General features: G+C 37.9%; 1 protein-coding gene and 1 pseudogene across 7 annotated transcripts; one reads left to right on the top strand and one right to left on the bottom strand.

The window, feature by feature from the left end:
- Positions 38,820-40,473, bottom strand: Gm8473 (predicted gene 8473; annotated as a pseudogene).
- Positions 52,728-62,394, top strand: Vmn2r14 (vomeronasal 2, receptor 14). Of its 7 annotated transcripts, XM_017320860.1 has the most exons (7): positions 52,728-52,927; positions 55,845-56,127; positions 56,709-57,515; positions 58,288-58,512; positions 59,659-59,782; positions 60,941-61,722; positions 62,269-62,394. In XM_017320860.1, the coding sequence occupies exons 1-7, from the start codon at positions 52,728-52,730 to the stop codon at positions 62,392-62,394; spliced, it is 2,547 nt and encodes an 848-aa protein (XP_017176349.1). The 7 variants fall into 7 exon arrangements, with proteins under 7 accessions (XP_017176349.1, XP_030110275.1, XP_030110276.1 ...); XM_030254415.1 differs by lacking the exon at positions 62,269-62,394 and having other exon boundaries at positions 58,288-58,511; positions 59,652-59,782; positions 60,944-61,848; XM_030254416.1 differs by lacking the exon at positions 62,269-62,394 and having other exon boundaries at positions 60,944-61,848.
- The last annotated feature ends 9,695 nt before the right edge of the window (positions 62,395-72,089 follow it).

Here is a 72,089-nt window from a genome sequence, read left to right as displayed (position 1 = left end):
GCTTATTTTAATTGGTGTAGCAAGTAACCTTTTCAGGCATTGGTTGGTTTGCATGGGGTGACTACCTTTGGCCTAGTAACTCACTCTGCCTGCCCTTATGGTGGGTTATTATGATTGGCCAGCAAAGCAGCAGTATATTTTGAACTTATGGGTCAGATATTAATGTCACAGCTATTAATGTCACAACTATTAATGTCATAGCTATTAATGACACAGGGAATTCTAGCAACAAGTTCAGGGCAGTTTGTGTTTTTTCTCAGAATTCAGTGTGGGGCAGGTTAGGGGAATTTTTCTGGGAACTGCTAATCATGTGTTAGCAGCTGCAGGCTTAGTGGTCATTTTGACCACTAGTTTGTGAAGTCTTTGCAGAGGGGGAAGGGGCTAGCTGGTCTTGAATTTATTTTGGATTCTACACACACAGGAGACACCAGTGTCTTGTGTTCTCAGTGAGTACCTGGATACCTGGGTAAATCCTTGTACAAATGAGAATTTTCCCAGTAACTCGTGAATTTTCAAACTTACAAGTCAAGGAGCAATAGAGAAATAGGAGAGACATATGATCTGTATATTGGTGGCATGGAGCTGAAAAGCCACTGGGCCCCTGGAGTTGTTAAAGAAGGAAGACCAGTGTGACTGCACAGTGCTCTTACTGATGCATGAGGAGATGTTTCATAGCCCCTCTGTTCATATTAGCTGCCACTTCTCAAACTCTAACTGAACTCACTTCCATTACCTTTAAACCTCTCATTTCCCAACTATGATGCCTGCAGGCATCACTCCATGAAGCTATGCAGACTAACATCAGTTTCTATATTTTAACATTATTTTCTTTAAGATTTATTTATTTTATATATGTGAATTAACTATCGTTGTCTTCAGACACACCAGAAGAGAGCATCAGATCCCAATAAAGATGGTTGTGAGCCATCATGTGGTTCCTGGGAATTGAACTCAGAACCTCTGGAAGAGCAGTCAGTGCTTTTACCTGCTGAGCAATCTCCTGAGCCACCTAAGTTCAGTTTCTTAAACTCAATTTTCACTATAGGAAATTTTTAAATGTGTCAGTCATGATTTGAAAAATATTAGATTATAAATACCGCCAAAGACATACAAGGAATAATAGAAAGACATCCACAGACAATTAATAAAGGAACTTGTCATGATTTGAAAAATATCAGAATCGCTTCTCAGCCTTTTGGCTAAGATCAAGTGAAAAATATCAGTTTACAAAAACCCCCAAAGACATACAAGGAATAATAGAAAAACATCCACAGACAATTAATAAAGGAAGTTAAATTTTAATTTTTGAAAGAAAATAGGAAAACATGAAAATAATTGGGATTTTAACTATTGGAATCTTTAAAACACACACACATATGCAAATGTATACACAAGAATCAGAAACTACAAGATCTGAAACTAGGAACTCATGAAATGGATTCAACAGAACAGGAGTAGAAGAAATAAGTGGAGGACTCTGGGTACTAAATTAGAAGAGGCCTCATCAGAAAAGGTAATAAAAGACCAGAAAAGACTGTCAGAGACATGGTGAAGCCAGGCAAGTGAACATTCTTATACATGAAGCCCACATAGAAAGACAAAAGTAATAGTTGCACTATGAAAAGAGGTGTGGGAACTTATGAACCTGAAAGATCTCAGTGTGTTCAGAGGAGAGTGATGTTGGAAGCCACACTTAGGGCACCACAATCCCAGTGCTAAAGGACCAACACCAGAGCCTTCTCTTTAATCACCACTGCATTTCTGCAGATAATATAATTTATCTGCAGATAAAGTACTAATATAATTGTTAACATTTGGTTTTTAAATCCACTTAATGATAAGATTTTATCCTATGCATATTTCTTGTTATGTAATGTTATGAGCTCCTTTAAATTCTACTCAAAGCCAAATCTCATTTTAGTTCCATTTGCTGTGTGAACACACCAAGGACAGTTCAGTTATGCCTATGTTGCTTGGCTGTTGTCAACAAAGACTCTGTGTTCTCACATCCTTGCTCCACTGAAATGAAAATCCTACAGAGCCAGTATAAATCCTAAGCTTTCCATAGTATATAAATTATGGCAAAAGCAGTACCAAATATATCATGGAAATAAGTGGTAATCAAAAATATACCCGCATCTTAATGTTGAAATTAATCGTAAAATGAAAATGGACATCTAAAATGACCTGGAATCTGTGAAATCTTCCACTATGTCCCAAGGTCCCATAGATACAGCAAGAGCACATATGAGCTGTGTGCAGTGCTTCCTTCATATCTTAACACTGGTAGTCTCATGGAAATGCACCATTCCAGAATGTCAAGATGACCTCAGAACCAGTTTCATAGGATGTTTTTCTCATTAAGGTTAAAAGTAGACCACGAAGGAACTACAAAATCTACCACTTTAAGACAGAGAAAATACTTTAAAGTCACTTTGACTGTCTAATAGCTGGTGACTCTGAGCCATTTCAGTTATCAGGGGACAAAGTGTCCCTGGACAGAAAAGCACCTGGTATGTCCCTGACTTGCTGCAGGTGTTTTGTCAAGGTTGTCTCCCACTTCCTGAACTTTGTCGCTAATGTAACAAACATGGCTTCTGAATTCCTGCTCTAAGTGTGATGGACAAGTAGGCATGCCTTCAGCTCTAATCCCTTAAGGAATGGAAAGATGTTTGAGGAGCACAAGCCTATGCTGGAAGTGGAGAGAGGGACAATACAGGACTTGACAAGTAAAGGAACTATAGCAAGCTCAGATTAGGAAAGCCTTGCCTGGAAACTCCTATGATACATTCTGTGTATTCAAAGTTGTTTCCCTTAGTTTTACTTAACAGTGTTCCTTAACAATAAATTACAGATTATTCTGTGGGGAAATAATCTGAAGACATCTTTAATGGGACATAGGAGGCCAGGGTATTCTTCTGGCCTAGTGAGTTCCTTGGAGATATTTCCTCCTTTCTTTTTCCTTTTTAAAATAAAAAAGTTTATTTTTTGTTTTTGTTTTTAATTCTCTGTGTACATTGGAGGAAGCAGTTTATGTGCATAGCTGTGGTTCCCTGCTGTGGACAGAAGAAGGTATCAGATCATGAGGAACAGCAATGATAGTCAGTTGTAAGCCATCTCATGTAGGTGCTGGGCATAAACTCCATTACTCTGGAAAGGCAAGCAAGAGCTCAACCACGGAGCCTTCTCACTCACCTCTCTTTTCTTTTCATCCTTCCTTTCATTTTCTAAAAACGAAGCAGGTAGTGACTTGTAACGAGGAAAGACCTGGAGACAAAACTTGTTTTGAAGAATAGTGATTATTCATAAAAACAGACTACTAAAGAAAAAAATACTGCAGGGCATGGAGAACACATGAGTGTTCCCTTCCTTTGAAAGGGGTTCTGATAGTATCCTATCCCTCTGCATAAGTACAGTATGGCTTTTAAATACAAGTCTTACTAAAGACGATGAAACAAGAGAAAAGTGGCATATTAGAAAATTTTGCTCAAACTCCAGAAGGATGGACCTCATTCTAGACTCTATCGGAGACCTGTCTGTGCCCAAAAGTGCCCTGGATTTGGAGCTCTGTGGAGCAGAGCATGAGTCGATGATTCAAATAGTGATTTGCTGAGGAAAGGCTCCCAGACAGAAGGGAAGATACTGAGAAGCAAACTCAGATCCACTGAAACCCATCCTGAATTCTTGGAGGAGCATAGGTACATGGGATAACCACTGACTTATGACCAAGAAATACCACTCCTAAGTTTATATCCCAGAGAACTGAAACTTAAGTACCATTGTTCACAGCAACATTCAATAATAAAAAGATAGGATTAAGACAAAATTAAGAATTTTAATTATTAAAATCTTAAAGAAACAAATAAGCATACAAAACTGGGAAGCACAATATCTATAACTAGTAACTCATGGAGTGGATTCTATAGAAAACATCAAGAAGAGATTAGTAAAGGAGGCTGTATTACCAAAGTAGAACACAAACAAATGTGAGATCAGAAGAAAAAAGAGTGTAAGAGCTATGGAAAAGTGTTTCTTTTAGTCCATGCATTTTGAAGTTCTTGCCATGCTGTGAGCATAGTGGCAAAGCACCTTGTTTCACAGGTGAAAATGTGTGGAAGACACTGTCCCAGAAATTGTTCAGTCTGGACTGACCCCTCTCCCCAAATTTCTCCTCTCATAAATAATGGTTTCCTTTTGACTTCTGCTGGCCACACAGGATATGACACCTCCCTCCCTTCCTTTTTTTTTTTTTCTCTCCTTGCCTAAGTCATGGAGTGGAGTGTCATGTAGTTACAGATAGAGGAATCTGGACAAAGGCAAGCAGAAGCTACCTTCTACTTCTGCTAATGCAATATTACTGTAATACTGGGATTTTAAAATTAGGATCACACTGTTCATCAATTCAAAATCCCGAATTTAGCATAGACTTTAGTGAATTTCAACATAGCTAAACACTATTCTAGGCTTATTATCAATAGGCCTAGAAATTATTTCCAAAAAGAGGAATAAGATGTATTTTGCTCTCTAGCACCTCAAAGGATGTAGATGAACGCAAATTTTGTTACCAAAAGGCATGCACAAAAGCAAACATACTGACAAGGGCAGTTCCATGGGAGCTGTTGTTGGAATGAAAATTTAAAAGTTCTACAAAAATAAGTTGTGGCCAATGACAGAGCAGTGGCACTCTAACCATCCCAGCAAGCCTCAAGAGGGCAGGATTTGGTGATAGAAAAAAAGGGAACTGCAACCTTATAGGTGGAACAACAATATGAACTAACCAGTACCCTGGAGCTCTTGTCTCTAGCTGCATATGTATCAAAAGATGGCCTAGTTGGCCATCACTGGAAAGAGCGGTCCATTAGTCATGCAAACTTTATATGCCCCAGTACAGTGGAACGCCAGGGCCAAAAAGTGGGAGTGGGTGGGTAGGGGGCCAGGGGGAGGGTATGGGGGACTTTTGGGATAGCATTGGAAATGTAAATGAGGAAAATACCTAATAAAAATATTAAAAAAGAAAAAAAAAAGAAAAAATGGAAACCCTGATTCCTTACACAGCATGGCACTGGGAAAAATCTCAGCAGGAAGATTCAGCAAGAACCAGTTGTTTCTGAGAATGACAAACACACAACAGATTTCTAGTGGTCATGTATCTGTAAAGTTATTGTCCTCATTTAATAAACGAGTTTGATTTTTCCAGGATCCTTCAATTACATCAGGTGAAGTGCTTTGTGACCTTTTGGGCCCTGCTGTCTAAATTGTTCAATGTTTCAATGTACTTGAAAAACAATGTGGCCACTTCCGGTCCGGCCACCACCAGGGTACCTAGGGCGCAGAGTTGGCTGACACCCGCCAGCCACCCACAAGACCTGCCACGGGATCTTAAGACCTCTGGTGAATGGAACACAGCGTCTGCTCAAATCCAATCGCTCGGGACCTGAGACTGCATTCGTTAGGGAAGCAGAAAACCTGGCCTGATCAGGGGCACAAGTTCCTTCCGGTCCGGCCAGCACCGGGATAGCTAGGGCACAGAGTCGGCTGACACTCACCAGCTACCCACAAGACCCGCAACGGGATCTTAAGACATCTGTTGAGTGAAACACAACTTCTGCCAAAAGGCAGGTTCGAACACCAGGTATCTGGGCACCTTCCCTGCAAGAGGAGAGCTTGCCTGCAGAGAGTACTCTGACCACTGAAACTAAGGATAGAGCTAGTCTCCCAGGTCTACTGATAGAGGCTAAAATAATCAGCTGAGGAACAAGCTCTAACCAGAGACAACTATAACAACTAGCTCCAGAGATTACCAGATAGTGAAAGGCAAGTGTAAGAATCCTACTAACAGAAATCAAGACCACTCACCATCATCAGAACGCAGCAGACTCGGATATAAAAACATATCTCATGATGATGGTAGAGGACATCAAGAAGGACTTTAATAACTCACTTAAAGAAATACAGGAGAACACTGCTAAACAGGTAGAAAACCTTAAAGAGGAAACACAAAATGCCTTAAAGAATTGCAGGAAAACACGACCAAACAGGTGATGGAATTAAATAAAACCATCCAAGACCTAAAAAGGGAAGTAGACACAATAAAGAAAACCCAAAGTGAGGCAACGCTGGAGATAGAAACCCTAGGAAAGAAACATAGAACCATAGATGCGAGCATCAACAACAGAATACAAGAGATGGACTAGAGAATCTCAGGTGCAGAAGATTCCATAGAGAACATCGGAACAACAATCAAAGAAAATGGAAAATGCAAAAAGATCCTAACTCAAAACATCCAGGAAATCCAGGAAACAATGAGAAGACCAAACCTACAGATAATAGGAGTAGATGAGAATGAAGATTTTCAACTTAAAGGGCCAGCAAATATCTTCAACAAAATTTTAGAAGAAAACTTCCCAAACCTAAAGAAAGAGATGCCCACGAACATACAAAAAGCCTATAGAACTCAAAATAGACTGGACCAGAAACGAAATTCCTCCCTACACAAAATAATCAGAACAACAAATGCACTAAATAAAGATAGTATATTAAAAGCAATAATGGAAAAAGGTCAAATAACATATAAAGGCAGGCCTATCAGATTTACACCAGACTTTTCACCAGAGACTATGAAAGCCAGAAGATCCTGGACAGACGTTATACAGACACTAAGAGAACACAAATTCCAGCCCAGGCTACTATACCGAGCCAAGCTCTCAATTACCATAGATGGAGAAAACAAAGTTTTCCATGACAAAACCAAATTCACACATTATTTTTCCACGAATCCAGCCCTTCAAAGGATAATAACAGAAAAAAAAACCAATACAAAGACAGAAACCATGCCTTAGAAAAAGCAAGAAAGTAATCCCTCAACAAACCAAAAAAAAAAAAAAAAAAAAAGACAGCAACAAGAACAAAATGCCAACTCTAACAACAAACACAAAAGGAAGCAACAATTACTTTTCCTTAATATCTCTTAATATCAATGGACTCAATTCCCTAATAAAAAGACATAGACTAACAGACTGGCTACACAAACAGGACCCAACATTCTGCTGCTTACAGGAAACCCATCTCAGGGTAAAAGACAGACATTACCTCAGAGTGAAAGGCTGGAAAACAATTTTCCAAGCAAATGGTCTGAAGAAACAAGCTGGAGTAGCCATTTTAATATCGGATAAAATCGACTTCCAACCCAAAGTTATCAAAAAAGACAAGGAGGGACACTTCATACTCATCAAAGGTAAAATCCTCCAAGAGGAACTCTCAATTCTGAATATCTATGCTCCAAATGCAAGGGCAGCCACATTCATTAAAGAAACTTTAGTAAAGCTCAAAGCACATATTGAACCTCACACAATAATAGTGGGAGACTTCAACACAACACTTTCACCAATGGACAGATCGTGGAAAGAGAAACTAAACAGGGACACAGTGAAACTAACAGAAGTTATGAAACAAATGGACTTAACAGATATCTACAGAACATTTTATCCTAAAACAAAAGGATATGCCTTCTTCTCAGCACCTCATGGTACCTTTTCCAAAATTGACCATATAATTGGTCACAAAATAGGCCTCGACACAAAAATATTGAAATCGTCCCATGCATCCTATCAGACCACCATGGCCTAAGGCTGATCCTCAATAACAACATAAATGATGGAAAGCCAACATTCACATGAGCATGTTACAATGGCAATCATATTACTTTATAATCCTTGTTTCTGCAATGAACAACACTCTTCTCAATGATACCTTGGTCAAGGAAGAAATGAAGAAAGAAATTAAAGACTTTTTAGAATTTAATGAAAGTGAACCCACAACATACTGAAACTTATGGGATAAAAGGAAGGCAGTCCTAAGAGGAAATTTCATAGCCCAGAGTGCCTCCAAAAGGAAACTAGAGAAAACATACACTAGCAGCCTGACAGCATACCTAGAAGCTCTAGAACGAAAGGAAATAAATTCACCCAAGAGGAGTAGATGGCAGGAAATAATCAAACTTAGGGCTGAAATCAACCAAGTGGAAACAAAAAGAACTATTCAAAGAATCAACCAAACGAGGAGCTGGTTCTTTGAGAAAATCAACAAGATAGATAAATCCTTAGCCAGACTCACTAGAGGGCACAGGGACAGCATCCTAATTAACAAAATCAGAAATGAAAAGGGAGACATAACAAACCCTGAAGATATTCAAAACACCATCATATCCTTCTACAAAAGGCTATACTCAACAAAACTGGAAAACCTGGACAAAATGGACAAATTTCTAGACAGATACCAGGAACCAAAGTTAAACCAGGATTAAGTTAATGATCTAAAGATTCCCATATCCCCTAAAGAAATAGAAGCAGTCATTAATGGTCTCCCAAACAAAAAATGCCCAGGACCAGATGTGTTTAGTGCAGAGTTCTATCAGACCTTCAAAGAAGATCTAATCCCAGTTCTGCACAAACTATTCCACAAAATAGAAGTAGAAGGTACTCTACCCAACTCATTCTATGAAGCCACAATTACTCTGATACCTAAACCACAGGAAGATCTGACAAAGATAGAGAATTTCAGACCAATTTCCCTTATGAATATCGATGCAAAAATCCTCACTAAAATTCTCGCTAACCGAATCAAAGAACACATCAAAACAATCATCCATCCTGACCAAGTAGGTTTTATTCCAGGGATGCAGGGATGGTTTAATATACGAAAATCCATCAATGTAATCCATTATATAAACAAACTCAAAGACAAAAATCACATGATCATCTCGTTAGATGCGGAGAAAGCATTTGACAAGATCCAACACCCATTCATGATAAAAGTCTTGGAAAGATCAGGAATTCAAGGCCCATACCTAAACATGATAAAAGCAATCTACAGCAAACCAGTAGCCAACTACAGGAAGCTGGAAGCAATCCCACTAAAATCAGGGACTAGACAAGGCTGCCCACTTTCTCCCTACCTATTCAACATTGTACTTGAAGTCCTAGCCAGAGCAATTCGACAACAAAAGGAGATCAAGGGGATACAAATTGGAAAAGAAGAAGTCAAAATATTACTTTTTGCAGATGATATGATAGTATATATAAGTGACCCTAAAAATTTCACCAGAGAACTCCTAAACCTGATAAACAGCTTCAGTAAAGTAGCTGGATATAAAATTAACTCAAACAATTCAATGGCCTTTCTCTACACAAATAGAATAAATAGGCTGAGAAAGAAATTAGGGAAACAACACCCTTCTCAATAGTCACAAATAATATAAAATACCTTGGTGTGACTCTAACTAAGAAAGTGAAAGATCTGTATGATAAGAACTTCAAGTCTCTAAAGAAAGAAATTAAAGAAGATCTCAAGATGGAAAGATCTCCCATGCTCATGGATTGCCAGGATCAACATTGTAAAAATGGCGATCTTGTCAAAAGCAATCTACAGATTCAATGCAATCACCATCAAAATTCCAACTCAATTCTTCAACGAATTAGAAAGAGCAGTCTGCAAATTCATCTGGAATAACAAAAAACCTAGGATAGCAAAAATTCTTTTCAAGGATAAAAGAACCTCTGGTGGAATCACCATGACCGACCTAAAGCTGTACTACAGAGCAATTGTGATAAAAACTGCATGGTACTGGTATAGTGACAGACAAGTAGACCAATGGAACAGAATTGAAGACCCAGAAATGAACCCACACACCTATGGTCACTTGATCTTCGACAAGGGAGTTAAAACCATCCAGTGGAAAAAGGACAGCATTTTCAACAAATTGTGCTGGCACAACTGGTGGTTATCATGTAGAAGAATGCGAATTGATCCATTCCTATCTCCTTGTACTAAAGTCAAATCTAAGTGGATCAAGGAGCTCCACATAAAACCAGAGACACTGAAACTTATAGAGGAGAAAGTTGCGAAAAGCCTCGAAGATATGGGCACAGGGGAAAAATTCCTGAATAGAAAGAACAGCAATAGCTTGTACTCTAAGATCGAGAATCGATAAATTGGACCTCATGAAACTGCAAAGCTCTAAGGCAAAAGACACTGTCAGTAAGGCAAAAAGGCCACCAACACATTGGGGAAGGATCTTTTCCTATCCTAAATCAGATAGGGGACTAATATCCAATATATATAAAGAACTTAAGAAGGTGGACTCCAGGAAATCAAATAACCCCATTAAAAAAATGGGGCTTAGAGCTAAACAAAGAATTCTCACCTGAGGAATACCGAATGGCAGAGAAGCACCTGAAAAAATGTTCAACATCCTTAATCATCAGAGAAATGCCAATCAAAACACCCCTGAGATTCCATCTCACACCTATCAGAATGGGTAAGATCAAAAATTCAGGTGACAGCAGATACTGGTGAGGATGTGGAGAAAGAGGAACACTCCTCCATTGTTGGTGGGATTGCAAGCTTGTACAACCACTCTGGAAATCAGTCTGGCAGTTCCTCAGAAAATTGGATATTGTACTACCGGAGGATCTCACAATACTTCTCCTGGGCATATATCGAGAAGATGTTTCAACTAGTTAGAAAGAAACATGCTCCACTATGTTCATAGCAGCCTTATTTATAATAGCCAGAAGCTGGAAAGAAACCAGATGCCCCTCAACAGAGGAATGGATACAAAAATTGTGGTACATTTACACAATGGAGTACTACTCAGCTATTAAAAAGAATGAATTTATGAAATTCCTAGGCAAATAGTTGGACATGGAGAGCATTATCCTCAGTGAGGTAACCCAATCACAAAAGAACTCAAATGATATGTACTCATTGATAAGTGGATATTAGCCCAGAAACTTAGAATACCCAAGATATAAGTTAAAATTTGCAAAACACATGAAACTCAAGAAGAACGAAGACCAAAGTGTGGACATTTTGCACCATTTTAGAATTGGGAACAAAACAGCCATGGGAGTAGTTACAGAGACAAAATTTGGAGCTGAGACAAAAGGATGGACCATATAGAAACTGCCATATCCAGGGATCCATCCCATAATCACCCTCCAAACACTGACACCATTGCATACAGTAGCAAGATTGTGCTGATAGGACCCTGATATAGCAGTCTCTAGTAAGACTATGCTGGGGCCTAGCAAACATATAAGTGGATGCTCACAGTCAGCTATTGGGCCCCCAATGGAGGAACTAGAGAAAATACCCAAGGGGCTAAACGGATCTGCAACCCTATAGGTGGAACAACATAATGAACTAACCAGTACCCCGGAGCTCTTGACTCTAGCTGCATATGTATCAAAAGATGGCCTAGTCGGCCAACACTGGAAAGAGAGGCCCATTGGACTTGCAAACTTTATATGCCCCAGTACAGTGGAATGCCAGGGCCAAAAAGTGGGAGTGGTTGGGTAGGGGGGTGGGCGGGAAGGTAGGGGGGACTTTTGGGATAGCATTGGAAATGTAAATGTGGAAAATACCTAAATAAATAAATAAATAAATAAATAGATTTTTAATAAAAAAAAAGAAAAACAATGTGTTCTGCTGTTGTATCACACAGTGGTCCACACATGTCAGGAAACTGTTGGTGCTGCAGTGCTTTAGTGCCCTTGTTAATTTTATGTACAGTTATACAAGATACCTAGAGAGCTGTGGAAGCATCAATGACAAAGATCTGTTTAGCTCATATTTAGGTTCTATTTTCTTTACCCAATGTGTTTGGAAGCACTATCATTTAGTGATCTTATGAATGCTGTGTCCCTTGCTGTCTTATTTGGTGTATCTAGTGCGTCATTTGCTCTAATATCCACTTTATCTGAGCTTTTCAAGCCTATATTAAAACATGCCAGAATGGCCTACCTTTTACTTCTTAACTTACCAAGAACATATGCTCAAAATTATTCTCTCCTAGACTGCATTATCATTGGGTTTTAAATGTCCATTCCTACAATCATTGTCGAATCCTTGTTTACATTGTATTACATACCATGTAATTATTAATAGCAGAAGTTATTCCTAACACTTCATTACTTTCACATTCTTTATTGTCTTTTGGTTTCCATTTCCTATCTACCTGTGGGTTGCTTGGATGTTTTATATTTTATTCTACTTCATCTAGAGTGTTTTTCACTATATACTTTCATTACTTATTATTATCTCCCAGCATGACTTATTTAACCATTTTTGTTTTGTAATTTAAATTAACCCAATAGGAGTAGAATGCAGGAAATAATCAAACTCAGGGGCAAAATCAACCAAATGGAAACAAAAAAACTATTCAAAGAATCAACCAAAACAGGAGCTGGTTCTTTGAGAAAAAAAGATAGATAAACCCTTAGCCAGACTCACTAGAGGGCACAGAACAGCATCCTAATCAACAAAGTCAGATATGAAAAGAGAGACACAACAACAGATCCTGAGGTAATCTAAAACACCATCAGATCCTTCTACAAAAGGCTATATCAACAAAATTGGAAAACCTGGATGAAATGGAAAATTTTCTAGGCAGATACGAGGTACCATAGTTAAATCAGAATCAGATTAATGACCTAAACAGTCCTGTATCCCATATAGAAGCAGTCATTAATAGTCCCCCAATCAAAAAAAAGCCCAGGACCAGATGGGTTTAGTGAAGAGTTCTATCAGACTTTCAAAGAAGAACTAATACCAGTTTTTCTCAAACTATTCCACAATATAGAAACAGAAGGTACTCTACCCAATTCATTGTACGAAGCCACAGTTACTCTGGTACCTAAACCACATGAAGACCCAACAAAGATAGAGAACTTCAGACCAATTTCCCTTATCAATATCGATGCAAAAATACTCAATAAAATCCTCACTAACCGAATCCAAGAACACATCAAAATAATCATCCATCATCATCAAGTAGGCTTCATTCCAGGGATGCAGGGATAGGTTTAATATATGGAAATCCATCAACATAATCCACTATATAAACAAAATCAAAGACAAAAAAAAAACCCACATGTTCATCTCATTAGATGCTGAGAAAGAATTTGACAAAATCCAACATCCTTTCATGATAAAAGTCTTGGAAAGAGCAGGAATTCAAAGCCCATACCTAAACATAATAAAAGCAATCTGCTGCAAACCAGTACCCAACATCAAAGTAAATGGAGAGAAGCTGGAAGCATTCCCACTAAAATCAGGGACTAGACAAGGTTGCCCACTTTCTCTCTACCTATACAATATAGTATTTGAAGTCCTAGCCAGATCAATTAGACAACAAAAGGAAGTCAAGGGGATACAAATTGGAAAGGGAGAAGTCAAAATATCACTATTTGCAGATGATATGATAGTATATATAAGTGACCCTAAACATCCCTCCAGAGAACACCTAAACATGATAAACAGCTTCAGTGAAGTAGCTGGATATAAAATTAACTCAAACAAATCAATGGCTCTTATATACACAAAGGATAAACATGCTGAGAAAGAAATTAGGGAAAATACACCCTTCATAAAAGTCATAAATAATATAAAATACCTTGGTGTGACTCTAACTAAGGAAGTGAAAGATCTGTATGAAAAGAGCTTCAAGTCTCTGAAGAAAGAAATCAAAAAGATCTCACAAGATAGAAAGATCTCCCATGCTCATAGATTGGCAGGATCAATATAGTAAAAATAGCTATCTTGCCAAAAGCAATATATCTACAGATTTAATGCAATCCCCATCAAAATTTCAACTCAATTCTTCAACAATTTAGAAAGGGCAATTTGTGGGCCTGGCGTGATGGCACATGCCTTTAATCCCAGCACTTGGGAGGCAGAGGCAGGCAGATTTCTGAGTTCGAGGCCAGCCTAGTCTACAAAGTGAGTTCCAGGACAGCCAGGTCTATACAGAGAAACCCTGTCTTGAAAAACCAAAAAAAAAGGGGGGGGCAATTTGCAAATTCACCCTGGATAACAAAAAACCTAGGGTAGCAAAAACTCTTCTCAAAGATAAAAGAATCTCTCATGGAATCACCATGCGTGACATTAAGCTGTACTTCAGAGCAATTGTGATAAAAACTGCATGGTACTAGTATAACTACAGACAGGTAAATCAATGGAATAGAATTGAAGACCCAGAAATGAATCAACACACCTATGGTCACTTGATGCTTGACAAGGGAGCTAAAACCATCCAGTGGAAAAAAGACAGCATTTTCAAGAAATGGTGCTGGCACAACTGGTGGTTTTCATGTAGAAGAATGTGAATTGTTCCATTCTTATTTCCTTATACTAAGGGCAAGTCTAAGTGGATCTAGGAACTCCACATAAAACCAGAGACACTGAAAGTGGGGAAAAGCCTTGAAGATATGGGCACAGGGGAAAATTTTCTGAATAGAACAGCAATGGCTTGTGCTGTAAGATCAAGAATTGACAAATGGGACACAATAAAATGGCAACGCTTCTGTAAAGTATAAGACACTGTCAATAAGACAAAAAGGCCACCAACAGATTGGAAAAGGATTTTTACCAATCTTAAATCAGATAAGGGACTAATATACAATAAATATAAAGAACTCAAGAAGATGGACTCCAGAAAATCAAATAACCCCATAAAAAACATGGGGCACAGAGCTAAAAAAAGAATTCTCAACAGAGGAATATCGAATGGCTGAGAAGTACCTGAAAAAATGTTCAACATCCTTAGTCATCAGAGAAATGCAAATCAAAACAACCCTGAGATTCAATCTCACATCAGTCAGAATGGCTAAGATCAAAAATTCAGGTGACAGCGGATGCTGGTGAGGATATAGAGAAAGAGGAACACTCCTCCATTGTTTGTGGGATTGCAAGTTTGTACAACCACTCTGAAAATCAGTCTGGCAGTTCCTCAGAAAATTGGATATAGTATGACCAGATGATCCAGCAATACCTCTCCTGGGCATATATCCAGAAGATTTTCCAACTGGTAATAAGAACACATGCTCCATTATGTTCATAGCAGCCTTATTTATAGTAGCCAGAAGCTGGAAAGAAACCAGATGTCCCTCAACAGAGGAATGGATACAGAAAATGTGGTACATTTACACAATGGAGTATACTCAGATATTAAAATGAATGAATTAATAAAATTCTTGGTCAAATGGATGGATCTGGAGGGTATCATCCTGAGTGATGTAACCCAATCACAAAAGAACTCACATGATATGCACTTACTGATAAGTAGACATTAGCCCAGAAACTTAAAATACCCAAGATACAATTTGAAAACACATGAAATTCAAGAAGAATGAAGACCAAAGTGTGGACACTTCACCCTTTTTTAGAATTGGGAACAAAACACCCATGGAAGGAGTTACAGAGACAAAGTTTGGAGCTCAGAAGAAAGCATGGACCATCCAGAGATTTCCCTACCAGGGAAACAATCCCTTAATCACTATTAAACACAGACACTATTGCATATGTCAGAAAGATTTTGCTGAAAGAACCCTGGTATAGCTGTCTAATGTGAGGCTATGCCAGTGCCTGGCAAACACAGAAGTGGATGCTCACAGTCAGCTATTAGATAGAATACAGGACCCCCAAAGGAGGAGCTAGAGCAAGTACCCAGGAACTGAAGGGGTCTACAACCCTGTAGGTGGAACAACAATATGAACTAACCATTACCCCGAGAGCTCATGTCTCTAGCTTCATATGCAGCAGAAGATGGCGTAGTTGGCCATCATTGGGAAGAGAGACCCCTTAGCTTTGCAAACGTTATATGCCCAGTACAGGGGAACACCAGGGCCAAGAAATGGGAGTGGGTGGGTAGGGGAGCAGGGTGGGGGAGGGTATAGGGGACTTTCTGGATAGCATTTGAAATGTAAATTAAGAAAATATCTAATAAAAATTGGAAAAAGAAAAAAATAACGTTAAACAAACAAAGGTTAATGAAATATCGTTACAGCCATTCCTTGTACAATGGCAGATACAAAATTAGTCAAATTACAGTGTGGTAAGATACACTGAATCTAAAACCATATATAGTGATGTTTATTTTCCCTACCAACAATACTTGTAACAGGGAAATGCAGGCAAAAACATCCTCCACCTCACCTTGCCTAACAACAATCTGAACCTATACAATTATTAACAGTACAATTGTCACAGGTTACATTAAACAAATCTTTAGACACAGAAACATTCATTTGCCCTATCATCTACTAATGAGACAAGGATACATGAGCCATTACACAATCCTGACAAGAGACAGGGGTTTGTTTTCAGAGTGTATGCCCAGGGAGGTTCCTTTTGGACCTAGCATTTCAGCCTGTAGTGTGACAAAATGGATGCTGAATGTCTCTTCTGTATCTTCTTCCTGTTGATATTAGGATAGTGCAAAGGGTACCAGAAGGGCTTAAATGCTAGTCCAAGTCTGTGCAAAGGGACATTTATCAAAATCACCTGGTTAGCTAATCCAGATGAAAGACAAGGAGCAAGTATATTGGTTGAGCTAGTTATCATCAGATTTCAGCAAATCCAGAGTTGAGCAGGTCCACAGGTGATCCCTGGATGGAGTCTGTCAGCCATTTGAAAATCTTTGAAGACAAATATATGCTAGGAACAGAGATTAAAATTGTGTAGCAAACTATGAAATTTAGGAAATACTAAGTCTAAGAGAAAATTTTATTTTCAAAAACAAGCAGGTGTACTTATGTGGAGTCCATTTGATCTGTGACAGTTGTGTCCAAGTTTTAGGACTCTTGATTCCCTGAAGCATATTTGAAATTTGGTTTACAAAAGAATATATTATTACTTACCAATGTATTAAAATCCCTATTTTAGAAATTTAGTAAACAGGTGTCTGTTTTTAAAGCTATAGGTTTACAACTATAAAGATACAAATTGAACTGAGATGTTTTTAGCATAATGAGAAGCATCCTTTTTAAGTTTATATTCAGAAAACAACCAAAGGGAAATTACAGTCATGATCTTGGGACTGAACTGTGATTGGCCAATGATCCACTAACTTATCAGAACTCCACTGATCAATGTTAAAATTTTGAAGTTTAAAATAACAATAGCATGTCGGGGGAACATAAAACACCTCACATTTCTCTCCACTTTTCTTCTTACATCTCTATAACTTGCATTTGTATACCTTAAAGTATCTTCTTAGACCCTCCAACATTTATAACTTGCATTTACCAACTTCCGTTAGGGAAGATATTGGACCTTGAATTTATGTAACTCTACTCTGATAACTGTAAAATCTCTAATGATTCCTTTCACAAAAATAGGTAATTGATATGACAGAAAATGATTATAAAGCCTAGTCCAGCTACACTCAATAACAGAGATGTAAACCAATAAGAGAGATGAAGACCATGAAGGAAAAATGTCCTGCAACTTTTTCAGGATATCATTTGCAGTGCTATCTGCATCAAAAGACAAAGGTTCTGCAGTTCTTAAACTTACAACCTCCTTATGTAGGGGTAATAAATCCAAAGAAGTATTAGTATCATGCCATGTACCTTGAAGGTGCCTTTTTACTTTGGTCCAATTATACTGACTCTCACTACACAATTCTTTTGAGTCATACAAATTCATAGATATTGAGAGTGACATTCCAAAAGGCTTCTGACTTTCATTCCTAGTAACTCATCTCCCATGATATGTATTACTTTGTATAATGTGTCAGTTCTTTGTTCTAGCCATTTGTCCAAATCCTATGGTATGCTCAGGTTATTGGTTACATTTTCTACTACTGAAGTAGTAGCACTGGCTATAAGTTTTATGAGAGCAGCAACTACAGTAATGACCAGCCCAACGATAAATTTTCTACTTGCCAGACTGTGATCTAATGATTCCAATATTTGTAAGCCTTGTTTTACAATACCAAGGTTCAGATATATTTAGAGGAATCATAATAAAAGCTAGTTGATGTACTATGATTAAAGATAGACCATCATACAGCACAGTGATACAATTGGACAAAAGTAAGAAACTTTGAACTTGTTATCAGAGACTATAACAAAGGTAACATTTCCAATTATTAAAAGATTAGGTGGGGTAATGCAAGAAATTACACTTACCTTAATTTCAGAACCGGTTCCATTTTTATCCACAGGAAACATAATCATACAAGGCAGCTTCAAATTTCCAATTATGTCTCTGAAAATATCCAGAACCAACCTTCCGAATGCCCACTGTCATTTCCTTTTGTCCAGTACTGCAATGATTTCAGGTCAGTCCATGATTGAGTAGGGATAACCGGTTACATTGAAGGGTAGAAGAGGGCCATTAGAACAATTGCTTCATTTGATTGATTTATTGAAGGCAAGTTTCACAGTCTCCATGTCCACTGTCCTGCAAGGTCTAAAAGCAAGGCAGCCTGTTCAGTCTGAGATATAGGCATTCCCACCTTAGTGCTTTGAACTACAGTCTTAGAGATATTCTTCCTCCAAATCTGAGGGTGCACAGAAACACATTCAGCACTGGTACTATTTCTAGTCAAACAAATGGGTAAGCCCTGACCCATGGCAGTATAATTCACTAATTTATAATACTTTTTACTCTCATACCAAGGAAATCCTCAGAGCTGTGCATTTGTGGAGGCAATAAGTATTTCTGACCTTGACTGTACAGAATGATGTACCAAAGGTGAGTCAGGGACATTTGTCCAGTACAGCTTTCATATCACAAATTGTCAGGGCACTCAGCAAGATGATGGTCAGCATCATTCTTTGTTCTAGCATGGCTCACCAATCACTCTGCCAACAATATATGTTTATGTGTGTATATGAGCATGTGAATGTGTGTGTGTGTGTGTGTGTTTATAATCTGTTCAGTCTATATAATGTTATTTGTATGTATACATATTAAGGGCTGATCATTTGGTGTTATGCAATGAATTTGTGTGTTCTAAATCAACATGAAAAAAATTTAATGAACTCAGAGACTGAGGCAGACTGCACCAGGATTGAGGAGGTCTGCCCCAAGTTTTGTGCATATATTTTATTGCTTCCAGTTCAATGTTTTTATGGGATAACTGAGGGTGAGAGTGGGTAGGACACTTTTTCTTGTGTTTTTCCTTGGGTTTTCTTACTTGCATTTTTTGTTGTTGTTTTGTTGTTTTGTGTTCATTAACATTATTAGTTTTTGTTTTACCAAATTATCTTTCAAATTATTTATATTACATTATATTATGTCATATTATATTTCATATAATTACTTAGAATCCTCTTTAATTTCTAGTGAATAACAGAAACAGCATAGGTATAAAGAGGAAGGGATGAAGAACTGGGAGCTGTGGAGGGGGAGGAAACCATAATCAAAATATATTATGTGAAAAGGACTGCTTTCAATAAAAGTAAAGTCATTAAAACTATTTTCTTATATAATTACAAATGTTTTGTGCACTAGTTATTTGAAAAAAATGCTCTTGCACAAACAAGAAAACTGACTATCGACCCTCAAAGTGTTTAAAAATAAGTGTGTGTGTGTGTGTGTGTGTGTGTGTGTGTGTGTGTGTGTGTGTGTGTGGATTAAAAGACTTCCAAGAAGACACAATTTTATGAAACAAAACTCACATTGGCTGGTATAAATTTTGTTGACAGGAGTTATGGGGACTCTAAATCCTTCAGATGTAAAATTTATGTATAATGCAGACATTCATTTTCTTTTTTTTTTTTTGTATTCCATTTCAGTATGGTTCATGATAGGGGAAATTCAAACTTGGAAGGGTGTAGAGGACTCATCAGTGCAAGCTGGGTTTTTTTTTTAACTTTTTATCACTTTTTAAAAACATTATCTGAACAAATATATCTTGTTTGTTTTATATTCCAAATGTTGCCCCCTTCCCTGTGACCCCTCAAGAGTGTTTTTACTCCATCCCCTCCCTTTTGCCTCTGAGAAAGGACTCTTCTACAGCCCCTGCCCCCTCACCTACCCACCCACCTCATGCCCTCCCCTTCATCCAGCTTCTTTGGGGCATCATTCTCTACAGGACTATGTGCATCCTCTCCCATTGAGTACAGACAAGGCAGTCCTCTGCTACATATGTTCTGGGGTCCAAGTACCAGCTCTTTGGTTGTTGCCTTAGTCTCTGTGATCTCTCAAGGGTTCAGGTTAGTTGATATCCTTGATCTTTCTAAGAGACTGCCAAATGCTTCACTTCCATCCCCTAACTTTTTCAGAGGGGTCCCTGATCACAATCCAATGGTTGGCTGTAATTATCTGCATTTGCCTCAGTCAGCTGCTGGTAGAACCTCTCAGAGGACATCCATGATAGACTCATATCTGCATGCACAACATGGCATCAGTAATGGTGTCAGGGTTGGTGTCCACCCATGGGATTGATCCCAGGTTGGGCCAATCACTGAAGTACCTATCCTTCAATCTCTGCTCCATTTTTTCCCTTTCATTTCTTTTAGACAGGAACAAATCTGAGCCCAAAATTTTGAAGGTAGGATGGTGTGCTCCCATTCCTCCTCTGGGAGCACTATCTATCTACTGGAGGTGGTCTTTTCAGGTTCCATCTCCCCATTGTCTGGCATTTCAGATTAGGTCATCTCCATGAATCATAGATGCTTCTCACATTCCACTTCTCTGGGATTTTCTGTTTCCCACAGCCCTGCACCCCCAGTAGCTGCATATTTTCATTCATTTTCCTGACACCTCTTGGCTTCTCACCCATCTCCCCTCAGAAATGAGCATGTCCCCCTTCCTCCTCCACTCCCTTCTCCCAACCAGATTCCTTGCTCCTTCTGCCTCCTGTGATTCTTTTGTTCCACCTTCTAAGTGATTTTGAAGCATCCTTACATGGACCTTTCTTCTTCTTCTTAAACTTTTCACTGTCTGTGAGTTGTATCATTGGTATTCTGTACTTTTTGGATAGTAAGTGGATACTTATCAGTGAATGCATACCATGCACTTTTGGGTCTGGGATGATATTTTCTAGTTCCATCCATTTTTCCTTCAAAGTTCACAATGAAGCATTTTAAATAGCTGAATACTCTTCTATTGTGTAAATGAACCACATCTTCTGTATCCATGCTTAGATTGATGAATATCTGAGTTATTTCCAGCTTCTGGCTATTACAAATGATGCTATGAACATAGTGGAGCACAGGTCCTTGTGGTATGGTGAAGCATTTGGAGGGTATATGTCCACAAGTGGTATAGCTGGGTCTTCTGGTAGAACTATTTCAAATTTTCTGAGTAACTGCCACAAAGATTTCCAGAGTGTTTGGACACGTTTGCAGTCCCACCAGGAATGAAGGGAGTGTTCCTTTCTCTACATCCTCACCAGCAGGTACTGTCACTTGAATTTGGCCATAGCCACTCTGTTTGATGTAAGGTAGGATATCAGGGTCATTTTGTTTTGCATTTCCCCAGTGACTAAGGATGTCAAACATCTTTTTAGTTGCTTCTTGTCTTAGTCAGGGTTTCTACTCCTGCACAAACATCATGACCAAGAAGCAAATTGGGTCTCTTAGGCCCTTGGTATTGCGAAGATCATATGCCCCAGTACAGGGCCAGGAAGCAGGAGTGGATGGGTTGGGGAGCAGGCTGGGGGGAGGGTATAGGGGGCTTTGGGGATATCATTTAAAATGTAAATGAAGAAAATATTTAATAATATGCTTTTTTAAAAACAGAAAAAATAAAAAAAAAAGAGAAGAAGCAAATTGGGGAGGAAAGGGTATATTCAGCTTACATTTCCACATTGCTATTCATCACTAAAGGAAGTCGGGACTGGAACTCAAGCAGGTCAAAAGCAGGAGCTGATACAGAGGCCATGGAGGGATGTTCTTTACTGGCTTGCTTCCCCTGCCTTGCTCAGCCTGCTCTGTTATAGAACCCAAGGCTACCAGCCTAGAGATGGTCCCACCCACATGGGGCCTTTCCCCCTTGATCACTAATTGAGAAAATACCTTACAGCTGGAGCTCATGGAGGCTTTTCCCCAACTGAAGCTCCTTTCTCCGTGATAACTCTAGCCTGTGTCAAGTTGACACACAAAATCAGCCAATGCACTTATCAAACATTGAAATTTCCTGTGATATAATTTCTCTATTAAGCTCTGTAAGCCATTTTTATTGACTTATTTACTTACATTTCAAATGCTATACCCTTTCCTAGTTTCCCCTCTGGAAGCCCCCTATCCCATTCCCCCTTGCCCTGCTTCTCTGAGGGTGCTCCCCAAAAGCCCCACCCTCTCTGATATCCTGCCTTGGAATTCCACTACACTGGGACATTGAGCTTTCCCAGGAACATAGGCCTCTCCTCCCATTGATGTCCAACCAGGACATCCTTTGTTACATAGGTGGCTGGAGCCATGGATCACTCCATGTGTGCACTTTGATTGGTGGTTCAGTCCTGGAAACTCTGGGGGATCTGGTTGTTTGATACTGTTTTTCTTCCTATGGGAATACAAGCCCCTTCAGCTGCTTTGGTTCTTTCTCTAACTCCTCCATTTGAATAACCAGTGCTCAGTCCAGTTGCCGCAGACCCTCTGGGTCCCTGAATCTGCGTAGAACGGGATCTCTTAAACAGATGGGCAAAGAGTAGGATGGAGTGACAGACAGACAAACACGCAAGAGTGGTGTTGGATCTGAATGTAATTTTCCAGTTGAGCCTCAGACTTTTTATAATACAGAGTAAATTGCAAATCATAACAGAATAAGGCACATTGAATTTTTCCAGGTGCAAAAGGAGTGACTTCAAAAGGAACCAGATAAATGTTTAACACTAGAGATTAGCACAGATGCAAGGGGAGTGACTTCAAAGGGAATTTGTAGGGACCAGATAAATGTTTACATTAGAGATTAGCACCTTCTGCCAGGCAAGAGTTTTACACTTAGTGTTAATAGCACCAGGGTTGTTAACTCTTGACATGCCTCAAGAATAATGTAGTGTCACTGACCTCAAAATTCTCTAGGCCTTGTTAAATTATCTTGTCTGAAGGATCTTCATTTATCAGTATAGTATATTAATTTGCTCTTGGCATGGAATGTAGTCTGTAATATGAATTTCTTTCTCAGTGAGAATTCCAGACTCTTTCTGCAGAAAACTGAATTAATGGCTAGTGCTTTCTTGTTTTATGGTAGTGCTTAATTAGTTACTGAATAGGTTAAACTCCTTGCTGCTAACTGGAATCTAAGAATACTGGGAAAAGGCTTTAGCTATGTTAGAATACAATCTTAAAAGGCATTACAATAAGGTAATACTACATAGAGTGCACGTGGATCCATACACTAGACTAATGTGGATTTGGAAAATTAAGTTTATGGGTTAGGGGAATAGCCAAAGATCCAGGAGTAAGTTTCCTTGAAACTCTTTCCTCATGAGAAAGCTTTCAGACTTTCATCTGTCAAGCTGACTCCACTGGAGTCCCGTGGCATCCAGTGATTGGCTGCAAGCATCCACCTCTGTATTTGTCAGCCTTTGGCAGAGCCTGTCAGGAGACAACTATATCTGGTCCTGTCAGCAAGCATTTCTTGGAATCTACAATAGTGCCTGGGTTTGGTGTCTGTATATGGGATGTATCCCTAGATGGGACAGTCTCTGGATGGCCTTTCCGTCAGAATATGGTCCACACTATGTCCCTGTATTTCCTCCCATGAGAATTTTATCCCCCCTTCTAAGAATGACTAAAGCATCCACACTTTGGTCTACCTTCTTCTTGGGTTTCATATGGTCTGTGAATTGTATCTTGAGTATTCCGAACTTTTGTGCTAAATTCACTTATCAGTGGGTACGTACCATGTGCATTATTTTGTGACTGTGAACCCCATTTCTTAACTGGTTTATTTGCCTTTTTGAAGTCTGCCATTTTGGGTTCTTTATACATTTTTTTTATATTAGTCTTCTAAGGGTTTTAGTGTTAGTGAAGATATTTTCCTAATCTGTATATTGCTGTTTTGTCCTATTGACAGTGTCCTTTGCCTTATAGAAGCTTTTCATTTTCACTAGGTCCCATTTGTCAATTGTTGATCTTAGAGCCTGAGACAATGGTGTTCTGTTCAGGAAAATTTCCCCTTGGCCAATGTATTCGAGACACTTTCACACTTTTTTTTTCTATTAGATTCAGTGTATCAGGTTGTATGTTGAGGTCCTTGTCCCAGTTAGGCATAACCTTTGCATAAGATAATACATATGCATCAATTTCCATTCTTTTACAAGCAGACTGACACTTAGACCAATACCATTTGTAGAAGATCCTTTTCTTTTTCCACAGTGTGATTTTGGCTTTTTGTCAAATGCCAAGTGTCCATAGGTGTAAGTGTTTATTTTTTGGGCCTCAATTCTGTTTCATTGATTGACCTGTTTGTCTCTATACCAATACTATGTAGTTTTTTAAAAATCACTATTGCTTAGTAGTACAACTTGAGGTCACAGATGGTGATTCCCCCATAAGATCTTTTATGGTTGATAATAGTTTTCACTATCCTAGGGTTTTTTTTTTTCATATGAAGTTGAGCATTGCTCTTTCCATGTCTATAAAGAAGTGTGTTGGAATTTTAATAGGGTATATACAGAATATGTAGATTTCTTTTGGTAAGATGGCCATTTTCCTATGTTAACCTACCTATCAATGAGCATAGGAGATCTTTCCATCTTCTGGGGTCTTCTTCAATTTTCTTCTTTAGTGACATGAAGTTCTTGTCATACAGAACTTTCACTTGTTTTGTTAGATTTATACCAAGATATTTTATTCTATCTGTGGCTATTGTGAAGGGTTTTGTTTCCCTAATTTCTTTCTCATCCAGATTATCATTTGTATAAAGGAAGCTACTGATTTGTTTTAGTTAATTTTATATTCAGCAACTTTGCTCAAGCTGTTTATTAGCTATAGGAGTTCTCTGGTAGAATTTATGGGGTCCCTTTTATATACTATCATATCATCAACAAATAGTCATACATTGCCTTCTGCATTTACATTTAGTATCCCCTTGATCTCCTTGTTATCTAATTGCTCTATCTAGAACTTCAAGTACTATTTTGAATAGGGAGAGAGTGGGTAGCTTTGTCTCTTTCCTGATTTTGGCCTGGGGGTGGGGGATTGCTTCATGTTTCTCATCATTTAATTTGATTTTGGCAGGTGTTTTGCTCTATATTGCTTTCATTGTGTTTAGGTAGGTGCCATGAGTTTTTGATCTCTCCAAGACTATTAACATGTAGGGGTATTGTATTTGTCAAAGAAATTTACAACATGTAATACAATGATCATATGACTTTTTCTTTATGTTTGGTTACATAGTGGGCTAAGGTGATGGATTTTAGTGTATTGAACCATCCCTGTATCCCTGCTATGAAGCCTATTTGATCATGGTAAATGATAGTTTTGTTGTAGTCTTGTATTCCATTTGTGAGAAATATATTGAGTTTTTTCATCAATGTTTGTAAGTAAAATTGGAATGATATTCCCTTTCTTTGTTGGTTCTTTGTTTGGTTTAGGTATCAGAGTAACTGTGGCTTTATAGAATGACTTAGGTAGTGTTCCTTCTGTTTCTTTTTTGTGGAATAGTTTGGCAATCATTGGTATTAATTCTGCCAATCCATGAACATGGGAAATCTTTCAATCTTCTGAAGTCTTCTTCAATTTCTTTCTTCAGAGACTTGAAGTTCTTGTCATACAGTCCTGGTTCCTTGACAGCAGCTCCAGGCTAGAGGAGAGAGATATCGGTCCCGCCAGGGTCTCTCTGGGGCTGAGCAGGATGGCAAGTGTTGACAGCCCAAAAGAAACACACCAAGTCTGGAGTCTTGTCCAAGCAGAAACTTAACTTTATTGCATCAACCTCTTGCTTATATAAGTGCAGAGTGTAGGGAAGGAGATTTTTGGTGGTGTAAGATGATGTAGGAGGCAGGGAAGAGTGACAGAGTTTATGGAGTGACTGACGGCCAATGGCAAAGCTCTACATCAGCAATGGTGCATCAGAGGCAGGGCCAAACTGGTCTTGCTGAGTCATCCCAATAGGGAAGTGACTGATATGGGTCTCAAAACTCCAGCCAGACTCTGGTTTGTCCTCAAGGCCCAAACCAGGGCCAAAATGGGGCCCAACAATACAGATCTCTCACTTGTTCGGTTAGAGTCACACCAACATACTTTATATTGTTTGTGACTATTGTGAAGAGTGTTGTTTCTCTAATTTCTTTCTCAGCCTGTTTATCATTTGAATATAGAAAGGCTACTGATTTGTTTGAGTTAATTTTATATCCGGCCACATTGCTGAAGTTGATTATCAGCTGGAGGAGTTCTCTGGTGGAGTTTTTGGGGACACTTAAGTATACTATCAGATCATCTGCAAATAGTGATATTTTGACGTCTTCCTTTACAGTTTGGAACCCTTTGACCTCCTTTTGTTTTCTAATTGCTATGGCTAGAATTTAAAGTACTATGTTGAATAGATAGGAAGAGAGAGGGCAGCTTTGTTTAGTCCCTAATTTTAGTGGGATTATTTCAAGATTCTCTTCATTTAGTTGGACATTGGCTACTGGTTTGCTGTATATTGCTTTTACTATGTTTACATATGGGACTTGAATTCCTGATCTTTCCAAGACTGTGAACATGAAGAGATACTGAATTTTGTCAAATGCTTTTTCGGCATCTAATGAAATGATCTTGTGGGATTTTTTTTTCTTAGAGTTTGCTTATGTATTGGATTACATTGATGGATGTATATTAAACCATCCCTTCATCCCTGGGATGAAGCCTACTTGATCATGGATAATGATCATTTTGTCCTTGAATTCAGTTGGAAAGAATTTTATTGACTAATTTTGTATCAATATTCATAAGGGAAACTGGTCTGAAGTTCTCTTTCTTTGAGGGTCTTTCTGTGGTTTTGGTATCAGCATAATTGTGCCTTCAGAGAACAAATTGGGCAGTGCCCCCTTCTGTTTCTATTTTGTGGAATAGTTTGAAGAGTATTTGGTATTAGGTCTTCTTTGAAGGTATGATACAATTCTTCACTAAATCCATCTGGTCCTGGGCTTTTTTTGGTTGGGAGACTTTTGATGATTGCTTCTATTTCTTTAGGGGCTATGGGACTGTTTAGATGTCTTATTTGATCCTGATTTAACTTTGGTATTTGGTATCTGTCTAGAAAATTGTCCATTTCATCCAGATCTTCCAGTTGTGTTGAGTATAGGCTTTTGTAGTAGGTTCTGATTTTTTTTTTAATTTCCTCAGTTTCTGTTGTTATATTTCCATTCTCATTTCTGATTTTGATAATTTGGATATTGTCTCTGTGCTTTAAGTTTAGTCTGGCTAAGGATTTGTCTACCTTGTTGATTTTCTCAAAGAACCAGCTCCCGGTTTGTTGATTCTTTTTTTTTTTTCCATTTTTTATTAGGTATTTAGCTCATTTACATTTCCAATGCTATACCAAAAGTCCCCCATACCCAACCACCCCCACTCCCCTACCCACCCACTCCCCCTTTTTGGCCCTGGCGTTCCCCTGTACTGGGGCATATAAAGTTTGCGTGTCCAATGGGCCTCTCTTTCCAGTGATGGCCGACTAGGCCATCTTTTGGTACATATGCAGCTAGAGTCAAGAGCTCTGGGGTACTGGTTAGTTCATAATGTTGTTCCGCCTATAGGGTTGCAGATCCCTTTAGCTCCTTGGCTACTTTCTCTAGCTCCTCCATTGGGAGCCCTGTGATCCATCCATTAGCTGACTGTGAGCATCCACTTCTGTGTTTGCTAGGCCCCGGCATAGTCTCACAAGAGACAGCTACGTCTGGTTCCTTTCGATAAAATCTTGCTAGTGTATGCAATGGTGTCAGCGTTTGGATGCTGATTATGGGGTGGATCCCTGGATATGGAAGTCTCTACATGGACCATCCTTTCATCTCAGCTCCAAACTTTGTCTCTGTAACTCCTTCCAAGGGTGTTTTGTTCCCACTTCTAAGGAGGGGCATAGTGTCCACACTTCAGTCTTCATTTTTCTTGAGTTTCATGTGTTTAGGAAATTGTATCTTATGTCTTGGGTATCCTAGGTTTTGGGCTAATATCCACTTATCAGTGAGAACATATTGTGTGAGTTCCTTTGTGAATGTGTTACCTCACTCAGGATGATGCCCTCCAGGTCCATCCATTTGGCTAGGAATTTCATAAATTCATTCTTTTAAATAGCTGAGTAGTACTCCATTGTGTAGATGTACCACATTTTCTGTATCCATTCCTCTGTTGAGGGGCATCTGGGTTCTTTCCAGCTTCTGGCTATTATAAATAAGGCTGCTATGAACATAGTGGAGCATGTGTCCTTCTTACCAGTTGGGGCATCTTCTGGATATATGCACAGGAGAGGTATTGCTGGATCCTCCGGTAGTACTATGTCCAAAATTCTGAGGAACCGCCAGACTGATTTCCAGAGTGGTTGTACAAGCCTGCAATCCCACCAACAATGGAGGAGTGTTCCTCTTTCTCCACATCCACGCCAGCATCTGCTGTCACCTGAATTTTTGATCTTAGACATTCTGACTGGTGTGAGGTGGAATGTCAGGGTTGTTTTGATTTGCATTTCCCTGATGATTAAGGATGTTGAACATTTTTTCAGGTGCTTCTCTGCCATTCGGTATTCCTCAGGTGAGAATTCTTTGTTCAGTTCTCAGCCCCATTTTTTAATGGGGTTATTTGATTTTCTGAAGTCCACCATCTTGAGTTCTTTATATATGTTGGATATTAGTCCCCTATCTGATTTAGGATAGGTAAAGATCCCTTCCCAATCTGTTGGTGGTCTTTTTGTCTTATTGACGGTGTCTTTTGCCTTGCAGAAACTTTGGAGTTTCATTAGGTCCCATTTGTCAATTCTCGATCTTACAGCACAAGCCATTGCTGTTCTGTTCAGGAATTTTTCCCCTGTGCCCATATCTTCAAGGCTTTTCCCCACTTTCTTCTCTATAAGTTTCAGTGTCTCTGGTTTTATGTGAAGTTCCTTGATCCACTTAGATTTGACCTTAGTACAAGGAGATAAGTATGGATCAATTCACATTCTTCTACATGATAACAACCAGTTGTGCCAGCACCAATTGTTGAAAATGCTGTCTTTCTTCCACTGGATGGTTTTAGCTCCCTTGTCGAAGATCAAGTGACCATAGGTGTGTGGGTTCATTTCTGTGTCTTCAATTCTATTCCATTGGTCTACTGGTCTGTCTCTATACCAGTACCATGCAGTTTTTATCACAATTGCTCTGTAGTAAAGCTTTAGGTCAGGCATGGTGATTCCACCAGAGGTTCTTTTATCCTTGAGAAGACTTTTTGCAATCCTAGGTTTTTTGTTATTCCAGATGAATTTGCAAATTGCTCCTTCTAATTCGTTGAAGAATGGAGTTGGAATTTTGATGGGGATTGCATTGAATCTGTAGATTGCTTTTGGCAAGATAGCCGTTTTTACAATGTTGATCCTGCCAATCCATGAGCATGGGAGAACTTTCCATCTTCTGAGATCTTCTTTAATTTCTTTCTTCAGAGATTTGAAGTTTTTATCATATAGATCTTTCACTTCCTTAGTTAGAGTCATGCCAAGATATTTTATATTATTTGTGACTATTGAGAAGGGTGTTGTTTCCCTAATTTCTTTCTCAGCCTGTTTATTCTTTGTATAGAGAAAGGCCATTGACTTGTTTGAGTTTATTTTATATCCAGCTACTTCACCGAAGCTGTTTATCAGGTTTAGGAGTTATCTGGTAGAATTTTTAGGGTCACTTATATATACTATCATATCATCTGCAAAAAGTGATATTTTGACTTCCTCTTTTCCAATTTGTATCCCCTTGATCTCCTTTTGTTGTCGAATTGCTCTGGCTAATACTTCAAGTACTATGTTGAAAAGGTAGGGAGAAAGTGGGCAGCCTTGTCTAGTCCCTGATTTTAGTGGGATTGCTTCCAGCTTCTCTCCATTTACTTTGATGTTGGCTACTGGTTTCCTGTAGATTGCTTTTATCATGTTTAGGTATGGACCTTGAATTCCTGATCTTTCCAAAACTTTTATCATGAATGGGTGTTGAATCTTGTCAAATGCTTTTTCTGCATCTAACGAGATGATCATGTGGTTTTTGTCTTTGAGTTTGTTTATATAATGGATTACATTGATGGATTTTCGTATATAAAACCATCCCTGCATCCCTGGAATAAAACCTACTTGGTCGGGATGGATGATTGTTTTAATGTGTTCTTGGATTCGGTTAGCGAGAATTTTATTGAGGATTTTTGCATCGATATTCATAAGAGAAATTGGTCTGAAGTTCTCTATCTTTGTTGGGTCTTTCTGTGGTTTAGGTATCAGAGTAATAGTGGCTTCATAAAATGAGTTGGGTAGAGTACCTTCTACTTCTATTTTGTGAAATAGTTTATGCAGAACTGGAATTAGATCTTCTTTGAAGGTCTGATAGAACTCTGCACTAAACCCGTCTGGTCCTGGGCTTTTTTTGGCTGGGAGACTATTAATAACTGCTTCTATTTCTTTAGGTGATATGGGACTGTTTAGATAGTCAACTTGATCCTGATTCAACTTTGGTACCTGGTATCTGTCCAGAAATTTGTCCATTTCGTCCAGGTTTTCCAGTTTTGTTGAGTAAAGCCTTTTGAAGAAGGATCAGATGGTGTTTTGGATTTCTTCAGGATCTGTTATTATGTCTCCCTTTTCATTTCTAATTTTGTTAATTAGGATTTTGTCCCTGTGCCCTTTAGTGAGTCTAGCTAAGGGTTTATCTATCTTGTTGATTTTTTTCAAAGAACCAACTCCTCGTTTGGTTAATTCTTTGAATAGTTCTTCTTGTTTCCACTTGGTTGATTTCACCCCCGAGTTTGATTATTTCCTGCCGTCTACTCCTCTTGGGTGAATTTGCTTCCTTTTTTTCTAGAGCTTTTAGATGTGTTGTCAAGCTGCTAGTATGTGCTCTCTCCCGTTTCTTCTTGGAGGCACTCAAAGCTATGAGTTTCCCTCTTAGAAATGCTTTCATTGTGTCCCATAGGTTTGGGTACGTTGTGGCTTCATTTTCATTAAACTCCAAAAAGTCTTTAATTTCTTTCTTTATTCCTTCCTTGACCAAGGTATCATTGAGAAGAGTGTTGTTCAGTTTCCATGTGAATGTTGGCTTTCCATTATTTATGTTGTTATTGAAGATCAGTCTTATGCCATGGTGGTCTGATAGGATACATGGGACAATTTCAATATTTTTGTATCTGTTGAGGCCTGTTTTGTGACCAATTATATGGTCAATTTTGGAGAAGGTCCCGTGAGGTGCTGAGAAGAAGGTATATCCTTTTGTTTTAGGATAAAATGTTCTGTAGATATCTGTCAGGTCCATTTGTTTCATAACTTCTGTTAGTTTCACTGTGTCCCTGTTTAGTTTCTGTTTCCATGATCTGTCCATTGATGAAAGTGGTGTGTTGAAGTCTCCCACTATTATTGTGTGAGGTGCAACGTGTGCTTTGAGCTTACTAAAGTGTCTTTAATGAATTTGGCTGCCCTTGCATTTGGAGCGTAGATATTCAGAATTGAGAGTTCCTCTTGGAGGATTTTACCTTTGATGAGTATGAAGTGTCCCTCCTTGTCTTTTTTAATAACTTTGGGTTGGAAGTCGATTTTATCCGATATTAAAATGGCTACTCCAGCTTGTTTCTTCAGACCATTTGCTTGGAAAATTGTTTTCCAGCCTTTCACTCTGAGGTAGTGTCTGTCTTTTTCCCTGAGATGGGTTTCCTGTAAGCAGCAGAATGTTGGGTCCTGTTTGTGTAGCCAGTCTGTTAGTCTATGTCTTTTTATTGGGGAGTTGAGACCATTGATATTAAGAGATATTAAGGAAAAGTAATTGTTGCTTCCTGTTGTTTTTGTTGTTAAAGTTGTTGATTCTTTATATAGTTCTTTTTGTTTCTAATTGGTTGATATCAGCCCTGAGTTTAATTATTTCCTGCTGTGTACTTCTCTTGGGTGTATTTGCTTCTTTTTGTTCTAGAGTTTTCAGGTATGCTGTTAAGTTGCTACTGTATGCTCTCTCCAGATTCTTTTTGGAGGCACTCTGTGCTACGATATTTCCTCTTAGTACTGCTTTCATTGTGTCCCATAACTTTGAGTATGTTGTACCTTAATTTTCATTAAATTCTAACAAGTCTTTGATTTCTTTATTTCTTCCTTGACCAACTTATCACTGAGTAGAGTGTTGTCAGATTCCATGTGTATGTGGTCTTTCTGTTGTTTTCCTTGCTATTGAAGACCAGTCTTAATCCATAGTTATCTGATAGGGGGCATGGGATTATTTCGTTCTTCTTATATTTGTTGAGATCTGTTTTGTAACAGATTATATGGTCAATTTTGGAGAAGGTACCATGAGGTGCTGAGAATAAGGTATATTCTTTTGATTTAAGACAAACACTGATATATGTTAAATCCATTTGGCCCATAACTTCTAGTAGTTTCTCCGTGCGTGTCTATTAGTAGTAGAGACTTAGATCATGTTTCCCTGGTCTGTGAATTGATGAGAATGGGGTGTTGAATTCCCCCACTATTACACTCTGAGGTGCAATGTGTGCTTTGGGCTTAAGTAAAGTTTCTTTTATGAATGTTGGTGGCCTTGCATTTGGAGCATAGATATTCAGAATTGAGAGTTCTTGGTAGGTTTTTTCCTTTGACAAGTATGAAGTGTCCTTCCTTATCTTTTTTGATGATTTTTGTTTGAAATTCTGCTGCAGACTCTCTGGGTCTCTTTGTCTGCATAGGACGGGTCTCTAGTTGCAGATGGACAAGGAGTCGGCAAATGACAGACAGACACAACACAAGAGGTTGTGTGGAATCTGAATGTAATTTGTCAAGTTGAGCATCGAACTTTTTATACAGAAGAATAACAAGGAACCAGGAGAGATACATCCACCGTGTTACAGTGACACAATACAAAAGGAATATATACATCAAAAGAAGGTGGGAACCAGGCCACTGCCACTAAGAAGGGAGCCAGGTGTAATGCTAGTCTATTGTTAAGTCCACCGCCAGGGGTTCTTAGTAAATGCCTGATTTCTTTGGGCCTAGTGAAGAAACCTGTCTCAGGGGGATTCCCTAACTCTTTCATGGTGAACCCAACTATTTGCTAGGCCATTGTGAATTCCCTTGTCTGGGTAAGATTGGCTATCGTCTCAAGTAAACACTCTGCAAAACAGCCCTGATGTATCCTGGCTCCGTTCTTTGTAATGGTTAATTAGTTTCACTGTCTCTACTAGAAGTAAATTTGAATGTTGCTGAATAGGTAACCTTCTTACTGAATTCCTACTGAATTCCAAATTTGTCAGCTTCAAGGATTTTCTGGGACATTAGAACACTGGTTAAGGCTTAGCTATGTCGGAATTCAATCTTAAAAGGCATTATAATAAAATAATACTAAAAGAGAGCATGTGGATCCATACACCAGACTAACGCAGGGATAGGTTATGAATACACAGGTTATGAGAATGCCAAAGATCTAGGAGATGAGTTTCCATGAAACTCTTTGCCTCGTGAGTGCTTTCAGGCCTCTCGGCCTGCCAAACAAACTTCACTAGAGTGTGTGTAGCAAAAATCGATATTATCCTATATTAGAATGGTTTCTCCAGCTTGTTTCTTGGAACCATTTGCTTGGAAAATTGTTTTCCAGCACTTTACTCTGAGGTAGTGTTTCTCTTTGACACTGAGGTACACTACCTGTATGCAGCAAAATACTGGGTCCTGTTACAAATCCAGTTTGTTAGTTTATGTCTTTTTATTGGGGGAATTTAGTCCATTGATGTTAAGAGATATTAAGGAATAGTGATCATTGCTTCCTGTTATTTTTGATGCTATTTTTATGTTTTTATGGTTACCTTCTTTTGGATTTTTTGAAAGGAGATGACTTTCTTGAATTTTCTAAGATGCAGTTTCTCTCCTTGTGTTGGTGTTTTTTCCATCTATTATTCTTTGTAGGGTTGGGTTTGTGGAAAAATGTTGTATAAATTTGGTTTTGTCATAGAATATCTTGGTTTATCCATGTATGATAATTGAGAGTTTTGCAAGGTACAGTAGTCTGGGCTGGCATTTGTGTTCTCTTGGGGTCTGTATGAGATCTGCCTAGGATCTTCTGGCTTTCATAGTCTCTGGTGAGAAGTCTGGTGTAATTCTAATAGGTCTGCATTTATATGTTACTTGACATTTTCCCCTTACTGCTTTTAATATTCTTTCTTTGTTTTGTGCATTGGGTGTTTTCATTATTATGTGACAAGAGGAATTTCTTTTCTGGTCTAATCTATTTGGTGTTCTGTAGGCTTCATGTACATTCATCAGCATCTCTCTCTTTAGGTTAGGGAAGTTTTCTCCTATGATTTTGTTGAATATTTTTTCTGGCACTTTGAACTTGGAATATTCACCTTCTTCTATTCCTATTAATCTTAGGTTTAGTCTTTTCATTGTGTCCAAAATTTCCTTGATGTTTTGGGTCACGAGCATTTTGCATTTTTGTTGACTGTTGTGTCAATGCTTTCTATGTTACCTTCTGCACCTGATATTCTCTCTTCTATCTCTTGTATTCTGTAGGTGATGCTTGCATCTATGACTCCTGATTCTTTCTTATGTTTTCTATCTCCAGTATTGTCTCCATTTGTGTTTTCTTTATTGTTTCTATTTCCATTCTTAGGAGTTGGGCACTATTGTTCAATTCCTTAACTTGTTTTTTTGTGTCTTCCTGTATTTCTTTCAGGAATTTATTTGTTTCCTCTTTAATTGTTTCTAAATATTTGTCGAGCTTTCCTGTATTTCTTTATGGGGATGATTTATATCCCACTTAAAGTTATCTATCATCTATTAGATATTAGAATTGCTACTCCAGCTTGCTTCTTGGGTTCATTTTCTTGGAAACCTTTCTTCTAGCACTTTACTTTAAGGTAGTGTTTTTCTTTATTGTCGAGGGGTTTCTTGTACGCAGAAGACTGATGAATCTGCTTTTCTCATCCATTTATTAGACCATGTCTTTTTATGCGGAATTGTGTCTATAGATGTTGAGAGATATTGATGACCAATTATTGTTATTTTCTGTTATTTTGGTGTGTGTGTGTGCTTCCCTTTGTTTTTCTGTATAAAATTACTTACTTCCTTTTTTTTCACGGATACATTTACCTATGTGGGGGTTGGTGCTTTCATTCTTGTATTTTCTGAAGGGCTGGATTTGTGGATAAAAATATTGATTGAATTTTATTTGTTTAAATTATCTTGTGTTTCCTATCTATGATGGCTGAGGGTTTTGTTGGCTATAGTAGTCTAGGTTGGCATCTGTGGTTTTTTAGAGGTTGTAAAATATCTATACAGACACTTCTAGCTTTTAGAATCTCTGTTGGGAAGTATGATGTAATTCTGATAGGTCTGCCATTGTATGTTACCCACCCTTCTTCTGCTGCTGCTTTTAATATTCCTTCTCTATTTTGTAGATCTTGAATTTTGGTTATTATGTGGTGGGAAGATTTTCTTTTCTGGCCATCTAATTAGTGCTCTATATGCTTCTGGTGTGTTTATAAGCATCTCTTAGTTTGGGTTTAGAAAGTTTTTGTTTCTATGATTTTTGTTGAAAATATTTTCTGGACCTTGGAACAGGGACTCTTCACATTCTTATATTCCTATCATTCTTAGGTTAGGGCTTTGGCTGGTATCCCAGATTTCCTGGGCATTTTGTGTCAGGAACATTTTAGATTTAACATTTTCTTAACTGTTTCAATTTATTTTATTGTAACTTCTACACTGGAGACTCTCCTTTCCACCACCTATATTCTGTTGATCATGCTTGCTTCTATTTTTAACTAGTCTCTTCCCTAGGATTTCCATCTCCAGGAAGCCCTTTGTTTTTATTTTTTGTATTGCTTTTCTTTCCACATTCAGGTCTTGCACAGTTTTATTTATTTCCATCATCTGCTTAATTGTATTTTCCTGTATATCTTTATCCTGTATCTTTAAGAGGCTTATAAGTTTCCTCTTTAAAGAGCTGTGTCAATTAGATTATGTTTTCCTGGATTTCATTCAGAGATTTATTTCTTTCCTCTATAAGTCACTATCATCTTTTTTTTCTAGTTCTATTTATTTGTGTGCAAATATAATGATTTCATATGTACAGGATGTGTAATTGTCCATTGTGTAAAAATACACATTTTCATTTTTTTAGTTATTTTTTTTTACATTCCACACATTGCCCTACTCCTCCTCCCCTCCCACAGTTCTTCTTCCCATTCCCCATCCCTGTCCTCAGAGAGAGTGCTCTTCCCTCCATCCTCCCCTTTACTGGGGCCAAAAGTCTCAAAAGTAAGGTGTATCTTCTCCAACTGAGGCCAGACAAGGTACTTCCAGAGAACAGGCTTCTATCACCTTTATAAGACTGGATTTATGGTCATTTCTTTAGCTTCTGTTATGTTAGGATATCTCCGATTGCTGTAAAAGGGTTGCTATGTTCTGAAGGACTCATAATGCCATGGCTTTTGTTGATTGTGGGGCTGTGATAAGCAGCCTATATTGGAATGAAACAATGAGCCATGTTCCCAGAGACAGGTGCCTGACACCACAGAGTCCCCAACTCCATAATTATGTAACTGTAAGTCATGCAGACAATGTTTCAAGCTTCTGGCATGTTGGCTAGACTCCACACAGTTACCTGACTATAGCCAGGTATGCTCCTTCCCACAGTTAACTGATAGCCCAGCCCACTATAAAAATAGCTGCTTGGCCCCTCCTCGATCTCTTTAAGCTCTCATCTTTCTTATTCTCTAGCCCTCCTACTCTCTCTCCCTTCCACCTTCTCTCCACATGGCTATGGCTGGCCCCTCTCCCCTTTTCTCCCTTTTCTCTTTCTCCCTGCTTTTCTACACTAAAGCTCTAAAACCATACACTATCTCTGCTCATCAAGACCTGCCATGCTTGAACGATGGGATAGGCTTTCCCCTAACGAGCACTGTCTAACCTCCCACCTCAATGCCTTCCTGTGCTCCAGCCACAGACCAAACCAAGGACTCTCAAATGCTCATTAAGCACTTAAGGAAATGTTCAAAGTCCATAGTCACCTCGGAAATTAAAAAAAAAAAAAGACTCTGAGGTTCCATCTGACAACCATCAGATTTTCTAATATAAGAAAGTCAAGAGATACCACATGCTGGGGAAGATGCAGAGCAAGGTGAGCAATTCTTCAGTTTTGAAACTTTTACAGCCACTTTGGAAATTGATTCGGCAGTTTCTCAGAAAACTGAAAATAGAGAAAAACCTCAAGACCCCGCTATACTGTTCCCAGGCATATAATCAATAGATATCCCACCATACTACAAGGATTCCTGCTCCACTACATTCATAGAAGACTTATTTGTAACAATTAGGAGCTGGAAATAACTAAGAGATCACTCAACCAAAGAATGGATACAGAAAATGTGGTTCATTTATGCAATGGAATACTATTCAGCTATTAAAAGCAGGGACTTCACACATTTTGTAGGCAAATGGATGGGACTAGAAAATATCATTCTGAGTGAGGTAAAACAGACCCAAAAGGACATGTATGATAAAAACACAATTTCTCATGCAAACATAGTTTCCAAAAAGGATTTTTCCATCATTTATATTAAAGCTGTATGATTCATAGACTTATACATACCCTTCTCATTGTGGTAAGATCTCTTTTTCTCAACTATATATTCCAACCTAGGTGGCATGAAGATTGTGGGTTTTCATATTCATCCCTCTTATCTTAATTATGTGGTGATTGCTGATGAATGTATCACATCTTTGGAGAGAATCTTGTTATCTTCACTCTTGTTCTAATTTTTTGACAGCAAATACTTCATCCTACAAGCCATCGAAGCTTTTTTTTCTGTTAATAATAAAGCTTTTATTAGAATATTTTTCTCCATTTAAATTATAAGAAACTGATACAAGATTAGGGTTGCAAAGTTATTAAAAATAAGTTCAAATACAGGAGAGCTCCAATACATTCATAGCAAACTTAATTGTAATATTTAGAAGCTGGAAATAACCCAGTGGTCACTGAACCAAAGAATGGATACAGAAAATGTGGTTCATACACAATGGAATACTGCATTGGAAATGCAGTGCAATGGAGTGCATTGGGAAAAGATGAGTACTAATATTTTTAAAAATATCAGAGAAGCCATTAGTTTTTACAGCTCTGTTTGTTTAAAGGAAGTCAATCTAGTGTAGTTTCTCAATGCTTTGCTCTTCAGAAGTCAGGGAATTTTCTATTTTCAGGATCTCATTACTCAAGCAAACATTCAAACACCTTTGAGAAAGTGATCTGCAGCCCCTGAGGAGTCATGCCATTGTAGAAGTCTGATCATTCTGAGCTGCACTAGCATCAGAATTCCTAAGACACATGGAATGATTTCAGAACACAATAGTCAAAGAAGATCAGTGAGCACAAACTCACAAATTCTTGCTCATTGCTTACTTTAAAACATGATGAAGAACTTAAGCATGGTGCTTCACACACTATCCCTAGGTACTGTGTTTAACCAGACTGTTGGTTTCACTGATGGGAAGACATTTTCATCTTCCTGTCAAGGGACTCAAACCACAGTTCTTAAAGTGTCACACAGTTTCCTAGGCAGGTTTTCCTTTTTAACATAGTAATGGAAAACTAGCACAAAAGTATGGACTTTCAACTGTTGCTCCATATTCTTACATGCACCAATATAGCACACATCTGAACTGTTAAAAGTCTGGGTTCTTGGGGTACTACTTTCTCCAGAAATATAATCCCAACCCAAATAAGCATTTTCCCTTAAAATATGGTTGACAAAATTAGAAACAATGGGGGAAATAAATGAAGAAAGAAAAGGCAAAGATTTTGTACAAACAAAAATCTAAAAACCTTCTGGAATGCTTTTGGTGCCCTACACATGGGGGCAATTTGTGTGTACTAGTGATTTAACATTAGCTCTAATCCAACTAGCTCCTCAGATACTATGGAACCTTGATCCAGGTGTTGCAATGATGTCACAGTACCCAGTGTGAGCTCCTTGGCTTGCTGCTTTTTTGTTTGTTTGTTTGTTTGTTTGTTTTGTTTGGTAAGAATGAAAAATCTGTAGAACTTTGCTACTGCCTGCTTTCAGTTTCTGTTTCAACATAGCTTAAGCAAATTGATAGACTTATCCAGTTTTAGCAAGAGCTTGCTGAAGACCATGAAGCATCTGCTGAGTCCTTTTGTTCCATCTCCTTTCTTCTTGATCCTGATCACCCCCTGAAGCATCTTTATACTCTTCCTCTTCCTTCTCCTTTTCTTTATCCTTCTCCTTTTGTGGTAGAAGCTCTAATTCTGCTATCAGCTGACAGATATTTAGAGTCTCTTCTGGAGGAAATTCTGCTGGTAGAATTTCCATTTGTTCTGCCTGCTGAAGAGGTATTAGAGGCTCTGGGTCTACATGCCAGACTTTTTGCTTAAATCCTTGAGGGGATGTTGGGGGCATGGCTGACTCTTCTATCTTTGTTCTTCTGGCCCCCACCACTGATTCCTGAAAGTAGCTTGGCTCTTCTATAGTGGGCTCATCAATGACATGTCCCTGTGGTGGCTGCTGCTGCTGCTGTGGTTGTTGCTCCTCTCTTGAAACCCCTGGATTCTCAAACTATTAGAGGAACTCATCCAGATTTTCTCCCTCTCCCTACTTTCCTTATTTTCCTAAGGTCTTCTGGTACAAGTGGAGTAAGGTAGTGTGTAAAGAGCTTCAGTAGTTAGTTATTCCTTAATTGCTGTGCTGGTACAGAGAAAAGCTTCTCCATTCCTCCCTTCTCTTTCCACAGCATTAGCTTCTTGGTAGGCAGAGCCAGGTCCATAGTTGTAACAATAACAGAATCATCACTAATTTGGGCTCTAATTGTCTTACTATCCAATTCTTTGACACCCTCAACAATCAGCTTCCCCTTGATTTTTGTTTCTTTGACAGTTATGTCAATGAGCTCCAATGCAAATGCTTCTTCCTCAGTTGGGACCAGTTTGACTGATCAGTCATAGTTGGCATCAGTTCAACAGGATTCACAGTGTTAGGCCCCACCCAATGAGCCATTGTCATCTTCATCCATGTCATCATGTGCAGGCTGCTTTAGCAACATGACCTCAGACAAGGCAGGGGGATCATCAAGGATGCCACCATCATTATTAATTCTAAGTTTGTCATCTAATATACTGCCATCATTTCCTTCTCCAAAATTATCATCTTTGTACTGGTCTTCATACTCTAAAAATTAATCTTTTCATTTAATTTGCTAGTGCTCTGTTCAGACTCTAGGAGGAAGTCAGAAGCACTGGTGCTCACTAACATGTCTTCACATGCAAAAGCACTGCCTTTTCTCATTATTTCATGGTCGCCCATTCCAAGTCACTGAAATCATTTTCCTGTAGGTTACTGATGTGTTCAATGTCTTCTCTCATGGTTATCTCTTCTACTACGCTCCGGTTCAGGCTAAACTGCTGAGTGACCTCAGTGTCATCTAAGTCTGGTAATGGCTGTTCAAAATTCTGAAATTCCTAGGGAAAATAATGACATTATAAGCCACTTCTGGATTTTCCTCAGGTAAATCAACAATACTTGGCTGAAAAGCCATCTTTTATTTACAATAAATGCTTCATTCAGTGCCTTCTCCAACTCCTGCATTGGAACCCCCATGCTTAGTACAATAGTTGGCTGTGAGCATCTGTCTCTGTATTTGTCAGGCTCTGGCAGAGCCTTTTAGAAGACAGCCATATCAGACTCCCTTCAACAAATACTTCCCAGCATCCACAATTTTATCCAAGTTTGGTGACTGCATATAAGATTAATCCCCAGGTGGGACAGTCTCTGGATGGCCTTTCCTTCTGACTCTGCTCTACAATTGGTCTCCATATTTCCTCCAGTGAGTATTTTGTTCCCTCTTCTAAGAAGCACTGAAGCACCCACACTTTGGTCTTCCTTCTTTTTGGGCTTCATATGGTCTATGAATTGTATCTAGGTATCCTGAAGTGTTGGGCTAACATCCGCTTATCAGTGAATGCAAAAGGTGTGTGTTCTTTTGGGACTGAGTCACCTCACTCAGCATATTTTCTAGTTCCATCAATTTGCTTGTGAATTTCATGAAGTCATTGATTTAATAGCTGAGTAGTATTTGTATACATGTACCATATTTTCTGTATCCATTAATCTGTTGAGGGACATCTGGGTTCTTTGCAGCTTTTGGTTATTATAAATATGGCTGCTATGAAAATAGTGAAATGTGTTCTTATTACATGTTGGAGCATCTTCTGGATATATGCCCAAGAGTAGTATAGCTAGGTCCTAAGGTAGTACTACGTCCAATTTTCTGAGGAACGGCCTAACTGATTTCCAGAATGGTGGTACCAGCATCCAATCCCACCAGCAATGGGAGTGTCCTTCTTTTTCTACATTCAAACCACCATCTGCTGTTCCCTGAATTTTTGATCTTAGCCATTCTGACTGGTGTGAGATGGAATCTCAGGGTCATTTTGATTGGCATTTTCCTGATGACTAAGGATGTTAACCATTTCTTTCGATGCTTCTCAGCCATTTGAGTTTCCTCAGTTGAGAATAATGTTTAGCTCTGTTCCCCATTTTTAAAAAGGGTTATTGAGGAATTGAGTCCATTAATGTTAAGAGATATTAAGGAGTAGTGATTGTTGCTTCATGTTATTTTTGATGTTATTTTTATGTTTGTGTGGCTACCTTTTTTGGGTTTGAAAGAAGATTACATTTTTGCATTTTCTAGGGTGTAGTTTCAATCCTTGTGTTGGCATTTTCCATCTATTACTCTTTGTAGGGCTGGATTTGTAGAAAGATGTCGTGTAGATTTGGTTTTGTCATGGAATATCTTGGTTTCTCCATTTATGGTAATTGAGAGATTTGCTGGGTATAGTAGCCTGGGCTGGCATTTGTGTTCTCTTAGGGTCTGTATGATATCTGTCAAGGATCTTCTAGCTTTCATAGTTGCTGTTGAGAAGTCTGGTGTAATTCTGATAGGTCTGCCTTTCTGTGTTACTTGACTTTTTTTCCCTTACTGCTTTTAATATTCTTTATTTGTTTTCTGCATTTGGTGTTTTGGCTACTACATGAGAAGAGGAATTTTCTGGTCCAATCTATTTGGAGTTCTGTAGGCCTCTTGTATGTTTATGGGCATCTCTTTCTTTAGATTAGGGGAGTTTTGTTCTATAATTTTGTTTAAGATATTTACTGACCATTTAAGTTGGAAATCTTTGCTCTCTTCTGTACCTATTATCCTTAGATTGGTCTTCTCATTGTGTCCTGGATGTCCTGAATGTTTTGGGTTAGGAGTTTTAATTTTTCATTTTCTTTTACTGTTTTGTCAATGTTTTCTATGGTATCTTCTGCACCTGAGATTCTCTTTTATATCTCTTGTATTCTGTTGGTGATGATTGCATCTATGACTCCTGATCTCTTCCCAGATTTTCTATCTCCAGGATTTGTGGGAACTAAAAAGGGGCCTAGGGGAAAAAGAGGGAGGGGGGATGTCCGGCCAGAGTTCCACCTATTCTCTGGACAGGCAGACACAGGAAGGCTGCCAGACACTTTCCACTCAACCCCGGGTGGGCATCCAAGACTCTGACCTACTCGACAGGGGATGGACAAGGGGCAGTCCAACCTGGGGGCCTCGAGGCCACACCCTGTAGTCCCGGGGTTATGGGAGAGAGGGAAGATAGGTTCTCACACTGGAGAGAGTGAGCGCAGCAGATCTTGATGAGCAGACACTGTCTATGGTTTTAGAGCTTTATTGTAGAAAAGCAGGGAGAAAAAGAGAAGAGGAGAGAGAGAGAGAGAGAGAGAGAGAGAGAAGGCTAGAGAGAGAGTAAGAGGGAGAGAGGAGAGGAGAAGACAGAAAGGAGTGAGAGAAGTGAGAGGTAAGAGAACAAAGGAATGAGAGAGCAAGGAGGGGCCAAACAGTGAGCTGCTACCTTTTCTGTTGCTAGGTAACTGGGGAGGAATTTAGCCTGAAGGTCAGAAGCTTGGGACATTTCCTATATGACTTCTAGCCATGCTTCTCTTGTGGGGGCTGTGGGGGACAGTAACTTAGAAAGGAGCCATAGTTCCAGGAGACATGAGAGACTTCCTTCCATCCCATGTAGGTAAATTATGATCATCGGGTCCCAGGGTTCAGCATCTCAGCTCAACTGGAGACCAGCCTGCCTGTGCATAGCCCAATGCCCCACAAGGGTTGTTTCCCTTTGTGAATTCTTTATTATTTCTATTGCCATTTTTAGACCCTGGCTAGATTTGTTCAATTCCTTCACCTATTTGGTTATGCTTTCCTGTAGTTCTTTAAGGGATTTTTGTGTTTCCTCTTTAAAGTCTACCTGTTTACCTGTGTTGTCCTGTATTCCTTTAAGAGAGTTATTCATGTCCTAACTTAAGTCTTCTATCATCATCTTGAAATGTGCTTTTAAATCAGCATGTTGCTTTTCTGGGTGTTGATACCCATCTATGGCTTGCTGTGGTGGGATAACTGGATTCTAATGATGCCAAGTAGCTTTGGTTTTTGTAGCTTGTGTTCTTTCTATTGCCTCTTGCCATCTGGTTATCTCTGGTGTTAACTGGTCTTGCTGACTCTGATTGTGGCTTGTACCTTCTGCAAGCCTGTGTATTAGTACTCCTGAGAGACCAGTTCTCTCTAGGAGGACTTTAGGTATGGAGAACTTTGGCACAGGTTAAACTCCAGGATTCAGAGAGAAACTGGAAGTATCCTGTCTTGGGCAGTAACTTGGCCCCTTTGTTCAGATGGTTCTGGGTGGGTCCCTCTTGGACCAGGAATTTGAGCAGAGTGGTGGTCTTACCTGTGCTCACAGATGTTTCCACACTCCTTGGAGACCAACTCTCTCCTGGTGGTATTTGGATATGGAGCACTGTGTCACAGAATCATCTCCAGGTGCAGACAGAAACCAAGGGGTCTATTTTTCCTCTTCTGTATATAGACATCCAGCTTATAGAGAAACATTTGTTGAAGATACTTTATTATTTTTGTTGTGGCTACCCTATCAAAAATCAAGTGTTCATAGGTGTATTGGTTTATTTCTGAATCTTCAATTCTTTTTCATTGATCAGCCTGTCTGTTTCTGTACCAATACCACATAGTTATTACTATTTCTCTATAGTACAGCTTGAGGTAAGACATGGAAATTCCCCACAAATTCCTTTATTACTTAAGATTATTTTGGTTATCTTATGATCATTATTTTTCTCTTTGAATGTGAGAATTGCTCTTTCACACTCTGTAAAAAATTGTGTTGGAATTTTGTTGGGGATTTCATTGAATCTGTAGATTGCTTTTGGTAAGGTGGGCATTTTCACTATGTAAATCCTATCTATCCAGGAGCATGGGAGATGGTTCTATCTTCTGATATCCTCTTCAATTTCTTTCTTTGGGGATTTGAAGTTTTTGTCATACAGATCATTCACTATCTTAGTTAGACTTATGTAGCCACCCCCAGCCTGAAGCAGGCTGGTACAGACCTAGTCACCACTGAGGTGGGGCCACCTGCTGCACAGCTTTCTGACTTGGCTGGCTTCTTTTAACTGGCTTCTTTTGAAGTGACAACTGCCCTGAGATTCTGCCACCTGCCTAGAGGCTGAACCTGTCTTCCTGAGAGGTTAATGAATAAGTGGCCAGCCTGGCGACCAAGTGCTGATGGAATGGCTCCAGGCACCAAGAGTGGAACTGGTGACTTACTGCTAATGGCTCTGGCAGACTAGTGCTAACAACTTGGCAGCAAAACATCAAGAAGCCTGGCATGGCAGGGGATGGGCTTCCCCTTTTTATAAGCACAGACTGCTAATAAACATAGAGCCTTGAACAGGGAATCATCTTGGCTCCATTATCTCTCTCGCCATCTAAGTCTTTTTCAGCCCCAGCCTGCCTCTCAGGTGTTCCCTGTTCAAGTAGGCCACAGGCCAGCATACAACAGACTTATACCAAGATGTTTGACATTATTTGTGGCTATTATAAAGTGGGTGGTTTGACTAATGCATTTTTAAGCCCATTTATTATTTGTATAAAGGAGGGCTACTGATTTCTTTGAGTTAATTCTGTACCCAGACACATTGATGAAAGGGTTTGTCAGCTGCAGTAGTTCTCTGGTAGAATTTTTGTAATTTCTTACGTATACTAACATAGCATCTGCCAAAGCAATACTTTGACTTCTTCTTTCTGATTTGTATCCTTGTGATGTCCTTGTGATGATTGTCTTACAGTCTGACCAAAACTTCAAGTATTATATTGAATAAATAAGAGGAGAGTTTTGCACCCTAGAGACACAGGGGGGAATGATTATCCAAATGTGGAGGACAAGGGACTTGCAAATCTACACAGTGTCCTATAAGCAACCTTGGAGGGTGGGGCTTAGGGTACATACCAGTGAATTTGAGGAGTATCCTGCGAGAAACCCCCATATGTGTGTCCCCAAGAAGGGAGAAGCCAGCAGCAGACCCATCGATGTGTGTGTGGGAAGAAACCACTTTTTCTATGCTACCTGAGGATGTGAAATATTGGGAAGCACATGCTGAAGACCATCCTGGGTTAGGTAAAGTTTCAATGCCCAAGGTGAGAGAAGGCCTAGCCAAGAGGAAGAGAGAAAGAGAACAAAGTCAGGGCTGGTTCAAATCTTGGTTTAACTTCTCTACTTGGTTTTCTGCCCACATATCCACCTTGTTAGGACCCCTAATTGTTCTCCTGCTATTGTTGACCTTTGGACCCTGCATATTGAACAAGCTTATAGACTTCATAAAAAGAGAGAATAAGATCAGTGCAGCTGATGGTCCTTTGAGAACAACATGAGACCCTGTAGAATGAGTTAGTTAACCAAGACCCCTGAGCATAGTTGCAGAATTAGATTCTGTACAAGAAAAAAGTGGTATTGAGGTACCCTAAAGGCCTTTTCCAGTCCCATACCCTCCTTACTGCTTCCTCTTTCCACCTGGGTTCAAGGCTAGTCTAAGTTCCATTTTCCTTCCACCTGAACATTCTTGAGTAAAAAATTCTCAGAATATACTGACTAATAGACAACTGACCCTCTGGAAAGTCTCAGGTAGAATTCAAATGCATGTCATGCTTGCTAGCCAATAGATTTAAAGGGCAATGTGCTTAGCCAATAAGTGTGAACTGTAACCTTGCTGGTGTTTCCTGTGCCCCTAAAAAATATATAAATTGCTTATAATAACCGTTAGAGGTCATGTTCTAGTCAATCACCTTGAGAGACTAATTGAAGATCAACCCTGACATATCAGAAAATAAACCTCTTGCTTTTGCATCAATTAAAAAAAAAAGTGGCGAGTTGGCAATCTTGTCTTCTCCATAATTTTAATGAAATTACTTTAATTTTCTCTCCTTTTGCTTGATGATGTCTATTTACTCTTTTTTTTATTTTTACCACACTTTACAACTAATTTTATACTTTACAGTCCAGTTGTTACCTATCTCACAGTCCACTCTCCCACAATTCCTCATCCTGGCCCTCTTCCCCCTGTCTCCAAGAAGAAGTGTACCCCACACCAGGCCACTCCACTAGCTGGGGACTCAAATCTTTTGAAGGTTAGGAGCATCTTCTCTCACTGAGACAAAAACATGCAGTCCTCTGATGCATATGTGTAGGGGGGCCTCAGATGAGCTCTTCTATGCTACTTGGTTGGTGGTTCATTCTCTGAGAGACCTCAGGGGTCCTGGGTAGTTGAGACTGCCGGTTTTCCTATGAGGTAACCCTCCTCCGTTTACTTTTAAATAGCAGGTTTGAGAACACTCTAATTTCTTAATAGAGGCACTTAGTACTATGAACTTTCCTTTAGTACTGCTCTCATTGTGTCCCATAAATTGGTGTATGTTGTACCTTCATTTCATTGAATTCTAAACTGTCTTTAATTTCTTTCTTAATTTCTTTCTTGACCCAGTGGTCACTGAATTGAGAATTATTCAATTTCCAAAAGTATGTAGGCTTTCTTCTGTTTCTACTGTTTTTGAAGTCCAGCTTCATGGTGGTCAATACAAGTTGTTATTTCAGTTTTCTTGAATCTGTTTAGGCTTGCTTTGTGACTTACCTTATGGACAGTTTTGAGAAGGAACCATAAGATATTAAGAGGAGGCTTTATTCTTTTGTATTTGGGTGAAATATTGTACAGATGTCTGTTAGGTACATTTGATTCATAATATCCTTTACTTTCATTTTTACTCTGTTTAGTTTATGACTGGATGACCAGTCAGTTTCAGAGAGTGGAGAGTTTAAGTCCCCACCATAAATGTGTAGGGTTCAATGTGCTATTTAAGCTTTAGAAATGTTTCTTTTACAAATATGGGTGGCCTTGTTTTGGGGCTATAGATGTTAAGAATTGAGATATCATCTTGATAGATTTTTCCTTTGAGGAGTATGACATGTCCTTCCTTCCCTTATTTAATTAAATTTGGTTGAAAGTCTCTCTTATTAGGTATTAAAATGACTATTCAAGCTTGTTTCTTGGTTTTGTTTGTCGGAGAAAATGCCTCTATTTTTTTTTTTTTTTTCAGAATCAACAGTAACTCATTCCCTGGGCACATCACTAGAATTCTAATCTTTTTAAGCCATAGTAAATCTAAGTCCTCCTGTAGTGAATCCTGGTAGATTAGCCATCTAATCCAGGAGATACCAGTAGCTACATCTTTTTCTCTTGTTCTCCCTGTTCAAAAGTCCCTATCTCTCTCCTGCTTCCTCTCTTCCTCAGTCCAACCTGGAAGTCCCACCAACTCACCCCATGATTGGTTCCTTTATTCATTCAGGGAAGGTTCACAAGAAGTCTCCTGAGTACATGACTTCTTCTGAAGCCCCTCCTGAGAAAGTGGAATTAGCATCAAAATACAATCAACACCAGGACTATCCACAACACTTCCCCCTTTCTGTCCAGTTAAAAGACTCTTTTTTATTCTCAGATACAAATTGAGCACAACTATTACCATTGTGTAATTTATAAAGTAGAAGATATACCTGACACCCAGTACATGAATTTTTGTTAATAAAATGGAACACTCTGTCAATTAACCTAATGTAAAAGATTCATAACTCTACATGTCCTAGCTTTAGATTTTATGCCATCTGAAAACCATGTTCTCTAGTCTGTATCATCTTTCTCAAACAGCTAGGGTTGGCTATGAGACCACCAGTCTTCAAACTTGTCAGAAATCTAAGAAAGACCAATATTTCCTGAAAATATGAGAAGCACAAAATAGAGCTTCCAAAACTTAGCCAATTTATATAAAGAGCTGATTACCTGGACAGTTCCTTATACTTCAAAAATTTGGAGAATCAATATTTCGCCTTCTGGCCCAGGTTCATCTGACAGACTTTTGTAATGCAGAATTTTGAAGGGTGACTACCCTGTCCTGGCAGAGATTATCAGTCAACTATTCCACAGAGTGTGCCCTTTTGCTACACAATATTTTGTCTGTCGATGAAATGAAGCAATTCTTGCCTAGTGGCTGTCTCACCACAACTGGAGGAACTCCATTGGTATTCAGTTTCTTCTTTGAATCCAAGAAAGGGGAGCTCTAAGGAGCAGACATGTCTCTAGTCAAATGATCTTTAATAAAGAAATGGCCATAAATGTCATATTCTGTGGAGACTTCTGATGCCTTTGAAGACTATCTACCCAAAGCATTTCTGAACTGTTAAGCCTCGACTACTATTGGACATTTCTAGTTAAAATATTTGAAAGCACCCTTACAAAAAACTCATAGCCAAGAATTTCCTATTTGCCCCTTAACTCTCAGATCAGTTTATAATAACAGTTATAGAATGACTGGGTCCAAGCCTTGCGCTTTTAAATTTTTTGTATCAATAGCAGAAATTTATACTAATGAAACCTTGATTCTACATCAAAATATATTCTGTACCAAAATAAGAATTTATGACTTCTACTTAGTAACAATTATAACGATTTCTACCAAATGATATTATGGCTATACATTCAATTCTACCTATTTCGTCCCTATTCCAATAATGACCATTTGTAAATTCTCCCTAAAAGACAACCATAGAATAACCACTGCCAGCCAGCAAACTCAGAGAACTGTATCAACAACTCTTAATAACTTCAAGCTGAATATAGAAGTTGAAATATCTTGAAGGTGGGAGAAATTAGGGACAATTGAGGTAGTTGTTTGGTCTTAAGAGGGCCAAACCAATGATTGTTTATTTTCTAAAGTCTGTGTCCTGACGAGATCCAGATGAAAGTCCAAGATATCAGGAGTTCAAGCAGGACAGTTCAGCATGTCTGATGATGAGACTCACCATGGCCATATACTCTGTAATTTACAAATCTCAAAACAAAATTTTAGTATCATCAAGGTAACTTTATATTAGTTTGATTCTCTGGAATCTAGTTCTTCAAGGGGTTTCCTTCATCATATCTGACCCATATTATTCTGGAAGGTGTATAGATACTAAAATCACCTTTCCTAAAAATGCAGAAACCAAAAAATTCTCCCAAATTATCATATCCTGGAGCCAGTAACCAGAAAAACCTTTACTTTGACCTCTCTCCTAGGGAATAATATAGCCACAAAACTCAAAATCACATGCATTTTAAAAATTAAAACTATCCAAAAAAATAAGCTAAAATACTGCATGTGCCTATTCTTAGGTCTTTTCTATTTTGCCACGCAGGATAATAGCCCCAAACTCCCATGGAGCCCACCTTAGAGAATATGAGTTAGTTATCTTGCAGACCTTATTATGCAATCTTCAAAACAATTAATTCACACTTCTATCTATACCTGCTTATATGTAGGCAGCAAGAGAAACCAGGATTTGAACCCAATATTCCCGTGTAACACACGTTAGATAGAATATGAATATCCTGTAAGAACTGTTAGAGCATTATATCTTTATACTGTCTTTAAAACAATTAATTCAAACGTTCACTAATATCTGTCTAGAGGAAGCAGGTAGTTTTTACTTGTTATTCTCTCTACCTAGAGGAGCCATCCAGAAATAGCATCTATCTGTTGGGCTCTTTATCTGGAGCCACAGATATTATTAATTAATAACTGTTCATATCAGGGAATTAGCACTGCTCTCTCTACTTGGAGTCAGTGACTAATTTTCCCTATCCTAGTTCTGAACTGTGGGCAGAATTCCCCACATGGTTCAGACAAATCTGTATTTAAATCTATCCTAAAAGCAAATAATCCCTATATTATAAATTCAGAGTTAATTCAATATCTGCCCCAAGATTTAGGCAGCTTCCCTTCTCAGGCTCTCTGACTGGTGTAGTTTCCCTCATTGTGTTGGCATTTTCCGTCTATTATCCTTTGTAGTGATGTATTTGTGGAAAAATGTTGGGTAAAAATAAAATTGGATTTATCATGGAATATCTTGGTTTCTTCATCTATGGAAATTGAGAGTTTTGCTGGGTATAGTAGCCTGGGCTGGCATTTGTGTTCTCTTAGGGTCTATATGACATCTGCCCAGGATATTCCAATTTTCATAGTCTCTGGTGTGAAGTCTGATATAATTTATAGGTCTGCCTTTCTATATTACTTGATATTTTTCTCTTACTGCTTTTAATATTCTTTCTTTATTTTGTGCATTAGGTGTTTTGATTATTATGTGATAGGATGAATTTGTTTTCTGGTCCAGTCTATTTGGAGATCTGTAGGCCTCTTGTACGTTTAGGGACATATCTTTCTTTAGGTTAGGGAAGTTTTTTTTTTTCTATAATTATGTTGAAAATATTGACTGGCCCTTAAAGTTGAGAATCTTCACTCTCTTCAGTACCTCTTATCCTTGGCTTTAGTCTTCTCAGTGTGCCTTGGATTTCCTGGATGTTTTGAATTAGGAGCTTTTTTGCATTTTGCATTTTCTTTGACTGTTGTGTCAATGTTTTCTATGGAATCTTGTGCACCTGAGATTCTCTCTTCTCATTCTGTTGATGGTGCTTGCATCTATGACACCTGATCTCTTTCCTGGGTTTTCCTTGTCTCCCCTTTGTGATGTCTTTAATGATTCTATTTCCAATTTTAGATCCTGGATGGTTTTGTTCATTTCCTTTACTTGTTTGATTGTGTTTTCCTGCAATTCTCTAAGGGATTTTTGTGTTTCCTCTTTAACGACTTCAATACATGTGCTCTCCTATAGTTCTCTAAGAGAACTATTATGTCCATCTTAAATTCCTCTATCATTATCATGAGATGTGATTTTAAATCAGAATGTTGCTTTTCTGGTGTGTTTGGGTATCCAGGACTTACTGAGGTGGGAGAACTGGGGTCTGATAAAGCCAAGCAGCCTTGGTTTCTGTTGCTTATGTTCTTGCCCTTGCTCTTGCCATCTGGTTATCTCTGGGGTTATCTGGTTTGCTGACTCTTTGTGTGGTTTGTCCCACTTGTAAGTCTGTGTGTCACAACTCTTCGAAAAACAGTTCTCTCAGAGGATTTTGGATATCGACACCTGTGCCAGAGGGTCAGCTTTTTTGCAGACTGAAACCAGAAGGTTGCTGTCCTGTGCTATTCCTTGATTCCTGTGTCCTGATGGCTCTAGAAGGGTCCATATTAGGCCAGCAATTTGAGTAGAAGTAGTGTTCTTGCCTGTGCTCACAGGTGAGTCAGCATTCCTGAGAGACCAACCAGAAATAGGGAGCTATTTGTGTATGGAGAACTCTGGCACAGGATCAGTTCCTGGCACAGATGGAAACCAGAAGAATCCAGTCCCAGGCTGCTCCCGGGTTCTTGACTTGAGGGCCCCACTTAATTCAGTGTGGATATTATGGGAAAAATATAAGGTAGTTCAAAAAATATAAATCAAATTCAATGCTCCATTTGTGTCACTCACTGTAATCTAACCAACTTATATAAATTAACATAATAGGCATACATCTGTATTGTTGCAATGTAATCTAAGACAGATCTGTTTTAAAACAAATACCAACTAGACATGAATGAAAAATATAAGTTATATACTAACATTAGCAATAAAATTCTCTCTCCTAAATGACACCTAAATTCTTTCATTCCTTTGAGAAAATGAATAAAAGTGTTCTCAATCATATTAATGAAGTGTGAACAAACATCAACTACAGAAATGTTTCATCAAATGGCACTGACTGTCAGGGACTGATTATCAAGTAAGAGATCAGCATAGGAACTCAGTGAATGTCTGCACCGGTACAGATATTGGACAGGATGGGTGTTCAATCTCTATAATTCCAGGCATTTTTGAATTTAGCATAATGACATTTTCTCGACATGACAAGAATCACAAGAAGTTTAAGGAGATTTTGTAAACATGACTAGCATACAATAGTATATGAACAACATAGAGAATGCTCAACACCTGGCTCAATGCTGCAATGTCAGACTGCTCTTCTCTACACTAGACAATGGAAGATCTTATGTCCCATGATTCAACTCAAAGTCTGAATGATATGGAACATTTATGACCTTCTCAACTCTTGACTTACCTTGAAAGTTATGATGAAATCCATTGTGTTTATACATATGACTGTTGACACATGGTCTGGTCCAAGCTGTCCAGGAGAATATTATCCCTGGGAATAAGTATGTCATGGATCTTAATGAAATCATGGCACCTGAGGATGGAATACATGATCTTCACAACATGTTTTCAGAAAAGTTTTGATCAAAAGTTTTCAGACCTCAGATGTAGAGCTTGAGGCCAGAATTTTCCCAATGTATCCAGGGAGTACGACATAGAATGAATGGAAAGGAATTGTTGACTATAACTAAGTGGATCTTCAGAGAGCAGAAGCCATAAAACAGACACATAGGTGTATATGTGTGAGTCATATTTTTCTGCATAAAAAACACATTTCACAACGGCCTGATCTTAGATCCTAGTAGATATGAAGAACCTGCGTGGTTTTGGTCTTTCCTTTATGCTCCTGAAGTTTTCTCTCATCTGGTGCCATTTGACTGAACCCATTTGCTTTTGGAGGATAAAGAATAATGAAGATAATGATGGAGATTTGAGAAGTGACTGTGGTTTTTTCCTTGCAGCAGTTGAGGGACCTATTGACCACACTTATAATATCTCTGATTTTAGGTAACTCATTAACTTTAATTCCTGCTCCAATGTATTTAGTTGTGTACACAAACTGTGGGGTTTTGTCTTCTTCCCCCTATAACTTTAAAAACCACTGAAAAATAATTATAATGTCAATCACTATTTTAATAATTTCAAATGTGTCACAGTTTAGTTTAGTTTTACTACATTGGACTCCAGTTCACAATGCTGGACAATGAGAGGGACTGGAGTCTATCTGTTGAGTCTTTGTGGATATCATATGTTGAAAGATGTCTCATCATCTGCCTTAAATTCACAATCCTCACCTGTGGCAAGAGCTATATATAAAGAGACTGCATCACTGCCTGTATTCTACTGTCAGCCAATGATTAGTATATGAGCATGCATCTAAATGCCTTCATAAAAAGGTTATCTAATTTTGGTCTCCAAACCAGTTAGGTATAAATTCATACATTGAAATACTTGTGCATGTGTGGGTCTACTATACCTAATTATATTACTAACATATATGTATATATGTATATATACATATATATGTGCATATATATTATACTCTCTCTATATATATATATATACTTTGCTTTTTGAAATAGTCTTTGAATGAGCCTCTCCTGCCATTCTGGAGTTGACACTAAATGTATAAAAAGACTTCCAGGCTTCATATTCTGTTATCAGAATAATCTTTCCATTCAATTATACAAATGTCCCATCACATGTTAGGCTTTTTATCAGTGTCACATTAATGGCCAATATTTCTGTTAATTATTCAATAAACATTGAAATAACATGAGAGAAAATCTAGGAGAACAAATGAACTTCATGTGGATGAGAAGCTGTTCTCAAGATGGCAATTTAGTTCTGAGATCCGAAATGTTGGGGTTACCATTGGTGGCTGCAGATCATGAAAGAAGGAGTGTTGAAATCATTCACCTTTTAGTTAATCAATGTGCCTGGGACTTGTTTTTTTCACGAACCGTGATTTCCCGTCTTTTTCTGTCTCTGACTGTCATCCCATCTCTCATTCAATTTTCATGTCTTTGGGATTTAAAGAATACATTTTCCAATTGTTAGGCACAGTAAACTGTGTGCACTTTGATAGTGATGGTGGCTTCACATTATTACTTTTGTGTTAGTTCAGTAGGAATTTCATTTCTGATGTATCATGTATTATTCCATACCTCATCAGAAAAATAGAGGAAATTCTCATTGATGACCCTATTTTAAGCCATAATTAAAGATTAAAATTGGAAATATATGAACTATGTCAATACACGTTTCAGGTTGAGAGAGAAACACTTAGCTCTAAACTCTCAACTGTAAACTGCAAAAAAGCATGTTTGCTGCCTTTATTCCTAAAGGGAGGTAAGTGGTAATAGAATCAGATAAACTGCCAACTTTGCTGGGGCAGATGAACACACTTCATATGGAGAGAAGATCTCTGTACTCAGACAACACTTAAAGGATGTCAAAGAATTAGGAAGACTGAGATGTTAAGACAAATCGGATTCCTTTTTTATAAAATTGATATAGTAGCAACACACTAAAAGGTAACATTAAATTGTTGTGTAAAAGAGCATAAAGGATAATATTCTGCTTATGTGGTATATTGTATCATCATGTATATTTTGAAATGGACAAATAAAACTAAGCAAAATGTATCTTAAAATAATCTGTTTATTGAATAGTAATAGTTGAAAATGTTTTTAAAAGTCCTAGCAACATCATGGAAATATTATTGATCATTTTTCTAACTGTGCTTGTAATTAGCATTTTCTTAATGTTTAACTACAAAAAGTTTTTTTCTATTTTGAAATTTGTAAAATAATTAAAGATAAAATAATTTCTCTCCTAGAAACACTGATAATCTTGTTTAAGTAAACTGATTGTTAGACAATGTACACAGTTATATAATGTGTTTTTAAAAAACTCTCACATTATATCAGGTAGTATCATATAAGGGCTTTTGAATATATTTTAGTGTTAATCTTTTAATATTTTGTGCTTTTTTACTATGCTTAATACCCCAAAATATTTTGTATGTTTTGAAACCATTTGGTACTCAACATTAGATATAGGATCCTCAGTTATGGATTTTATTAAATATTCATTAATGGTATTTTTAGGGTAGGAAAGTATATGAACATAAAAGTTGAACAAAATTTTATGTATTATTTGATTCTCAAAATATTCAATATTATAATGATGTGTAATATATAATGTAGCCATCCATTAGCTTACTGTCAAGCAGGGAACACCTGGAAGGAGGGTGGGAAACAAAAGGGGGGGCAGCAAGAGAAACATGTATAAGCTAAGACAGAATTCTGATCAAGACTCAAAGTTTATTACTGCAGATTCACCTTATAAGAACTTTAGCACACATAACTAAAGAAAGTTGAGAAACTTGAGAAAGTTCCTCTACAGACTAAACATAGATAAGAGTTCCTCTTGGCTGCACACAATACTCTCTGACCTTGGCTACACTGACTGCTCTCATGGCCATGGCTACACAGATTGCTCTCATGGTAGCACTCTGACTCTCGACAGTATAAATGCATTTAAATAATAAAAATTTTTAAGGAGAATGTGTTATGTATTTCATATGTGGTTTAATCCATGCTTTTTTAGGTACCTGTGGAATTACAACTACAAGATTATTTTATACTAGTCTCCTTCAATAGGACTGTAATCTAGTTCAAGGTTGGCATTCAATAAAACAATAAAATAAAACAATATTTTCACAAATAAAAAACTTAGATCATAGTGCACTATGTCTATGAATTCTTAAATTCTATTTAACTCTAAAGATCCCTAATATATGACACTTCTTTCAAGACATTTAGACAGAAATACATTATGTCTCATATTACAAACTTTACAGAGATTGAAGTTTTATGTTTCAAACATCTCCCTTAATCATCATTATGACTTGTTTTAGAATACCAGCAAGAAGACATGAGTTTTTCCTAGTACTGTTTTTTGCTACTGATGAAATCAACAAGAATCCTTATCTTTTACCCAACATGTCTTTGATATTCCCTGAAGATCCTGGTCAGTGTGAAAAACTATTGGGAGAACTGGATAAAATACATTCAGAAGCAAAATTTACTGTGGATTTTACTGATTATATATGTGCAGGTTATGGAACCTGTTACATAGGCCTTATAGGACCATCATGGAAAACATCTGTAAAACTCTCAACAAATTCTGGGACACCAAGGGTAAGAATATGTGACAGTGGATGTTAACAATTTTTTGTGTTTAAATATTCATATTTTAATGTATGAGAGTACATTGTTACTACCTTTGTACAGACCAGAAGAGGGCATCAGATCGCATTACAGATGGTTGTGAACCACCACATGGTTACTGGGAATTGAACTCAAGACCTTTACAAGAGCAGTCAATGCTCTTAACCACTGAGCCACCTCTCTCACCCAAGTTAACATTTAAGTCCATTTACATGTGCCTACAAGAAAACTTAGAAAGTATGCATTTATGAGTGCACTGTTATACACACACACACACACACACACACACACACACACACACACACACTAAAGAGTTACATAATAGGACCATAGATGTACTGGGCAAACAGGCAAAATTGTTTTCTAGGACATTCACACTTAAAGGAATACTCTAAAATCTAATAGGAATAATACATGATATTTATAGTATAATCTTAATATCTTTAATAGGAGTTCTGAAAAGTGAATAACATTACATGTGTATAAGTCCAAATATCTTAACAATCTTATTCCTCATGTGGATGTTTCATCCTCTCTTCTACATCCTTTAGGTTTTCTTTGGACCATTTAATCCTAAACTGAGTGACCATGACCAGTTTCCCTATGTCCATCAGGTAGCCACCAAGGACACACATTTGTCCCATGGCATGATCACTTTGATGCTTCATTTTAGATGGACTTGGATAGGACTGGTCATCTCAGATGATGACCAAGGTATTCAGTTTCTATCAGACTTGAGAGAAGAAATGCAAAGACATGGAATCTGTTTAGCTTTTGTTAATATGATCCCAGAAGACATGCAGTTATACATGACAAGGGCTAAGATATATGATAAACAAATTATGGAATCAACAGCAAAGGTTGTTATCATTTATGGTGAAATGAACTCTACCCTAGAAGTCAGCTTTAGAAGGTGGGAAGATTTAGGCGCAAGGAGAATCTGGATCACAACCTCACAATGGGATGTTATCACAAATAAAAATGATTTTAGCCTTGATTTCTTTCACGGGACTGTCACTTTTGAATACCACCACAGTGAGATTGCTAAATTTAAGAATTTTATGAAAACAATGAACACTGACAAATATCCAGTAAACATTTCTGAGTCTATACTGCGGTGGAATTACTTTAATTGTTCAACCTCAATGAACAGCTATAGCAAAATGGGTCATTTTACATTCAACAACACATTGGAATGGACAGCACTGCACAATTTTGACATGGCCCTGAGTGAGGAAGGCTACAATTTGTATAATGCTGTGTATGCTGTGGCCCACACCTACCATGAACTCATTCTTCTACAAGTAGAATCTCAGCAAACAGAAGAACCCAAAGGAACATTCACTGACTGTCAGCAGGTAGTTTCTTACATTTCATTATATTTAGGTATATCAATGGAATCTTTTAAATGGACCCAGAGAAACAACTGTACATTTGTTAGAGATTATTCTCTCAGTGGAAAGATTTCCACACTGAAAATCTCCCTAATGAATCTTTAACATGGATAAATATCATGCACAAGGATCACATTTGATAACAGACAATACATTTTTATATAATATCAGTGAGTTTTGTGAAAACGTGTCTCAACATTACAGGAAATAAGTTCAAAATTTAAATTAGACTCCAAGAGCTTTATCATAAAACCCTTTAGTGATGAGTAGACTAGAATAATTTTCTAAAGAATAATTTCTCAAGAATTGGTACATGGGCTATGATTAACATTTATTCATTTAAATTAACAAATATTTAAGAAAACCACGAATGATTGAGACTGCACATTTTATTTAGTTTATGTTTATCTCATGTATATATGATGCATGTACATGAAAGGTCCACAACCATTCTTTTCACAACTTACAGACATTCAGACTTCCCCTTCATTTGTGCACACATGACTTTATTTTTAAAATGTGGCAATCATTTTTTCTAACACATTTTACCATGAAACATTAATATGAAGTATTTTAATTTTAAATATCCCATGAGGCATATTGTATTTTACTACAAGGAATTGTTTATTACAGCTGTCTTTTCTGAAATTCATAAATTAATTATGATTAAATCCTCAATTTGGCATTCCCTTTATTGATGTGCATGTGTAAACGTCTAATGGTGCATCTCAATTAGGTGTCTTCCACACTGAAATCCAGGATATTTACTAACCCTGTTGGAGAACTGGTGAACATGAAGCATAGGGAAAATCAGTGTGCAGATTATGACATTTTCATCATTTGGAATTTTCCACAAGGCCTTGGATTAAAAGTGAAAATCGGAAGCTATTTGCCTTGTTTCCCACAGAGCCAACAACTTCATATATCTGAAGACTTGGACTGGGCCACAGGAGGATCATCAGTGAGTATACCACAATTTTAATTTTTTCAGGATATCTGAATTTTAAAATATGAGGCACTGAAGTAATAGCTCTGTGGTTAAGACCAATTGCTACTCTTGCAAAAGACCATCCTCAGTTACAAGCACCAAAATTGTATCTCTCAACTTCATGTAACTTCTGGTTATAGGGAGCAAAGACCCCTGGATTCCAAGTTCATTAGCGCACACATGCCTACTCACCCACAGTACAGTAATATAGTTATTAAATTTATAATAATGTACATGTATATATATATAATTTTTAACTACAAACAAACCAAGGAATTTTCTGATTCTGTGTGAACATATTTATAGCCTAATGAAATATAACATGTATTCATTTACAGAAATATTTCTCCAGAATCAAGCTATTTTTATATATTTTTATTGGCTATTTTAGTTATTGCACTTTAAATGTTATTCCCCCTCCCAGTTTCCCCTTTTCTGTGGACTATTGCCTTATCTGGCATTAGTGGGAGGAATGGGCCTTGATCCTGTGGAGGCATTTTGCCCCAGAATAGAGGAATGCTAGGGTACTGAAGTAGGAGTGGGCATGTGATTGTGGTAGCTCCTTTATAGAAGCAGGTGGATATGTGGATTGGATAGAGGGTTCCACGTTTTCTTTAAAACTTAGGACAATTTCATTAATTTCATAGAGTCTTATATAATATATTTTGTTCATATTCATTAAACTCTTTCTTGATTTACCCTACTTTCTCTCTGCATACAATTCAGTGTTCTTGGTTGTATATATACATATATATATATATATAATGAAAAACTGATGCCACATAAATATTACTTTTGGATTACTGAATTCAGAAAGGAAAAATTTTTAATTGTTACAGCCTGAATGTTACATATAAAATATTACATGATAGAGTAGATATTATATGACATTCAGTGTACCGTAGGGTAATACAAAATAATAATGTTCCTGATACTGTTAAGTAATGCTAGCTATCAGAGGAATATTTATAGCCATATCTGTTAATGTCCCATATATCAATCTATGGGTCATTATACATATGATGTATACATAAACTATCTACACACCACACATATTATATAATAGTTATATATAATATGTAATACTTATGTATAATATGTACTTATGTATTGCCTCAGGTTCCCTCCTCCCTGTGTAGTGTAACATGTACTGCTGGATTCAGGAAAATTCATCAGAAACAAACAGCAGATTGCTGCTTTGATTGTGATCAGTGCCCAGAAAATGCAGTTTCCAATGAAACAGGTACATGGTTGCATACAGAAGAAAAATTGAAGAATTCAAATGCCTTCTCTTTCCAAACTAGAAATATGATATGGCCTAGATGGAAACTGAAGACCTAAAATTCCATGTTTCAAAAACTTGATCTGTTAAGTAATATCTACTTCTTTTAGACTAAGCAAATAACTTGCAATATTTTCTACAAACTATGCAAATCTTTCATTATATGATGGCTACTAATTTTATAATATATAGAAAATATCAAGGGGGACATACCTGTATAACTATTATTTGAACAGTAATATTAGGCATAATCTATACATGTGTTTTTTTTCTTTGATTCTTTGTACAAAGAAACTTAACTACATGATTAGTCCACAATCCTTCACTCCATCATCCAGCTTAGTCCCTGTCAAAGACCAGATGCTCAGCGTAACAGTTGTTATTTAATGAAATACATTTCAAGAGCTTAGATGGCTTAAAAGATTAAGCATTTCCTGTAAAAGAATTAGAACAAGAGTGAAGATTTCAAGAATGCAACAAGACACGGGAAGTTGCTTATCATCAATCACAGCCTACCTAAGGAAAGACAGATGAATGTGAATATCCATATCCTTTAGGTCATAGAGTTTGGAATGTGTGCTTGGGAAGACAGACATCTTCCCACAATGAGAGGGGCATGCATATGTCTATGAGGCATACAGCTTCAAGAATTAAAATATTCCTTTATGTAAATATTTGCATGAGAAATTGTATGTTCTAGTACCTATATGTAGACACGGACAAGGACACAACTCTCAAAAAAAAAAACAAAGTACATAACATATTTCATCAACTGGCATCAGTAACTATGTCTGCACGCTACTCTTGTCTGTGAGTAGTAAATTTATGGTTTGAGGAATTAAATAATCTGAGATTATACATATAAATATTCATCATATTTTTCATTATTTTTGTTTAATAAATAATTTTTGCTGTTCAATTCCCGATGAAGGTGTTTTGTTCCACCACGAAGCATAGGTTAATAGAGAGAAATCTTGAGTTAGTGGACCCCACAATAATATGGAATGGAGTTGATACTCAATACCAAATTATTTATTGATATATCCTCTGAATAATACAAAGATGCAATTATTAACAGCAAATGATGATATTTTATAAGGATCTATTGTTGTTTTCCAGCAGATATGGAACAGTGTGTGAGGTGTCCAGATGATAAGTATGCCAACTTAGAGAAAACCCACTGCCTCCAAAGAGCTGTGTCATTCCTGGCTTATGAAGATCCATTGGGGATGGCTCTAGGATGCATGGCCCTGACCTTCTCTGCCCTCACAGTTCTAGTACTAGTCACTTTTGTGAAGTACAAGGATACTCCCATTGTGAAGGCCAATAACCGCATTCTCAGCAACATCCTGCTCATCTCTCTAGTCTTCTGTTTTCTCTGCCCATTGCTCTTCATTGGACATCCCAACAAGGCCACCTGCATCCTGCAGCAGACCACATTTGGAGTATTTTTCACAGTGGCTATTTCTACAGTGTTGGCTAAAACAATAACTGTGCTCATGGCTTTCAAGCTCACTTCTCCAGGGGGAAAGATGAGAGGGATGCTGGCATCAGGGGCACCTAACTTGGTCATTCCAATTTGTACCCTAGTCCAACTTGTTCTCTGTGGAATCTGGTTAGTAACATCTCCTCCCTTTATTGACAGAGATACACAATCTGAACATGGAAAGACCATCATTATTTGCAACAAAGGCTCAGTCATTGCCTTCCATTTTGTTCTGGGATACTTGGGTTCCTTGGCTCTGGGGAGCTTCACTGTGGCTTTCTTGGCTAGGAACCTTCCTGACAGATTCAATGAAGCCAAGTTCCTAACATTCAGCATGCTGGTATTCTGCAGTGTCTGGATCACCTTCCTCCCTGTCTACCACAGCACCAGGGGAACAGTCATGGTGGTTGTGGAGGTTTTCTCCATCTTGGCTTCTAGTGCAGGCTTGCTAGGGTGTATCTTTGTCCCAAAGTGTTTTGTTATTTTAGTTAGACCAGATTCAAACTTTCTGCAGAAATACAAGGATAAATTGTTTTACTGAAACTTCAATAGTTTAAAAATGTTAGATGAAACTCAACATATTTTTTCCTGTCTTAACAAAAGTACTACTAAAAGATACAAAATTTTTAGTAATGTAGAAATTTATACTTACACTGCATTGCAGCACTGACAATTAGAATACCAATAACTAAGTTTTGATGGAAAGTAGTTTCAATCTTGAGTACAAAAATTTGAACGTATAAAGAACAGGGACTCTCAATTGAGGAATGGCTAACATCATTTTGACCTGTAGTTATGTGTGTAAGCCATGTTCTTAATTAATGATTAATATTAGATGATTCTCCTTCTTGTGGACAATGCCAAATTCCTAACATTCAGCATGCTCGTGTTTTGCAGTGTCTGGATCACCTTCCTCCCTGTCTACCACAGCACCAGGGGAACGTTCATGGTTCTTGTGGAGGTTTTTTCCATCTTGGCTTCTAGTGCAGGCTTGCTAGGGTGCATCTTTCTCCCAAAATGTTGTGTTATTTTACTTAGACCAGATTCAACCTTTCTGCAGAAGTACAAAGGTAAATTGCCTTCTTGAATCTTTAATAATTTTAAAATGTTCAATGGTACTCAAATTATCTTTTTGTTTTTCATAACAAAAGCACTACCAAATCATACAAAAATTTTAAGTAATATACACAGTTAGTACTTACAATGTAGGGCAGCACAGCACTGCTTAATATAATGCCAATTACTGTTTTAGGGGTAAATGGTCACATTCATGTGTACATAGATGTAAACATTGAGAATAAGGAATCTAAGTTGATGAATGGCTACCAACACTTTGACCTTTAGTTATGTGTGTAACCCATGTACCTAATTTAATATATTATAAGGTGACCCTAATGCATGTGAGAATGCTACCTCTGGACAAAATACTCTGTAGGTGTAAGAAAGAGGACTATAGAGAGCACAGATATGAAGTCAGTAATCAGCATTAATCCATGTGTTCTCATTGAATGTCTGCATCCAAGTTCTTGTCTCGAAATCATTCTATTAACCAAGATACATAGGGAAATAAGAGTTCTGACATGGTTACTTTGACCATGGTGTTTTCCTATAGTAAAAGAATCTAAGACATCAGCAAAATGTTAAATTGCCTTGGTTGGTATTTGGAATATCATAGATTACTGATACAATAGAATGCACTGATTTGAAAAGAGAAACAAGATTGAATGTTAGTAGAGTGTGGAGCATAGTACAGTGTTGCATATTGTTGATGGCCATCACAGAAGATGTAGATTTCATAATAGCTTTATAATGTACTATGAAAATATTTAGAATAGCAGGTAACATACTAAAAGTAGTACCATATAAGAAAAGGGCTATGGGGTTCAGATTGTGCCTGCTGTATAAGGCTCTTGAACTTTAAATGAAAATATACCATTTCAATGTGAAATGAATGTGTTTCACTCAGGGAGAAAAATGGTAGTGGAAAAAATTCACACACAAAACCTATATCACAATGAGGTCAGAGAAATCTGTGAATATATAAAGCACTCTGGATGACTCTCTTCAAAAATGTTATCAAAATAAGAGTGACAAAGGATTATTTGGTTTAATATTATACACATAAAGACACACATACTAACACATACACATTATTATTTCTGGACATCAGTTGTTGAAGGTCAGTGCCATTTTCTCTCAAAGTATTGTTTGTAGCTTATATTTTTACCTGTTAATTTACAGTTTATTTTTTCATGGTATAATTTAATTGTTTTGTCTTTATATTTCCTGTCTCAAGAACACCACTTGTAGCCCCTCCATACATTCCTAAAATGCACATGACCTCTTATTTCATTAATGCTTAATGACTGCATATATATATTTATATACATATACATTTTGAAATATAAATTGTAGATACTATGTTAAATTGCACATTTTTACATTCTGATGGTTCATTATTTTGTACTAGCTTGCCAATATTTGTTCCCTTCCCTGCCTATGACAAACTCCTCCATTCCAAGATTTAAAGTTTCCTGTAAATAGTTGTGTAGGCAAGAAGCTTTGCAAGCTTTCTTCCTTCCATGCTGCCATGCACAGTGCAGTAATCTTTCTTCAGATCATATTTTGTTCATCATATTGGTAAAACTTCATGGTCTACCTATGCTAGTTCTAGAAGATTTATGTTCACAGCCACTTTCATCATTCTTTGACTCACAAGATCTATCCCACCATCTTCTGTACATTTTCCTGAGCCTTGGATGAGGGAAAATTTTGTAAGAGGATACATTGAATTTTTTCCTTCAACTAAATACTCTTGCAATAACTATCACCCTATAACAACTTTAAAAACAAGAAGATCAAAAAGAACACCGATTTAATTTTCTCAGGAAATACCCCAAAATCTAAGTGTTGTTTTAATCTAGTTCATTGGAATTTGCTGCACTTATCTGCCTGTATGTGGGCACCAAATACCACATCTTAAAAAAAAATCAAATTTAGAAAATTACAGTGAAGAGCCAATACCTAATAATCTATCACTTTTAATTGCTCCATTTCAAAGACAGGACCTTGGAGTAGCTAAAGGTGTAGAGATGCAAATTCAAACAATTCTTTTTTTTTCCTTTTTATTATTATATTATGTTTTTATAATATTATTATATTAATATTATGTTATTATATTATATTTTTTTCATTTACATTTCAAATGCTATACCAAAGCTCCCTATACTCCCCCCACCATCTCCCCAACCCACCCACTCCCGCTTCCTTGCCCTGGCATTCCCCTGTACTAGGACATATGATTTTCGCAAGACCAAGGGCCTCTCCTCCCATTGATGGCCAACTAGGACATCCTCTGCTACATATGTAACTAGATACACAGCTCTAAGGGGTAGTGTTTAGTTCATATTGTTGTTCCTTCTTTACAGAAGGCTGACCCCTTTAGCTCCTTGGGTACTTTTTCTAGCTCCTTCATTAGGGGCCCTGTGTTCCAACAAATAGATGACTGTGAGCATCCACTTCTGTATTTGCCAGGCACTGGCATAGCCTCATAAGGGAGAGCTATGTCAGGGTTCTGTCAGTAAAATCTTTCTGGTATATGCAATAGTGACTAGGTTTGGTAGTTGTATATAGGATGGATCCCCGGATGGGAGAGTTTCTGGATGGTCCTTCCTTCCATCTCAGCTTTAACTTAACTTTGTCTCTGTAACTCCTTACATGGGTATTTTGTTCCCCATTCTAAGATGGAATGATGTATCCACACTTTAGTTTTCCTTCTTCTTGAGTTTCATGTGTTTTGCAAATTGTATCTTGGATATTCTAAGTTTCTCTGCTAATATCCTCTTATAAGTGAGTGGATATCATGTGTGTTCATTTGTGATTGGGTTACCTCACTCAGAATGATATCCTCCAGATACATCCATTTGCCTAAGAAATTCATGAATTCATTGTTTTTATCAAATGGCTGAGAAGCACCTGAAAAAAATGTTCAACATCCTTAATCATCATGGAAATGCAAATCAAAACAACCCTGAGATTCCACCTCACACCAGTCCGAATGGCTAAGACAAAAATTCAGGTGACAGCAGATGCTAATGAGGATGTGGAGAAAGAGAGACAGTCCTCCATTGTTATTTGGATTGCAAGTTGGTACAACCACTCTGGAAATCAGTCTGGCAGTTCCTCAGAAAATTAGACATAGTACTAGCAGAAGATCCAGCAATTCCTCTCCTGGGCATATACCCAGATGATATTCCAACTTGTAATAAGGACACATGGTCCACTATGACCATAGCAGCCTTATTTATAATATCCAGGAGCTGGAAAGAACCTAGATGTCCTTCAATAAGGAATTAATACAGAAAATGTGGTACATTTACACAATGGAGTACTAGTCAGACAATTCTTTTATGCTTTAGCTGCTCATTTTCAATTTTTCTAACTTGTAAGTCAGAATCAATATTAAATTTTGTAATTTTTAATGTGATAAGAAAGTAAAACCTAAGTATGATTCATCACTAATTCTGATTATGTCTTTCATTTATTAACATTGAATCATTTCAGTTCATCTTGGCCATTGTTCAGTGTTCTAATTTTAAGAATAGTAATCTATTTTGAAAATTTTAAAGAAATTCAACAGGCATGTAAGGCAGAGCTTGCAGCAAGCAAAATGGAAAGGTAGATTATAGAATCTATATATAGAATAGTTAGAAACTAAGTAGTACTGCAGTGCTCCATGCTGTCAGTCACTGAGGGAAGAAGTTGTTTTGGAGGCCAGAGTGTCAAAAAACATGCTGAATCCAGATATAAGCCCTGACATCTCCCACTGTGCCCTCTAGCTCTAACTTTGTTGCTGTGCTTGTGAAAACAATGGAGATGATATTACAGAACATACTAGTTTGGATTATGAAGATATTCACAGGATATGAATAGAGCACAAAGGAGACACCAGTGTCTAATCAGTATGTCCTCAGTGAGTACCTGAATACCTGGGTAAATCCTAGTAGAGATGAGGATTTTTCTGGTAACTCTTGAATTTTCAAACTTACACGTCAAGGAGTAATAGAGAAATAGGAGAGATATATGATCTGTATATTGGTGGCAAGGAGCTGAAAAGCCACTGGGCTTCCAGAGTTGTTAAAAAAGGAAAACCAGTGTGACAGCACAGTGCTCTTACAGATGCATGAGGAGAGGTCCCACAGCCCCTCTGTTCATATTGGCTGGCTCTTTTCAAGCTCTAACTGAACTCAATTCCATTATTTCCAAACCTCTTATTTCCCAACTATGGTGCCTGCAGGCATCACTCCACTAAGCTATCCAGGCTAACTTCAGTGTTCTATATTTTAACAGTATTTTCTTTTAGATTTACTTATTTTATCTATGTGAGCACACTGTTGCTGTCTTTATTTTTTTTTATTTTATTTTTTTATTTTTTATTTTTGGTTTTTCAAGACAGGGTTTCTTTGTGTAGCCCTGACTGTCCTGGAACTCACTATGTAGACCAGGCTGGTCTCAAACTCAGGAATCTGCCTGCCTCTGCCTCCTGAGTGCTGGGATTAAAAGCGTGGGTCACCACGCCTGGCTCAGCACTGTCGCTGTCTTAAGACATACCAGAAGAGAGCATCAGATCCCAATAAAGATGGTGGTAAGCCATCGTGTGGTTGCTGATAATTGAACTCAGGACTTCTGGACGAGCAGTCAGTGCTATTAACTGCTGAGCAATATTCTCAGCCACCTAAGTTCAATTTCTAAAACTCAACTTTAACTATACGAAATTTTTTAATGTGTCAGATGGCAATATTTTAAAATATCAAATTACTAAAACACCAAAGACAAACAGGCAATAGAAAAACATCCACAGATATTTCAGAAAGGGACTTAAATAATATAGTTGTTGAAAGAAAATAGGGAAACAGATGAAAATACTGGGGATTGTAACTATTGGAATCTTTTAAAAGCACACATACACAAATGTATACACATGAATCAGAAACTTCAAAATTTGAAACTAGGAAATCATGAAATGAATTTAATAGAACAAGAGGAGAAGAAATAAGTGGAGGACTCTGGATAAAAAATTAGACTAGGCCTCAACAGAAAAGGTAATGAAAGATTGTCAGAGATATGGAGGAGCCAGGCAGGTGAACATTCTTATAACTGAAGTCCACATGGAAAGACAAAATTAATAAATGTACTATGAAAAGAGGTGTGAGAACTTATGAAACTGAAAGATCTCAGTGTGTTCAGAGGAGGGTGCTGTGGGAAGCCAAACCTAGAGCACCACAATCCCAGTGATAAAGGCCCCAAACCAGAGCCTTCTCTTTAATCACCACTGCATTTTTAGATATTCCAGATAAAGTACTAATATAATTGTTAACATTTGTTTTTAAATATTCTTAATAATAAGATTTTATCATATGCATGTTTTTGTTATGGAATGTTATGAGTTCCTTTAAATTCTGTTCAAAGCCAAATCTGGCTTTAGTTCCATTTGCTGTATGAACACACCAAGGACAGTTCAGATATGCCTATGTGTTTTGGCTGTTGTCAACAAAACCTCTGTGTTCTCACATTCTTGCTCCACTGTAATGAAAATCCTACAGAGGCAGCGAAAATCCTAAGCTTTTCATAGCACATAAATGATCAAAAAGGCAGTATCAAACATACCATGGAAAGAAGTGATAATCAGAAATATAGTCCCATCCATATGTTGAAATTAATCATAAAATGCAAATGGATGTCTAAAATGACCTGGAATCTCTAAACTTTGCAATATGTTGCAAGGTTTCATAGATACAGCAAGTGCACATGAGACCTGTGTGTTGTTTTTCCTTCCATATCTTAACACTGGTAGTCTCATGGGAATGCACCAATACAGAAAGTTGAGGAGATGACCTCAGAGCCTGTTACAAAGGATGTTTTTCTAATTAAGATTAAACACAGACCACAAAGGAACTGCAAAATCTACCACTTTAAGACAGAGAAAATACTTTAAAGTCACTTTGACTGTCTAATAGCTGGTGAAACTGAGCCATTTCAGTTATCAGGGGGCAAAGTGTCCCTGGGCAGAAAAGCACCTGGTATGTCCCTGACTTGCTGCAGGTGTTTTGTCAAGGTTGGCTCCCACTTCCTGAACTTTGTCTCTAATGTTACAAACATGGCTCCTGAGTTCCTGCTCTAAGTGTGATGGACAAGTAGGCATGCGTTCAGCTCTAATCCCTTAAGGAATGGAAAGATGTTTGAGGAACACAGGCCTATGCTGGAAGTGGAGAGAGGGACAATACAGGACTTGACAACTAAAGGAACTACAGCAAGCTCAGCATAAGAAAGCCTTGCCTGGAGACTCCTATGCTATATTCTGTGTATTCCAAGTTGTTTCCCTTAGTTTTACTTAACAGTGTTCCTTAACAATAAATTACAGATAGTTCTCTGTGAAAAGAAACTGAAGTGAACTTTAATGGTACATAGGAGGCCAGGGTATTCCTCTGGCCTAGTGAGTTCCTTGGAGATCTTTACTTTGTTTCTTGCTCCTTTTTAAAATAAAAAGGGTTATTTTATTTTATTATTATTATTTTGATTCTCTGTATATGTTGGAGGGAAAACTATATGTGAATAGCTGTGGTTACCTGCTGTGGTCAGAAGAGGGTATCAGACCATGCAGAGTTGCAATTATAGTCAGTTGTAAGCCTTCTCATGTAGGTGCTGGGAAGTAAACTCCATTACAATTGAAAGACAAGAAAAAGCTCATAACCATGGAGCCTTCTCTCTAGCCTCTCTTTACGTTTCATCCTTCCTCTCATTTTCTAAAAACAGAGCAGGTAGTGCCTTTTAAAAAGAAAAGACCAGGCGACAAGGCTTGTTAGGAAGACTAGAGATCATTCAAAAAAAAAAAAAAAACAGACTACTAAAGAAAAATTACTCCCCTTCCGGTCGGCACAGTGGGTCACTTTGGCTGCTGAGTCATCAGACACCCCCAAGGTCCCTAGAGGAGTCTCCAAGCGATCTTAGGACCTATGGTGAGGGGAACACAACTTCTGCCAGGAGGCAGGTTCAAACACCAGATATCAGGGCACCTTCCCTGCAAGAGGAGAGCTTGCCTGCAGATAGTGCTCTGACCACTGAAACTCAGGAGAGAGCTAGTCTCCCAGGTCTGCTGATAGAGGCTAACATAATCGCCTGATGAACAAGCTCTAACCAGAGACAACTATAACAACTAACTCCAGAGATGACGAAAGGCAAACATAAGAATCTTACTAACAGAAACCAAGACCTCTCACCATCATCAGAACGCAGCACTCCGACCTCAACCAGTCCTGGGCCCCCCAACAAACCTGAAAAGCTAGACCCAGATTTAAAAGCATATCTCATGATGATGGTAGAGGACATCAAGAAAGACTTTAATAACTCATTTAGAGAAGTGCAGGAGAACACTGCTAAAGAAAGGATAATAACAGAACAAAACCAATACAAGGACCAGAGCGACGCCCTAGAAAAAGTAAGAAAGTAATCCTTCAACAGACCCAAAAGAAGACAGCCACAAGAACAGAATGCCAACTCTAACAACAAAAATAAAATGAAACAACAATTACTTTTCCTTAATATCTCTTAATATCAGTGGACTCATTTTCCCAATAAAAAGACATAGAATAAAAGACTGGCTACACAAACAGGGCCCAACATTCTGCTGCTTACAGGAAACCCATCTCAGGGAAAAAGACAGACACTACCTCAGAGTGAATGGCTGGAAAACAATTTTCCAAGCAAATGGTCTGAAGAAAAAAGCTGGAGTAGCCATTCTAATATCGAATTAAGTCGACTTCCAACCCAAAGTTATCAAAAAAGACAAAGAGGAACACTTCATACACATTGAAGGTAAAATCCTCAAAGAGGAATTATAAATTCTGAATATCAATGCTCCAAATGCAAGGGCAGCCACATTCATTAAAGAAACTTTAGTAAAGCTCAAAGCCCACATTGCACCTCACACAATAATTCTGGGAGACTTTAACACACCCCTTTCATCAATGGACAGATCATGGAAACAGAAACTAAACAGGGACACAGTGAAACTAACAGAGTTATGGAACAAATGGATTTAACAGATATCTGCAGAAAATTTTATCCTAAAACAAAAGGATATATACCTTCTCAGTACCTCATGGTACCTTCTCCAAAATTGACCATATAATTGGTCACGAAACAGGCCTCAGCAGATACAAAAATATTGAAATTGTCCCATGCATCTTATCAGATCACCATGGACTAATGCTGATCTTCAATAAGAACATAAATAATAGAAAGCCAACATTCATGTGGAACTGAACAACACTCCTTTCAATGATACCTTGGTCAAGTAAGGAATAAAGAAATAAATTAAGGACTTTTTAGACTTTAATGAAAATGAAGTCACAACATACAGAAACTTTTGGGACACAATGAAAGCTTTTCTAAGAGGGAAACTCAGCTCTGTGTGCCTCCCAAAAGAAACTAGAGAAAGCACACACTAGCAGCTTGACAACACAACTAAGAGCTCTAGAACAAAAGGAAGCAAACTTACCCAAGAGGAGTAGATGGCAGGAAGTAATCAAACTCAGGGGTGAAATCAACCAAGTGGAAACAAGAAGAAGCATTCAAAAAATCAACCAAACGAAGAGCTGGTTCTTTGAGAAAATCAACAAGATAGATAAACCCTTAGCCAGACTCACTAGAGGCACAGGGACAGCATCCTAATTAACAAAATCAGAAATGAAAAGGGAGACATAACAACAGATCCTGAAGAAATCCAAAACACCATCAGATCCTTCTACAAAAGGCTATACTCAACAAAACTGGAAAACCTTGATGAAATGGACAAATTTCTAGACAAATATCAGGTACGAAAGTTAAATTAGGATCAAGTTAATGATCTAAACAGTCCCATATCCTCTAAAGAAATAGAAGCAGTCATTAATAGTCTCCCAACAACAACAACAACAACAACAACAACAACAAAAAGCCCAGGACCAGATGGGTTTAGTAGTGCAGAGTTTTATCAGACCTTCAAAGAAGATCTAATTCCAGCTCTGCACAAACTATTCCACAAAATAGAAGCAGAAGGTACTCTACCCAATTCATTCTGTGAAGCCACAATTACTCTGATACCTAAACCACAGAAAGATCCAACAAAGATAGAGAACTTCAGACAAATTTTCCTTATCAATATTGATGCAAAAATACTCACGAAAATTCTCTCTAACTGAATCCAAGAACACATTAAAACAATCATCCATCCTGACCAAGTATGTTTTATTCCAGGGATGCAGGGATGGTTGAATATATGGAAATCTAGCAACATAATCCATTATATAAACAAACTCAAAGACAAAAACCACATGATCATCTCGTTAGATGCTGAGAAAGCATTTGACAAAATCCAACACCTATCCATGATAAAAGTCTTGGAAAGACCCGGAATTCAAGGCCCATACCTAAACATGATAAAAGCAATCTACAGCAAACCGGTAGCCAACATCAAATAAATGGTGAGAAGCTGGAAGCAATCCCACTAAAATCAGGTCCTAAACAAAGCTGCCCACTTTCTCCCTACCTATTCAATATTGTACTTGAAGTCCTAACCAGAGCATTTCAACAACAAAAGGAGATCAAGGGGATAAAAATTGGAAAGGAAGAAGTCAAGATAACACTTTTTGCAGATGACATGATAGTGTATATATAAGTGACCCTAAAAATTCCACCAGAGAACTCCTAAGCCTGATAAACAGCTTCAGTGAAGTAGCTGGATAT

The sequence above is a fragment of the Mus musculus genome, chromosome 5 (genome assembly GCF_000001635.26).
Source record: "Mus musculus strain C57BL/6J chromosome 5, GRCm38.p6 C57BL/6J".
NCBI classification, from domain to species: Eukaryota; Metazoa; Chordata; class Mammalia; order Rodentia; family Muridae; genus Mus; species Mus musculus.
Note: the sequence above shows the minus strand (reverse complement) of the source record. Positions and strands in the feature narration are given on the sequence as shown.

Excerpts from the sequence above, each read along its gene's own strand:
- Vmn2r14 (XM_030254415.1), top strand. The coding sequence starts at position 52,728 with ATGAAGAACCTGCGTGGTTTTGGTCTTTCCTTTATGCTCCTGAAGTTT. Across the intron at positions 56,128-56,708 it reads CAAATTCTGGGACACCAAGG|GTTTTCTTTGGACCATTTAA; the intron begins GTAAGAATATGT and ends TACATCCTTTAG. Across the intron at positions 57,516-58,287 it reads CATTCACTGACTGTCAGCAG|GTGTCTTCCACACTGAAATC; the intron begins GTAGTTTCTTAC and ends CATCTCAATTAG.